The following is a 72089-nucleotide window of genomic DNA, read 5'->3' as shown; positions in this document are numbered from 1 at the left end:
CATTGTTTTCTAGATACTGCCCCAACCCCCCCACTCCCACTATGATTTTCAAGTCACAGAATATAATCACACTTTCAATAAAGACATATTTTTATATAGAGCTTAATTTCTCTAGCATGTTTTTTTTTTTAAAGGGCTTCACTCTACTTATCGATGTAGTGTGACCCGGGAAGGATGAAGGGGCCAAGGGACCTTACCAGGTTCAACAACTGTATCTAGGCTGCACAGGCTGAATACGGGTGCCTGGCGCAGCGAGCTCTTAAACCCCCCGGAGCTAGCTTGCCCGCAAATGAACTGCCATTGATTTCCAAGTTCCCTCAGAAGTGAGGCCTGGCTGCAGCGCTCGCACTCTGTGGCCGAGTGAGGCCTTGAAAGCCATGATATGCATCTGGGAGGAGTGCACTGAGCCCACGAAGAACGTTTCTAAAAATATATCGCGAGGAAGCATCCTATGTGGCCCCCAGAGCACACACAATAATGATGTTTATTATGAGTCATAGGACGGGTTCTCTGAGTTGCAGAATCCTTCTATATTAAAATAGATATTAGTGATGTTTGCCGCCCCTGCTGTCTCATATAAGGTAAACTATTCTTGGACAAACATCTAATTCGTAACCTCATACCCTGCCCTACACCGACCCAACCCTACACTGCTTTCTCATCTTCAGGTGGCATGCACCACACAAATCAAGTACACACACACATTACACTTCCCAATGTATGCCACTGAGTTCTACCACATAACCATGCCCCCTCTACTAACCCGCCTGCAGGCAATTATGGGGGCCGTTTTGCTGGATAGCTACACCCAATGTGGTGACACATCAAACACACACACATATCCTGCCTCCTCTAAATTGTATTCACAGATCCTGTCTGGCCGATTTTCTCGCCCTCCCAACCTCAACTTCCTGAATCCTACTGTTCACTTTCTGACCCTATGATGCCTTTTGGGACACAATGGGCCCCATTACGCGGTAGGAGGTAGCCATGGTGCTATTAGCACCATGGCTACCCCCTTACCGCATTCCGGGTCCGGATTCCCGAAATAGGGACTTACCGGGTCATTCCAACCTTGGAGGACCCGGTAAGTCCCCATTCCGGGAACCATTCCCCATTCCCATTCAAGACCCTATAGGGCTCAATGGGAATGGGGATGGAGCTAATAACGGTACCGCAATTTGCGGTACCGTTATTAGCTCTGTAGTCCCTTAACGGTTCCCATCCATAACGCCTGGTAAAACCAGGCGTTAAGGAAGGGACCCGCTAAGGGACCTCGAAATAGGGTGGTAAGGGATTACCGCCACCGGCCACCTTACCGGTGCCGGTAATCCCTTACCACCTACCTCGTAATGAGGCCCAATGATTGTACATGTTGTTTCGTTATTTTCCCACCCATTGGGGGTCATTCCGAGTTTGGAGGTAGCCATGGTGCTATTAGCGCCATGGCTGCCTCCAAACCCGGGTCCGGTCTCACTGAATGGGGACTTACCGGGTCATTCCGACCTTGGAGCACCCGGTAAGTCCCCATTCAGTAAACCATTCCCCATTCCCGTTTGAGCCCCCATAGTCTGGTCTGACCAGACGTCCTTTGCGGTCCCGCTAAGGGACCTCGGAATAGGGCGGTAAGGGTTTACCGCCACCGGCATCCTTATCGGTGCCCGTAAACCCTTACCCAGGGCCATGCTAATCCGATGGCCATTTCCACCCACGTTTGGCCCCTCTGTACCCAAAAACACATCCTCCTGGTATGTTTTTGGCCAGCCTTTTCAAGCCTTACCATCGAACTGTGTGCTTAAAGTGCCAGTGTTTTCTCAAAGCAGTCTTCTGAGAGTTAATGACTTAATTGGAACTGTAAATGCACTACTGGTGCAATATCATGTCTTAACCAGCTCTGCCTTCAGCCACTCGATTTATAAGCACTATGCCTGTCCTTCACTGAAGTCCTGGTAAAAACAAGCATTGGCAAAGCCAATAGTGTAAGCTTGTGTATCAATATTAGTCATTCAGCAGGTAGTGCTATTACATGCCCAAGTACTCTCACCACTGCTGCTCCCATCAAGACAATGGGCTTCATTACGAGTTCGGAGGTAACCACGCCGCTATTTGCGTCATGGCTGCCTCCGAACTCGTCCAAACTCCGGCCTGGTGAATGGAGTAATTACTGGTCCATTCCGAGGTTGGAGGGACTGGTAATTCCCCATTCACCAGGGCCATTCCCCATTCCCATTTGAGCCCCCATAGGGCTCAATGGGAAGGGGGAAGGTGGCAATAACGGTACCGTAAATTACAGTACCGTTATTAACCCCAGAGTCCCTTTGCGGGTCCCGTCCTTAACGCCTGCTAAAAGCAGGCGTTAAGGAAGGACCTGCAAAGGGAACTCGTAGTAGGGCGGTAAGGGTTTAATGGCACCGGTCTCGTTACCCTTACCGCCCTACTCGGAATGAGGCCCAATACCACTATGGCAGTGCCTGGCAAATGCCTTTCCCATGCCTACACAAAAGCCAAAACTGTTGGCATTGCCATTGTTCATTGAATAATGCCTTTTATCTGTGTGCCTTTCCCAGCATAGGAATAGGATGAAATGGATTAGGGATGCATGTTGTCTGGGCACCTTTAATACCGGATGAATTCGTTTTTCTCATCTGCAAAATGTGTAATGTCCCAGGTCCCTCTATCACTGAAGATCTACTTTGAGAGATCATTAACTTATTTAAAACATTACTTTTTAACCCATATATGTTTAAACCTGCTTTAAATGCACTAATTTTGACTAATTTTATTAAACATTTTCTTGGGGGGATGCTCCTACCACCGTCATAGAAGGGCTGGGCTCACGCGCTGTGCTCACTCGTTCAGCGGAATATGGGGCCACTTTGGAAACATTTCCCAGGGCCACTTTTGGCTCCCAGTCTGGCCCTGCCAGGGTGTCATTATCTAACTTCCTCATGTCAGACATCGTGAGAGGGATAGGATAGGTGATAGAAAAGCGGTTAGAGAAGATGGGTCAGACCGAGAGCTCCATAGAGGGGTGTAGGTGTAAAGGAGAGGGAGAAGAGAGAGGAGAGGAAACACAGCATAGAACTACACTACACAGGGCGCACCGGGTGGGGACATAGCAGTGGGAGGCAGGCGACACAGAGGTAGGCACAGTAAGGAAATGTGTAGTTTTGTACTGGGGATCTGCTTAGAGAGTAGAATGTAATGTATGCAATGTTAGAATGTTAGAATGTGGAAAGTGGAAGCAGCAGGTGTTCTAGGTGAAGCTGTTAGAAGGGAGTGGAGAATGGGAAGATGTAACATTGCAGTTGTGGGACATATTATTGTATCCCTCTTACCTATGAATTAAAGGCTGTTGCATCCTCTATGAAGACCGTATCTCTGTTCCATCAAGTGGCGATGAGGATGGGATGTGGTTTGCGTCCTCAGAGAGTCACAAAGCTGCCGGTACGTAGCTGAGCTTGCGCTTGCAGTGAGCCAGCAGTGCGGTGCATGCAATTATATGCTGGCAATTGTGTGAAGCGGAGAGCCAGTGAGGCCAATAGTTCGCAAACTTCCCTAATTTGGGCTTTGTTAAGGAACTGAAGGCGAGGCCGCGTGCACCGTTGCTACTATGCCTGTCAATCCATGCGTGAGGCCTCGGCGGCCATCTTTGAAACAAGCGGAAAGCAGTTATAGGCACAGGATATTATACTACGGTGCATTGGACAGCCATATTTAAAGCAAGCAAGCAAATATGACTGTATACAAAATGTTACACGGCAGCACGAGCATTGCTGTACCTATTACAGCTTTAACTATCTGAAGGGTACACAGTTACCTTTACAACAAGTAAGACTTGCATTGCAATTATGTGGCAATACGTTCTGTTGCTGTCACTATGGTTATAAATATAAAGGCAAGCTTCATTGTTTATCGTGACACACAAGAGTGTGTTGAACATTGATTAAGTTACATTAAGCGCGTTAATGATCTATTATTGTTGTTGTTCTGCATTTGATCACCATAAAATGCAAGAAGTAACTGTTCACCCTACTCAACCTGTTTTGGCTACAATGGATGAACCCCCCATTCCATGGAGGGAATGGAAAGAATACTGGAATAATTATATCGATACCATTGCTAATGGGACCTTCAGAGCAAGTCAAAGGAAACAAATATTGCTGCATTTGTTAGGCCCAGAAGGGCATAGAGTCTACAGAGAGTTGCCTCCTCAAAGAACTGAACGTGATGATGGAGAAGTGATGGAGATGGTGATAGTGCAGATGAGTACAGATTGCTATGCAATCCCTGGACATTTACTACCAACCCAAGACCAATGTTGCCATCAACAGATATTATTTCTATACTAAGAAACAAGAGGCGAGCGAAAGTGTGGATGAATATGTCAATGCACTAAAGAAGTTAGCTACAAGCTGCAATTTTGGAAGAGGTGTAACGCAAGATGAATTGATCCGAGATCAAATTATCATTCATACTAGCAGTACTGCAGTACAGGAGAGGCTATGGATGTGTGGCGATCCATCTCTAGAAGATACAACAGCCATTGCTAAGAAGGTAGAACACAGAGTAACATGCAGTAAAGCTATCAGAGATCATGAGAGTGACCTGGGGATCAAGATGACTAAAGTGAATGTTGTAAAAGAAAATGAAGTATCTAAGTAGATCAATACTACTTACAATAGAAGTAAGGAATGGAAGAACAAAGTATTGACCAAATACCCTGCATAAAGGAAAGAAGAGGAGAACATAAAAAGAACATACACAGGGAGATGTTTTAGATGTGGAAAAAGGGGACACTATGCAAATTCACAACAAACGTGCTCCAATTGTGGAACGAAGGGTCACTTCAGTGCCATGTGCAGGAACAAGAAAGGCAACCCAAGAATAAAGTGTATACAAGAGGAGGAAGAGGAAGAGGAAGAGAAACACAGAGTAGACATAGTTATGATGGTGAGGAGTAGCAACAAGAAAACCCCTCTCAAGACTGCGTTCAAGATTGATGGCATAGTGTCAGAACTCACTGTGGATTCAGGTTCTCTGTATACATTCATAACGAAGGAGAGATGGCAAGAGTTATGTTCAAGGGGTTTAAATCCTGTTCAGAAAAAGTCTGATATTAGAAACCCTGGTGCTTTTGAGGGTTCAATGATTCAAATATTGGGATATAGGCTCATGCTTATTGAGTTCAGAGGGAGAATGGCTGAAGTTAAAGTATATGTTGCCTATAAAGATGTAAATGTGGTGGTTGGGAAGATCGGGCAAAACTACAAATTAAGTTGAATGCTGGAGGTGTAGAACCAATTTCTATCGTGGTGGCCAACAATGAAAGGGTTGAGTCCAAAAGTGCAGAATCTAAATATGTTAGAGGTAAAGAGAGAGAGTTGTTTCCCAATGTGTTAAGTGAAAACATTGGAAAGTTACAAGGATATAAACATACAATTCTAGTGGGACCTTATGTTCAACCCATGATACATGCTGTAAAACAGTTCCCATAGTCTTGAGCGACAATGTTAAGGCGGAACTGAACAGGTTGAGGGAAGAAGGAGTAATTGAAGAACTTGATGCATCTGAGTGCGTATTTCCCATTGTAGTGGCTAAGAAATCCAATGGCAAAGTGAGAATATGCATGGACCTTAGGGAACTGAACAAGGTTATAATTGTAGAGAAGTATTCATTGTCAGTCATTTCAGAAATGCTAAATTTATTGCTGGAGCTGACATGTTTTCTACTATTGATTTGTCAGCAGCATATCACCAGATTCAGTTACATCACAAGTCAAAGAAGTTTACTACATTTATTACACCATTTGGAATGTATAGATATGCTAGGATACCGTTTAGTCTGGCCTCAGTCGCAGCAGTATTCCAAAGAGTAATGTTGCATTTATTTGAAGGGATACCTTGTGTATATGTTTTTCTGGACGACATATTGGTGTGTGGTTCGGGCCCAGATGAACATGACCAGAGGTTGTGTAGGGTACTAAAAAGATTAGCGGAGAAGGTTATTAATGTTTGCTTCTAGAGCCATAAGTGATATTGAAACAAGGTATTCCATGATTGAAAGAGAATTGCTAGCATGTTGTTGGGGCGTTGAACATTTTAGGCAATATGTGTGGGGAGAGAAGTTCACAGTCAGAACTGATCACAAACCATTAGTGGAAGTGTTAATTGTTAAAGGCATGTCTAAAGCTACACCAAGGATTGCTAGATTAAGCCTCAAATTTATGGAGTATAACTGTGAAATTGAGTATGTTCCTGGGAAAAGGAACTGTATTGCAGATTTTCTTTCTAGAATGCGTTGTGAAGGGAACACAGCTAGTGTAAACACAGAGAGAATGGTGGAAAGTTTTGATGATGAGCACGTGTGTAGAATTATCAATTTTGAATCCAATGAGAAGATATGTGGGTTCTCAAGGCTGTGAGTGTGGAAAAGTAGAGAGAAGAGTATGCAGAAGAAAGGATTTTGAATCAAGTAACTGAATGATAGTGAATGGATGGCCTAATGAAATAGGTGATGAGTTCAAAGATTATTTTGTGGTTAGAGATGAATTGACTATGGAAGATGATTTGGTTATGAGGGTGTAACACTTACCTGGTCTCCACAGGAGCGTAATGATCCAAGAACCCTGTTGATCTGCTAAAACTGGTCCTTTAAGGGGTTTAACCTGTCATGGAAGAGAGATAACAAGAAGGGAGGTACTGTAATTGATAACAATGGTACATTCGACTAGGACCCTCTTCTGCTTTCCACCCTGAAAAAACTCCCCTTTATATTTCTAAGACCCACACTCTCCTCACATGTGTTTTGAGTTTTAGAGCACTCCATCTTGTAATCACACAGGGGCACGCAGATGTTGAGGTTCAGAAGACTAAAATGCTGTTGATCTTTGGTAAGCCTCTGAAGGTAAATGTCTTTAAGTATAATAAAAGTCTCTTGACTGAACCAAGGGGAAAGGCTGATGTATCTGAGAAAATAACATTCTAAAGTTGGAGAGATCTCTCTTGCTTACTATTAATTCTTCTTTTCTTTTTGCAGGTTCTCTGAAGAATGAGGTTTAACTAAAGAACTCTGAGTTATAAAAGAAGAAACATGAAAACCTTTTCTTGAGGTGAGTTGGGCACTTGCTATAGTTGAAACACACAAAAACAAGGTGTCTTCGGTAACCTGACAAGGTTTTTTGATTTTGGTAAGTATGCGCGCGTATCAGGGAAAAGATTGTTGCTTAGCATAAGTTTGTTTGTCTAAACTGTGGACTTCTTCTGAGAAGCGCAGCTTTTAACTGTGGGGAAAACTCATGGGAGTTTCAGGTACGTAAGCGCGTATGAATTGTCTTTTACTTTAATTCTGTAATGTTCGTTTATTAATTATGGTACCTTTGTATTGTATTCTTCGGTAGCCACAAAATCTTGGAATGTTGCTTGGCTGCAAGCGAAGGCTGATGACTGAAACTGGAACTATGACAGAAGAAAATCTTCGGTTAAAAGACTGCAGTGGCGGAAACTTTATTCAGGTAAATTCTAGTCTGTGGTCTGTAGATATTCTGTGAGCTTTTCAGGTTATTAACATTTACTTTTCTTTCATTCTGCAGGTTCTGTGAGCTGTGCGCCGATAGCGTTACACCGCTGTCAGCGGACCTAACGCGAAGCACGCATTACTACAGAGGCAGAACTTAAGTAGCCATCAATGCCCAATGCCTAGTTCTCTGCTATAACTCATCAGTGACCCATTGGGCGGCCATTTTAGGGGTATTGGAATACTATTGAGAACCTATGGAAGTCTATGGTTAACTGAATACTGTGAACTGTGAGAATGCAGTGTTTGCCAAGCCTACACCCACCTCGAACCTACAGATCTATACAAAGAATCCTGCCTGACCTGGACTCCTGAATCCAAACCAGAAACCCTGGATGTGATCATGACCGTTTCCCCTCTCCCCCAAAGGCCCCTCCTAACGGTGTACCCTCCGGCCCTGGCTTAGTTGGATGATTCTGATGAAATCTTTTAAGTAGCTGGGGAGCATGAATGTTAGTACTGGGTTCCCAAGTTCTGTCCTGGGGACCAAAACCCTTTCAAGTAAAACTATTTCCTTCTGACAACTTTGGAATCTAAAATTTGGTTTCAATAAGGAAACTTGAAATACGGGGTGAATTTGCATGTGTCATGATAAGCTGCTAGGCGCTTGCAGTAACCTGCATTTGCACTAACCCACTGAGCTATCTTGTGTGTACTAGAGCCTATTCGAAGCGTGGAGGAAAATGCTGACATCAACCAGGACTCTCGAACTGGGTGAGCCTGCATGCTTGCAAGGGGTTAATTGCAAAGGCCTTTTCTGAAGACATAAAACATCTAGCACAAGAGGCTCTGTGCAGCCCTTGGGAGTCAGGCATAGCTTTGCTCGTCTTCGCTCTGCGAGTCAGGTGCACAGATAAGGCAAGAATGCAAAACACAGTGCCGAAGCCTGGGAGCCAAGGCTGGCTGTTTCCAGTCTTGTAACATTCCAAGCAAAAAACATGTTTACTGCCAGGAGGGGAGAGCCTAGAAGCTTCTCGAAGAGCTGACACGTCATGATGATTGACGTGCAGCTCCTAATAAGAGAACTATACTTGGACCAGGGAGGGGGGACTCATCCTGGACTGTTGGAAAGACGCGCGTATCAAGGACAGTGCCTGGACGACCAGCTGTGCGCTATCAGGGCCGAGGCTCCTAACATCACATCCCCGCTCTGGTGTAGGACTGTGGGGGCTTGGCCAGTCCTCCCCTCCTCTGCTGAGGAGTGCCGGGCACCTGTAGCGGCGAGGGTCCTGGGTGTGATCAGATCGTACCTTCATCTACATTTCATTAGGAGCGTAAAACCAAATAATTGCATATTCATCTGTGATTGATAATTGGCATTATATAGCTTGCACTCTCTATTTCCACATTATTATAAATTGCTGCTTAGTTTTCATTAGTCATTGTAGATAATAAATGCAAGCATCATATTCTGTGTGATTGGCTTTTTTCCAGACTGAGTTCATCGTGCTTCTTAAACCTTATTTGTGTGGGAAGGTAATTAGGAGTGATTTACTTTGCACAAAGGGCTGGATCCCAGGGAGGTGCGGGTACTGTTTATCACTACAGCATGTGAGGTGGAAGGGTCAATCTTAATGCTACAGGATTGATGACTGCTTCCACTGAAAACGGGCCCAGATATATAGGTTAAAATGTACCTAGCCCCTTAAGAGCAATGTGTTTGGAAGCTAGCAACACCTTGTCTGCCACGTGATAATCTAGAGCATCTCTTTGAAGTTTGTCAGCTAATTTCTTTTGACTCTCTTTTGCAACAGTTAAATGCTCCAAGATTTCCTTCTGAACTTGGGAAATGTTCTCATGAAGGTTCTGCACCGCAGGCATCTCTAAAGGCTCTGGTGGATCAAAGGCTGAGGTTCTTGGATGGCAACCATTTAGAATGTAGAGAGGAGTATTCCCTGTAGAAGTGTGCTCTGAATTGTTGTAAGCGTACTCTGCAACCCAGAGTACATCCACCCAAGAGTGATCTGTTTGGTGGAGGAGACACCGGAGGTATTGTTCTAAGGTTTGATTTGTTCTCTCTGTTTGACCATCAGTTTGTGGATGGTGACTTGTAGACAAACGCACTTCTATTTTAGCCATCTCACAACATTTTTTCCAGAATTGGGATACAAATTGGCTCCCTCTATCGGAGATCACTACTGACGGAAATCCATGGAGACGTACCATGTGTTCCAGAAAAACTTTAGCCAAGACTGATGCCGATGGGAGTCCTTTCAATGCAATAAAATGGGCCATTTTGGAAAATAAATCCACCACCACCAACATCGTATTCTAACCCGAACAAGGGAGTAACTCTGTGATAAAATCCATTGATATGGTATGTGATGGTGCAGGTGGAATAGGTAAGGGTTGAAGGAGTCCTGCTGGTCTCTGCTTTGAACTTTTATTTTGGGCGCATGTGTCATAAATTTGGATGAAATCAATGATATCTTTGTGCCAAGTAGGCCACCAGAAATGTCTTTTGACCGTAGCTATCATTTTAGCAATTCCTGGATGACCTTCTAGCATAGCTCCATGATAATCTGCCATGACCTGCGTTTGCAATTCCAGAGTGGGCAGATATAGACGACCCTGGACGTATGGTAGGTTCTCTTGAATCGAACACTTAGGTCCTTTAGACTACCAGGCCTCTAACTCAGAAGTGCATATACTAAGCCGAATCTTTGACTTCAAATTTTCTTCAGAAAATCCAGTGGCTCCCAGCCTCTTCTCTTCCAGAATAATACTCACTGGATCTTGAGTAACTTGGACATCTTCACTCTCCCCGATGCGTGACAAGGCATCCACCTTGCCATTACATACTCCAGGGTGGTAGGTTATGACAAAATCATATTCCACGAAAAACAATGCCAAACGGAGTTGTCATGAGGACTGAGTTTTTGCATTGCGTACATACTGCAAGTTTCTATGGTCCATTCTTTGAAAGTATTTTTTATTGCTAGCAATTCTTTGTCTGTGATAGCGTAATTTAACTCTGCTGCTGAACATTTTTAGACCAAAAAGCCACTCGGTGCAATTGTCTGGTTTCCAAATCCTTTTGGGACAATACTGCTCCCATGGCAGCACTGGAAGCGTCGGTCTCCACCACAAATGGTACCTCAGGCTGTGGATGTCTGAACACCGGAGCAATTGTGAATTCATTCTTTAAAGTCTGGAAAGCCTCTTCTGCTTCTGCGGTCCAAACAAATCTCTTATGCTTTTGTAGTAGCAAAGTTATTGGGTGGACTAACTGAGAAAAGCCTAAAACAAAGCGCTGATAAAAATTGGCGAATCCCGAGACACTTTGAACTCCTTTCACCGACGTGGAAGATGGCTAGGTTAATACTGCTTCTACTTTTCTATTGTCCATCTGAATTCCCAGTGGTAACAAGACGAACCCCCAAAACTCCACTGAGGTTACAGGAAATGAGCATTTTTCCAATTTGACATACAACTGATGTTGCCATAACTTCGTAAGTACTTCTCTAACATGGGCTTTGAGTTCCTGGGCAGAGGCTGAGTAAATTAAGAGGTCATCAATGTACACCACGGCACACACATCTAATAACTCGCGTAAAACATCATTCATGAAATTCTGAAAAGCAGCTGGGGCATTGCATAAGCCAAAAGGTATCACTTGATACTCGTATAATCCATACTTGGTACGAAAGGCAGTTTTCCATTCATTGTCTTCTTTAATTCTCATCAGATGATAAGCTCCCCGAAGATCTAGCTTCGTGAAAATCTTTGCATCTTTGACTTTGTCCATTAACACTGGAATGAGAGGAAGTGGGTATCTGTTCTTCACTGTGATTTGATTTATCGCAAAATAGTCTATACAAGTACGAAGGTCCCCTCCCTTCTTTGTCACGAAGAATAGCGGAGAGGCTACAGGTGACCTTGAAGGCCAAATGAATCCATTTGCAATGTACTTATCCAGATATGTCTTCAAATGCATATTCTCTTGCTCGGTTAAGGCATAGATCCTACTACATGGGGTTTGAGACCCTGGAATTAAATCAATTTGAAAATCGTAGGGCCGATGTTGTTAGTCTCAAATCTGAGTTACTGTAAATAATAAAAGAACACCAGTCACGCAAACAAATATATAACAAGAGTTTATTCACGCTTAAGCGGACCCCTCAAGTTCATCTAGAACTGCAAACAGCCATAGAGAAAGTGAGAGCGTTACATGGGGACAGTCAGCCTTAAATACATTTTGCAACAACTTCAGTTCTTTGTATTGCTGGCAGTTCATGACCCGCGAAATGTGGGCATTTGCCATTGTAACACATGGAGCATAGCTCTGCGTCATCATCCTGTAATGTACTGTTCTCAGAGCGGAGAGTTCATCTCTTTCTCAGCACAAGGTAACATTCCTGGCCTATCTTTGACACTGTTTGTCTTACACTAAAAGGGCACTTCGCAATTTAGGCTCGGTAGTTTAATTATCTTTCCCTTCCTAGAATATGCATGGTATATTATGGTACATCAGGTTTTCTAAACATGTGCCGCGTAATTAGCTCCGCAAAGCAGAAGACAGGAAGGACTATAAACTATCCTTTATCTTGGTCTGTCCGTGGCTGCCTGCTCAAGGTTTGTAGCTGGAACATTCCATTAGTTAAGCATTCTTCGCAGAGATGCGTTTCCAAGCCTTTCGGCTGTGAGAATCTTTCTGCATGGGGAAATGAAAACCTGGGAAGTGAGCAAAATGGAACCTGAATACTGTATTCAAATGTGTGTGCCTAGGTTAACTTATTGACACAGAATGGGTGCATTTTCACAAACCCTGCTAACACATTTAAATCTTACATCATCAGAATCATATAAATTGATAGCCATAAACTTTTTGATTTCTACATCCTGCATGATCAAGGCACTAGTCACACCAACAGGAGGATAAGGTACAGGTGTCAATTTACCCAGAGCACTAGAGCTGCAGTTACCTAGCATAGAACCTGAAAATGGTAAACATTGTATGCAACAGCAACCGAACAAGCTTATTGCAACGAAAATGGTCAGTGCAGAGAATATCTTCCAACCCCAGGTTCTAAACAAATTCTAAGCCCATGCTCCAATGTTCCTTTCACCTTCATCAACGTGAATTTCAGAACCCAGTGTATGTAATCTTTTGATAGCTTGAAACACAGTGGGGGCAGAGTAAGGTGTAAAAACGCGACATGCTGACCCGACCATTCTCCACGTTCAGCTAAAATGACGTCTAAAACCACTCTATTCTGAAGAGCAACTAATCTAATGGCTCTTTGTTCTAACGTCATATTAAACATTATGTTAGGAGTTTCATTGATAGATGTCTTTAATACTCTGGCCAACTTTCTGATATCTTGAGAATCTGTTATTTGTCCCTAAAAGGGAATCATGGATTTTGCTACATCCCCTAGTATCTGGAGAGGTGTATCATCATCAATCCCCCTCCTAATGTGATGTTTCAATAAATCTGTAGTTGAAGTTATGTAAACCCCTGGCAGCAGTATCCCCAAGTAACATGTTCCCTGCCAATCTTTGGGTAACCATGGATATGCTTGTTTCCCACAGACAAAGTATATGGACCCTCGAATGTATAAGGGCTTTGTAGGATGGGGGAGTTGCTTCCCTATTTCCTACTGGTGACATTCTAAATGATATCATTGATTGGCAGGGTCTAGATTTCCTATCTGTGTTGGTTGTGCTCTTATTAGCAAAGACAGAGCATCCCAGAGGCAGTAATACTTGTCAGTCAAATTCATTCATGTTTGTCCGATCAAAGTTACCAGTGGTACTATCATTCCATCTACCAAAGAATAGCGTTCTCAAAGAAGCATAACAAGCAGTTGACAAGGGTAGTGGATATATGTACCAACCTAAACCTTTCTCACCATGTTGTGGGAGGTGAGAACATACCCAGCATTTTTTTCTGTTTAGGATAGCATGTGTTTCATTCATAATACGTATGAGGGTGTTGTTCTTGATCAAGGGGACGAAGAGTATGTGAGTGCACATAGAGAGGGGACAAGGTACTGGTGCTGACCGTAGGTAACTGTATGCTGAGATGGTGTGAGCTTTCCAAAAAAACAGCATGGTATCAGTAAGAGCATAACGCATGCTAAGATAACTATTATTATGCATTTTTCCCTCGTGTCCATAGACCTTTATGTGAGTATTTTCCAGTGGCAATATTTTCCATGTCCTCATTTACATGTGCCCCAAACAGTGGCATAATTCTTTTCAGTGTCCGTTAAGAAGCCTCACTGAACAGGCTCTATAACTTCATCCGTGGGTGGCACCTGACCACGTGGCCAATCTTGCTTGTAGTGTTCTTGTAGTTAAATTAGTGTTTGTTCTTCTTTTCCCAGGCCCCTGATGCTCCAAAATTAAATGTTTCCAGCTCTTTGGGGGGAGTAGAGGTAACAATCGTTGGTTTCCTGTGGGTTTCTTGTGGGAGCAGTATTCTTACCACACTTTCCTAACTATAAAATGCCATCTTCCAGCTAATTCCGTGGTCGAAGGTTGTACCTGGTCACTCAAGGCACAGAGTGATCCATAAATAATGGATCAGTATCCGAAGAAGAAAGTGATGAAAGTGCTGGACGATGAGATTGCTTGGTCTCAGGATCAGGAGCAGGACAGGGGCCGTCACTGAAAGCCACACTTTTGGTTTCAAGATCTTTGCCCTCCTCCTTCTCCCATTTGTCATAGGGCAAAGGCAAAGGCACTCATTTCAGGTGTGCTGCATGAATCCAGTGCTTCTTCCCCATCACTCGAACAGCCGTCTGAGTAGCCAGTAGTACCAGATAGGGACCTTTCCAGCGAGCAGCAAGGCTGGACTTTCGCTCAAAGTCCTTCACGAGTATGAAGTCTCCAGGTCGGGTGCGGTGACCAGGACCCTCGTATTACTCAGGCAAACCTGCTTGAACCTGTTGGTGAATCAAACGCAGGTTTTGAGTCAATTGGTCACAATAATCAGTAAATAAGTCCCTTGGGACTTCTCTCACCTTGACATTCGGAATGTTGCGCTCTCCGTCCTGCCGTGCTGGGCAGGGGCGTGTTGTGGTTGGCCTGATCCACCGAGTTACTTCACTGGCGGGGGCCTGGAGTCCAGACCGGCTGCGACTGCACTTTTCAGGTAAGTCTTTCATATTTTAGAGTAATGTCTGTATTGATAGATGCTCCAATAACCTTCTTCTCCTGTCTTGCAGGAGCTGATGGAGCGAGCCGAGGCTGAAGGCAGAGCTTGAGAAGGTAAGGATGCGCAGGATGCGGCGCTGAAAGCGTCCTTGCAAGTTGGCTGACCTGTGCTGTTGTTCCTTGCAGGTCGCAGTGGAATCCTGGAAGAAGTGATCGATGGGGACCAAACGCCAAGGAAGATTATCGGGTTTGGCAGAGGTCTTCCAGGAAAGCTGAGTAAGTAAGCTTACTTGATGTCTTATTCTTGCCTCTATTTTTCTGAAGATGTAGCAGGAGGACGATGAAGATGTCCACGAAGTCTCCAATTGGATGGAGGAACTGGAGCTGGACAGGTAAAGGTGGCTGTGGTTCTTTGTCTTATCTCACCCATGCAGTCCAGGATGCTGAGCAGGACCCGGTGAACGTCACGCTGCAAGAGCAGAATAACGCGAAGCGCGTGTCTCGGGTCGTGCATGGTTTAAATACCCAGCAGGTATCTCAGGTGCCTTTGGGGCAGACCCCGCCCTGGATGCTAGACTGCTTGTTACAGTTCCCTGATGATCCTTGTGGGGGCAGCCATGTTCACCCATTGCCCATTGAAACCCACACTTGCCAAGTGAGCCTGATGCCAACGGCGCCAGGATTGAGTCCAAGGCACCTGAGACAAGTACTGTGGTGGGGCCACGGCGCCCGAGTCCCATGGCCTGGGGTCAAGGTCGTGACAGTTCCCTATTGACCACTAACTCCATCCTCAGGGAATTGTTTCTGACCATGCTGCATGGACTTCAGCCCAACACTCACTCAATAGTTGGGACAAATTATCTATATCTGTGGTTTCCATTACGCTCGGGCAGAGTGTTTTTTAAGTACTTGCTTCGCATTCTGTAACGCTTACCTGTTCTCCACAGGAACGTAATGATCCAGGAGCCCTGTTGATCTGCTAAAACTGTTTCTTTAAGGGTTTTAACCTGTCATGAAAGAGAGATAACAAGAAGGGAGGTACAGAATGGTAAATTCTACTAGGACCCTCTTCTGCTTTCCACCCTGAATAAACTCACCTTTATATTTCTAAGACCCACACACTCCTCACCTGTGTTTTGTGTTTTAGGAGCTCTCCATCCTGTAATCGCACAGGGGCTCCAGAGCAACCAGCCATGCCAACTGTGTACTTCCTCCCGAAGATTCATAAGTCATATGTGAATGTACCTGAAGGAAGACCAATTATTAGTGGGCAGGGCGTGATTATGGAACCGATATCGATATATGTGAATGAATGCATTTCTCCTTTAGTATGCACCACACCAACACATGTACGTGATACAATGCATATTTTACATATACTAGAGAACTTACCATCTCAATCTCATGTCTTATTGGTTACACTCGATGTTAACGCATTATATAAATCAATAGATCTCCAGAAAGCAATTGAAAGTATCAACTACATTTTTCACCAGCAATCAGCGTCATACCATCTGCATATTGAAATGGTTAAAGATTTACTTCTATGTGCTTTGCAAAATAATGTCTTTTTGTTCAACAATACATATTATAAACAACTAATTGGCATTCCATGGGGGAAAGTTTTGCACCCTGGGTGGCAAATATATTCATGCATCAGTTTGAGCAGCAATATGTGTTTAACAATACTGTCTTTTTTCCACCAATATACCTATGAAAAGGTATATTGATGATGTTATCATGATTTTGACTGGTACAGTGGAACTTTTATCTCAATTTGTAGATTTTCTCAATGACAATGATTGGGGTCCACAATTCACACATCAATTTAGTGACTGTTCAATTGACTTCCTTGATCTAAATATTTCAGTGCCTAAGGATGGTTTCAAGACTAATACATACCGGAAACCCACATCAGTTAATGCTGTGTTACACTCATCTAGTTGTCATAAAAACTCTGTGATGAACAATATCCTGAAAGGGGAGTATATTAGAGCGAAGAGGAATTGTTCACTTGATGCTGATTTTGAGGTGGAAAAAGTGTTGATCCTTTGTCAATTTAAAACACAGAGATACATGCCCTCTACACTTATTAAAGCAGAACGGGAAGTGTCAAGTATGATGAGAGCAAATTTATTGATACTCAAAACCAGACAAAGCTGTGCCAATGAGCGACCTAATAAAATCAGACTTCTTACTCGTTACAACAGTGACAGCAATAGTATCTATGCGATTCTTTAACGCCACAGGCATTTACTTCATCTAGACCATGACCTAGACAAATGGCTAGAACCTAACCCTGCAATCACTTTTAGCAGAGCACCTACACTTAAAAATATTCTATGTCCATCTTTTATGTCTCAACCATCTAGTGGGGAGACATGGCTTGCACAGGGTAGGGTCAATGGTTTCCACAAGTGTGGGAGCTACAATATGTGCATGCACACTTTGGAGACTGACACAGTAGACCTTGGAATAACTGGGAAACATCTAATTGATTCATTTATTAATTGCAACACGAAATTCTTAGTTTACTGCATCATGTGCATCTGTGGTCCAATGTATATTGGCAGCACAGTTAGGCCTCTGAAGATCCGTATTCGTGAGCATTTTTCAACACTTTCGAACCAGGAATCTAAATATCCCCTGGCAACACACTGCCAAACCTGTCACCAACTGGATAATGTCAAGGATATTCAATTCACTGGATTAGCCCAGGTTTGTCTATCTAAGAGAGGAGGCAACCTTGAACTTAAGCTTAGGCAGCTAGAAGCGCGACCTATCTGCAAATATAGACTGGTTCCCAGGGGCCTTAACTCAGACCATGAATTCCATGTATTCCTTTAAACTATGCTGCTAGAACCAGGGACTCTCTCTGTATCTAGCTTAATTATTACTCATATGGTATAATGTTCCACTTTAATATCACAGGATACGTGGAGAGGATCCACTGTAAAATGTGCTGTTTCTGATAGCATGAATGCTATACTCATTTTATGTTTGTATTCATTATTGTCATCCAACAAGTCATTGTTTAAATCTAACTTGTCAGTGACGCGCTATCGTCGCAATGTACTATTGTATTTAAGAGTTGTTTATTAATGAAACATATGTGGGAAGGGGGAAAGGTAAATAAACAGTCGTGGCCTCATCTGCGGCGTCTAATGCCGAACTGGCAACATTAATTCCCTAACCAATGACTATAAGATAAATGACGAGCCTGTCAGGCAGCGTCTTTCCAAATATCTGCTGTTTTTTATTTAATTATAATCACATAACTAACAAGTGGCTTTCTTTTATTGCGCAAGCATACGTACTTAAATGTTTCAGTTTAGATGTCCTTGGTTGACAACATATCATAGGTCCTGACCACTGATATAGAGCTTTACTCCCTCGCCCAAGATGGCGGTTTAAGCAATACTGCAAAGCCCGCTGCAGCTCACGCTACAGCAGTTGAATATAACATTGGGAGACGCGGCAGCGCGCCCTCCCGTAGACTCATTCTGTTGCCGAGAGGCAGGTAAGACACACAATTGCATAATTGTATACGGTCCCTGACCGTGACTAATTACTGTCAAAGAATGCAATTGGGACCCTGATTCTAACGCAGGATTCGTATCTCTTTCCTTCTAATTGGATTATCACGCATTGTCTAATTTGGATTCTTTATCTGAACATGACGACACATTTCTCATTCAATAACGGCGGTATTTTGGACACGCTGCAGCCTTTAAAATCATTGCACATCTGCAATTGCAGCATTATTGAAGGTAAAGCAGTGATTTCTTAACATATGGCAATTCACTGTACTTTCTTTTCAGTGTAACTCTATTATAATTGCAACTACTTCTGCAAAACCACCTACTTTGTTTTGTTTAGGCTATAGTACTCAGCAATCCAGCTTACTTATTGGTTACTCTACATAAATGGTAAGTGTATACCAGGTAACTCTATTAATCAGTAGGAATAGTAATTTACCATTAGCTTACCCAGGCCTATTGCTAATTAAGATTCAAATTATTTACTCTTTAGTGCACCAGATCTGACATGACTTCTTGGTAAATATGCCTTATTATTGCCCTCAAAATCACAATTTATACAAACTCGGAATTGCCACAGATTGTGTCCACGGTTGTCTATATACCTCCCATTAATAGTTGATTTTTGTTACTTTTCCTTTCTCTTTTCGATTTTGGATTGCCTCGATGCCACCACTTTAATTGGTAAAATGTTAAAAAAACAATTTACACAAAATTGCTTTGCTAATATGTACTGCTATGTATCTTACATAATGTGGTAATTACCAATATATGATTTTGTCTGAATCCAATTTGAACATGTGCAACCCCTAATGCCCCTTTGGCGTGGCCCATCCATATTTCTAATGGCAATGCAATTACCTATATGTTTGTTTGAATAATTGTTAAATTACTATGATTTTAACTGTGACAGCCTCAGAGGAAGAGCCATGCTCGAAACACATGTCAGGCTGTACTGAATATGAATTAAAATACAGTACACTGTACTTCTTGGACTACCTGGTGTGGCGCAGTTCAATTGTTTACAACTGTTCTAGCAAGGTTTTCACTGTTGGGTGCAGGGCAATGCACTCATACCCTAACAATTGAACGCTGCCGTGTACCAATAATTTACCTTACGAGGCAGGAGCTGTGACTCTCTGTGGCCTCTTTGCCCACCCTCTCCTGTACAAAGAATATATGATAAGAAATCCAAAGGGAACACTACTTGGAAAGAAGGGGATGTTTGTGTAGGAGACTTGGTGAGAGTGAAGAAGGGAAGGATGTGTAAGAAGGGTGCATCAAAGTTTTCTAAACTTGTGAAAGTTATTGAATGTTTCAAGAATGCAGTTAGAGTTGAAGCCGGAACTGTTTGGAATTCTAACAAGGTTTTTACGGAAAGGTTAAAGGAGAATGAAAATGTGGTGATAAGGAAGTGGGATCATCGGAATTACCCTTTTAGTGTGCAAGACAAATGTGATCATAAGGATGTGAATGTTAACGCCCATGGTAATTGTGCTATGAGCAATGAGTGTGGCAAGGAAAATGCAAAAGGTCAAACAATGAGTTGTGTGATTCTTCCAACCAGAATAGATTCAACAGAGGTTTGAGGGTGCGCAAAGTACCATCTAGGTTTGAAGAATGCATGATGTACAGATATGTATGATATAGGTTGATACGCTGTTTTGCTTTTATCTTGTTTTGTACTTAATGTTAGAAACCTTACTGTGAGTGAATAAACTAGGTTATGTTTGTATTCTATAGTTCAGATATCATGCAGATTATTTGCTTTTAGTTTATTTTAATGTGTATATAGTTGTCAGTAAGTGTGCTATTGTATTCTTATTTATTTTCGTGTTACATTTGTTGTGTTCTGGTTGGGGGAAGGGGATGTGTAGTATTGTACTGGGGATCTGCTTAGAGAGTAGAATGTAATGTATGCATTGTTAGAATGTTAGAATGTGGAAGGAGGAAGCGGCAAGTGTTCTAGGTCAAGCCGTTAGAAGGGAGTGGAGAGTGGGAAGCTGTAACGGTGCAGTTGTGGGGCCTATTATTGTGTCCCTCTTACCTATGAATTAAAGGCTGTTGCATCCTCCATGAAGGCCGTGGGCCTCATTCCGAGTCTGGCAGTAACCCTGCCGGTGCCATCTGCGGGTTGTCTGCCAGAATCAAAATGAATTACCAGCACCTGACTTCCCAGTAACACCAGGGGATTACAACTCTGGCGGTCCGGGAAGTCAGGCGCCGGCAATTTGTAAGTAGTATGGGATTCTATGGGAATGGGGACCACAGAAGCACAAGCACCTTTGATCACGGTGCTGGTGCTTCCATGACGGATTGCCTACCATGGCCAATGCGGCCGGCAGGGTCAGCCCTGCCGGGCACAGTGGCTCCGGCAGGCCAACCCATAGTGTGCTGGTCCGGAAACAGTGGTGCCGGTAGGCTTACCAGCACTGTTGTTTCTGGACCGGTACACTTGTAATGAGGCCCTGTGTCTCTGTTCGTTCTGAATGCAACTGAGAAGCACAAGCACACGCATGTAGACTCAACAGTGGGAACGAACACACAGGGGAAAGGGGAGAGGAAGCAGACAATTGGGAGCCGCAGGACTAGAGGGATGGCAAGTGAGCAACAACCAACAGTAGCACAAGTGGACGCCCAAAAGAGAAGGCACCTAGAAGGGGGAGAAAGGCCTAGTGGGCACCAACAATAACTAAACAGTAAACACAGAGGCGGACCATAAGGGGGAAAGGGGGTTTAGGGGGCACAATAGAAGCAGAATGAACGTACACCCAACAATAACAAGCAGTAAACACGCAGGTGAAGGAACCTAGAGAAGAAAAAAGGCCTTGCAGGCACAACAAAAGCAGAGTGGAAGTAACAGCACAGGAACAACAACCTAGAGGGAGAACATGCAAAGGAAACAGCAGGGATCACAGAGTGAGCCAATCGTACGAGTGGAAGCCTAATGGTTGCGCTGAGACAGTGTATGTAGTGATAAGTGCTTAAGTGGAGGAACGTGTGAGGGCAGAGCAGTTTAGTAGAGAGCAGTAATGGCTGCACCCCCTGCCCGCACCTTTCTTACCGTACGGTCGTTGATGGTTGAAGGCTGCACAGCATCCTCGCATTCTGGGCTGCAACCCCGTTGTCGCAAAAGCACCTGCGTCTCACAACACTGCGCCCTTAGCCTGCGCTTTGAGTACAAAACAGGAAGTTAGAAGTTTAGCTGGAGAGCAGGCTCTAAAATAACTTCCATGTCCATATCCCATCTAGAAAGTCCTTCCCAACCGTCAAACCCAGAACCTCAACCCCCTTCCATTCCGCATTACCTCACAGGCAAAAGCATCTCACAACACTTACAATACTATCATGCATGATACCACAAATCTGCACTCACAGCGAGTGGAACCGAATGAACTCATGCTCCATGCAGTCTTTGCCCACCTCATGATGTGAGAGAAGAGACAAAGAGTGATTATCCATCCAGTCTATCCCCACCACTCAGTGTAACAGGCAGATATGGTCCATCCATGCTCCATCATATGGTGTAGCGGGGAACACATATGGTCCATCAGAGAGTAGTGCTTTCCACCATCCTGACATATTATTTTCAACTGGTCTATTAAAGCCATAACAACTTATTTTTTTATTTTAAAAGTGGATCAAAACGCAATGAAGAAGTATCTATAGGATCGTTCTGCCCTCTTGTGGTGTAAACTTGTAGTGCGCAAATAGCTGTCATCAGATCCATGAAGCCCCAGCAGCAAAAGTTGTAATTGCACATATTTTGTGAGAGGACTCAGTGCCATAAAGGGTCTGCCAGCAGAGATATCTGTGTAACTTACATCCTAGCGGGCGCCTGCTGCCACGCCCAGGAAGTGATCCGGAAAGAGGAGCGTTTGCAGCTGGCAGAGTTATTGTGCTTGAGCACTTGGTGTGGAAGCCCAGTGGACAAGGAGCTCTTCGTCTCTTCTGAACACAATAACGTTCACTTTCTGCAGCTGGTGTCCTGTCTTCCAGGATATCGCACATAGCTCAGTTGGATAATGTCCCTGGTCTCCTTCATATATCTGTGTCACGCCTGCAGGGCGCGCGTAGCGAGATAGGCATTCTCCAGGTGACGTCACAATGCTATAGAGAATGTTTGGGCCTATCTTGTACCTTCTAACTCTGAGAGAGAGATCTTTCCCCGGTGCCCTGTGACTATGTACTGGATCAAAGCGCATCTGCACCCACTCGCCCACTGGAGCTGGGGGCTTCTTGCATTGCTCCACAGAAAGGTGAGTTGCTCAGACGTTCACTCGGGGTCACTTAGAAAATAGGTCATTTCTCAGATGTCTCCCCTGATGTGAGAGGAAATGGACCACGAGTTCTTCTGACTCTGTAATACCTTGTTATGGGAGACTTGATGGCCCATCAGTCCTTCTGCCTCTGTCACACCATATGATGTGAGATTCAATGGACCATGATTCCCTCTGCCTCTGCCATACCTATGAGGCGAGGCAGCATATCATGAGTCTTTCTGCCTCTGTCACACCATATGATGTGAGGCTCAATGGGCCATGAGTCCCTCGGCCTCTGTTACACCTTTGAGGTGAGGCAGTGCACCATGAGTCCTTCTGCCTCTGTCACACCATATGATGTGAGATTCAATGCACCATGAGTCCCTCTGCCTCTGTTACACATATGAGGCGAGGCAGCATATCATGAGTCTTTCTGCCTCTGTCACAACATATGATGTGAGACTCACTGCACCATGGGTCCCCTGCCTCTGCTTATCCATATGATGTGCGACTCGTTGGGCCACGCGTCCCTTTGCCTGCCTGTATGATGTTATAGTAAATGGATCTTGAGTCCTTCTGCCCTTGTTATAACGCATTATGCAAAACCCAACAGACCATGAGTCTTTCTGCTTCCATAATACCATACGATTGGAGTCTTCATGGCCCACGAGACCTTCCGCCCCTGTTACATCATATGATGCGAGACTCCATGGAATATGAGTCCTTGTACCTATGTTACACCTAATGACGCAGACCCAACACACCATGAGTCCTTCTGCCTCTATCATACCATATGATGTGAGACTCATGAGCCACAAGTTCGTCTACCAAAAGATGCAGGTCCTGACAGATCAGAAGTCCTTCTGCCTCTGCCGCACCCCATGATGCGAGGCTCAATGGGCCATGAGTTCCTCTGCCTCTGTTCCACCTTATGAGTTGAGACTCTTTGGACTATGAGTCATTTTGCCTCTGTTACAACACATGATGCAAGACTTATCCATTTTATTTGTGATAGACCATATGATGTGAGACATAAGGGACCATGACTCCTTCTGCCTCTGTCATGCCATATGATGTGAGACTCAGTGGACCATGAGTTTGTTGGTGAGGTATGGTATGCCAAAGATCTGGAGGTTACTACAAGCTTACTCGTTCAGCTCCCAGGGCCCAACAACCCTCTGTTGTATTATGTATTGTTATTTCATGCCTGTATTTATGTTTCCAAGGTATCTGGTTGCCCTGCCTGCACGAGCGTATGAGAGAATGTTATGGTTTGGTGTCAACGGGAGATTAGAGGGAGCGGTTGCGAGAGTGTGGAGGACGGCGGTGTGCGAGAGAGCTGCAGTGCAGGGCGCCGGGGTTTATAACAGATACAAATAAACCTGACGTTACTTGAACACAATACCTTGTGGCTCGCATACTTCAATTGGCGACGAGGATATGCCTGGCATCGTTTGGACCCACGAAGATTGAGAGCTGCTGCTCCGAGCGAACGGTCGCATTTCGTTTGCTTGTGCTGTGCCTCCGTCTGTTTCGGATGGGCAAAGAACTTGTGGAGCCTCCGTAAGAGTTTGGATGTTTTCTCTTATTGGAAACTGACAATTTGGGAAGCGTACGTATGCACACGTTGGTTGTGCTCGCATTAGAGTAAAGGACTTAGTGAAACGCTTCATGCTCACGTGATACACCCATCCACAGCCAGGAAGTCAGGCGAAGGTGAGAGAGGGATTGGAGCCTCTTCATCCTCGTCTCAGTAGAAAAAAAATATATATATATATTTTTTTCTGCTATATGAACGCAAGTCTGAAAGAAGAATAAGAGGAGATCTGAGGCAGCTGTTGGATACTTATTATATGGAGGAGATTACAGAAAGTTGCAAAGGAAAGAAGTTTTAATACTTATGAGACATTCTTTCCATGAACGTTAATTATATTATTGAGAATTTTCAGACGACAGGCTCTAAGTTGACCATGCAAGGCATCAGTATTCAGCCACCTGCACGTTTCCTCCCGACACCTGGACAGCCTGTGGTTATTTGGTCTGAATGGAAGGAGTTCTGGTTGAACTATGTTCAGACCGTAGACCAGGAAGGACTTACTTCTCATAAGAAGAAATTACTATTGCTTCATGCCTTAGGCTTGGAAGGCCAAAGGAAATTCAGAGAATTGCCAGATTTGCCGGGAAATGAAGCTGGGGATGCTGATGAGCACGAGAAAGCCATAAGACAATTAGACAAATACTATGCTCCAGAGACAAATGTAGCTATAAACAGATATAACTTCTACATGAGGATACAAAAGGAGCACAAGAATATAGAAGAATATGTGTCAGCATTGAAACTATTGGCACGTATGTGTCTTTTTGGGAATAGAATCACTCTTGATGAACTGATCAGAGACCAGATCATTATCCATTCTAAGGACAGTTTGGTTCAAGACAGATTGTGGATGGTGGGGAACCTGTCTCTAACAGAGACTATTGCCATCGCAAAATGGATGGAACACAGTCAATTGTGTTCCAAGGAAATGAAGAGCAAAAAAACAGGAAGCTACTCATAGCATGTTGCAACATAATACCAAAGTAGGGCAAGAAACAGAGGATCAAAGTTTGGTCAGCACGCTGCGGAACAAGGAACGAGTTGATGTTACTGCTAACAAAAATAATAGAGCAAAAGGATATGAGAACAAGGGTAATTCTTCTAAAGGAAGGAATTATGCCAATGCAAAGCAGTGTCCCGCGATAGGGCAGAAGTGTGGAAATTGTGGAGTGAAGGGCCATTTTGCTGTCACCTGTAGACGAAAGAAAAGAATTTCAGCCATTCAAGATGAAGAAGAAGAATCGTAGGACGAGAGGGTGTTCATGATTCATGAACCACCAGGAGGAGAATTCAAATGCCCGAATTATGTAGTAATATTGGACAATTGGAAACTCAAGGGGAAGGTTGATAGTTGTTCACCATGGACGATTATCACTAAGAAAACCTAGCAAAACTTATCGGCATGTGGTCTAAGGAGTGATTTGAAGGCATCGGATATAAGGAATCCAGGTGGATTTGAAGGGTTGAAGATTAAGATTATTGGTTGGTTCTCGAGCATCATCCAATTTAAGGACAGGCGTGCCCAAGTGAAGAAAAAGGTGTAAATGTAATAGGTTGGAGAGATCAGGCTGGGTTGAGAATCAGATTGGATCCATGTGATAAGGAGCAGATTCTGATTGTAAATAGCAGTCAAGGTCAAAGTGACGAAATGATAACGAAGAGTAGTGAAGTCCGAGCAAATTTAGGGTTATTGAAGGATTTTGCACACAGGATCCGTCTTAAGAGGGGAGCATTACCGGTTAAGCACTCAAAGACCAGACCCATTCCATTTGCCATTGCTGACAAGGTTGAACAGGAGTTGGTAAGGTTAGAATCAGAAGTAGTTATTGAGAAAATTGAATCTTCGGAGTGGGTGAGCCCCATTGTGGTTGCATTAAAGAAAAGTGGCAAACCAAGAATGTGTGTGGATTGAAGAGATGTCAACAAGAACATCATAACTGATACTTTTCCTCTTCCTATTATATCTGAAATGTTAAATCGCTTTGGGAACATAGATTTGTTTTCCACGTCGGATCTTTCGAGTGCATATCATCAGATATCGCTCATGGAGGACTGTAGGGATATCACAGCGTTCATTACGCCACATGGGTTGTATAGGTATAAACGCATGCCCTTCGGTTTAGCATCCAAGGGCGGCGGTGTTTCAAAGAGTTATGATTCATGTTCTGAAAGGATTGAGTGGAACGCTTGTGTACCAGGGTGATATTATGGCTTTTGGCCAGGGTTCTGAATAGCATGATAAAAGGTTGAAGGAAGTGTTGACAAGGTTGGAGGATGTTGGGTTGAAGATAGAGCAAAGTAAATGTAGGTTCGGAGTAGAAGAAGTTGAGTATTTGGGACACACTGTAAATGGTAAGGGATACAAACCTAAGTGGGATCCATTAGGGCAATTAAGAACTCACCTAATCCCACTAATAAGGATGAACTCAGATCGTTTCTTGACTTATGTGAGTATTATAACAGATTTGTAAAGAATTTTGCCAGTGTGACGGAACCTCTGAGAAGACTGATGAAAAAGGATGTCAAGTTTGAATGGAGTGACGTAGCGAAGTAGCAAATTGCATAAAGGAAAGATATGTAACTCTGCAGAATTGGGAGGGTTTGCATTTGGGAGGTTAACCAAGGTCACGGTGGATGCAAGTGGAAATGGATTGAGAGCTGTTTTGTCCCAGATAGATGAGGAAGGTAATGAAAAGGTGATCAGTCATTCCTCCAGAGTGATATCAGCCGCTGAAAGTAGGTATTGAGTAATCGAAAAAGAGTTACTAGCTTGTGCCTGGGCAATGAATTATTTTAGGAAGTATCTGTGGGGAAAATGTACCGGGGAAGAGAAATATTATTGCTGATTATTTGTCCCGTTTACCTTTGAGGAATAATGAGACAGGTGTTGAAGGAGATAAATAAATGGTAGCAGCTATATTTGAGGTGACATCTAAAGAAACGTGGCTAAATGAATTCAGTAAGGATGAAGTGTTGTCAAGAGTCAGGTAGTACACTGAATCAGGTTGGCCTGAAAAGAGAATAGTTTGTGAAGGTTGCACGAAGTTCTGGGAAATAACGGATGAGTTGTCCATGGAAGACAGATTTTTACTGAGGGGGGACAAGTTGATCCCACCGCAAGTATTGTGTAATGAACTCATAGAAAAAGCACACCAGGGACATCCAGGGATTACTGGAACAAAAATCAATGTGAGAGCCAAATACTGGTGGCCTGGTATGGATATAATGATCGAAAGATATGTCAGAAATTGTTGGCCATGCCAAAATAGCGACAAAAGTTGCAAAAGTGTTAATTCAGAGCCCATTAACATTGCGAAGGGAGAGGCACCATGGGACAAAGTATGTATTGATATTGTTGGACCTTATGGGAACTTGATGTGTGAAAGGAAGTTTTTGTTAGTCCTGGTTGACTATTACTCAGGTTGGCTGGAGGTCAAGGCTGTTAGCAAAGTTGATTCCATTGAAGTGATCAAATTTCTGATGCAAATTTTCAGGAGAGAAGGATTTCCAAAAGTGGTCATTAGTGATAATGGTGTTCAATTTAGAAGCAGGGAGATAAAGGAGTTTGCTAGATGTTCGGGAATTGATTGGAGGTTTTCTGCATTATATCACCCACAAACTAATGGGTTAGTTGAGAGGTGCAATAGAATCGTTGTAGAGACGGTAGAATTGGCTTTGAGGAACAACATACCAGTGGATGAGGCACTCAAGGAGAAACTATGGAGTGTGAAGATGTCTGTCAAGAGGGGGATGGAGGTCTCTCCGTTTGAATTGATGAGGGGGAGAGGCCCAAATACGTTGCTTAATCCTGATTGGGTTAATCACAGGAGAAGGATAGAGTCTGAAAAAGAAGGAGTTAGCATTGATCAGGATAGGTCAAGAATTTCACCATGTGATTCCGTGAGAATTAAGCTTGGGCGCAGTGTGAGGAAGGGTGAATCCAAATACAGCAGTCCTATTAAAGATGTACAAGTGTTCAAGAGGGCGGTTAGAGTTCGTGGTGGTTCTGTATGGAATTTGGATAGAGTGAGTAAATGGCAATGGAAGGGTGAGTGCAGTAGGGATGGGCAAATGAAGTACAATAGAAGAGCAGTTGATTTGTTTGGAGAAGATGTACATATTCAGAATGGTGGTGAGAATGAAGGTACCAGGATGCAAGTTGGAGAGGTAGACATGCAACATGGAGACAATGGTGATGCTGCTCCTGAGAATAGGATCTTGCGTAGTTCAAGAGAAAAGAGATTACCGATTTGGTCCAGAGACTATGCCATGGAGAAGTAAAGACAATTAAGCAAACATTTGAGTTTTTTATTAACCTGTTATTATCAACTTGTTTCAATAGTTATTTGAGATTGGCTGTTGAAGATGTATTTTACAATTTGTAACATCTTGTTGGGAAGTTTTGTTTTCCTTGTTCTTATAGCAAATATTATTGCATATTATTATCTTTCATTTATTATCGTTTATTGTTTGGTTTCCTCAAGGGGGGGGATGATGTTGTATTACGTATTGTTATTTCATGCCTATATTTATGTTTGCAAGGTATCTGGTTGCCCTGCCTGCACGAGCGTATGAGAGAATGTTATGGTTTGGTGTCAACGGGAGATTAGAGGGAGCGGTTGCGAGAGTGTGGAGGACGGCGGTGTGTGAGAGAGCTGCAGTGCAGGGCGCCGGGTTTATAACAGATACAAATAAACCTGAAGTTACTTGAACTCAATACTCTTTGGCTCGCATACTTCAACCTCCCCCAGTAACAAACAGGGGACTCAGCCAAGGGCAAGTTTGAATTGTTGTTTATTACAAAAACCGACAGGGATCATACAGGACATTTAAAAATCACCAGAGTCACCACTCCCAAACCTGTGTCAAGCCTTTTTGTTGCAAAGTAACATCATAACATGGGCTCTTCCCGGAAAAACCTATCCCACTTTCTGGCAGGGTAGTATACCGTATACATTGCCCCTATGCATCTTAGTTGATTGCCCCTCTCATGTCAAGTGGCTGGCCTCCCCCTTCCCCAAGAAACTATCTATTACATTGTTGCAGGGGGGGCAGGACTTCCATTGGCACTTACCCCCTGCCATCCACCCCTGGGTTTCTGTCCCCTGATTGACTGGAACTGGTCTCCCCATGCCTAGGACCCATCTCTATTCTCAGCGCTCTGTGCACCTCTTCATGGTGACGAGAATGACTATGTGTACCCAATGTATCTGTTAGCAGTACCACTTTTGCCTGTGAGAGTGCCCTCAATGTTGCAACGTTGTTAACAAGTTCATGTGTCACATAATGTCTGTTGCTGAGAACGGTTCATCTTCCCACTGCGGCTGAATAATCATTGTCTAGCTCGGCCGCATCATGTGGTGCAGGAACGTGAAATTGAGCTCTTCTGGTCTGCAATTTATGAGGATTTATTCTGTTTTTCTGCAGATGGCACTTTGACATTTTAGGTTTGGAATGTGCTGCTTATCTCTGACCTTGGCTGTGGGCTCTGGACTTCCTCTTATGTGCAGCCTGGTTATGCTTTGCCTCGTCTCTCGTCCTATGGCTTGTAGCCTTATGTGATCCTTGTTATACTATGATTTCTACATATCTATACCATGCTATGTGTTCCCTAGGTTAGTTGTATTTCGTCCTTCCAGGTTCCCTACGTGATCCTCTAGTTCCATAAGGTTAGTTGCCAAAAGCATCTGCAAGCTCGCTCTGCATCTCTTCTTTGCCTTGCATTCAGCATTTCTGCACTTAGCTAATGAGGAAAATAATAAAAGCTTTTGACAGTATGTATATGTATGTGTCCTCTTTCTACAGAACTGTGTAAGGATGTTCTTCGTTTATTCCCATGTATGTTTGTGTAACGTGCATGGCTGCAAGTATGCTTCATGATTAACGTGGCTAAGTCGTGGTGTCACTAATGACGTCAGCACAGTGGTTTCTCGGCATTAGTCAACATCATCCTTCGGGGCATTTGGGTCCATGACCAATGTTGAAGCACCTGTATCCATTGGATAAGGTTTGAATGGCTATCTAAGAGAAAATATTTCTGCATACGTGTCAGTCACGGGTCCTCCTGGGGGGCTGTCTGAATAGTGTGTGACTTCATGCATTTTGGACTCTTTGGGATGTCATGTTCATGGGGGTGAGGAGGGGCATTCCAGGGACCCTCTCTTCAGTCCCCCTTCTGGTTGACCTGTCGACCAAACCTCCACACATCGTCACTCTTGCTTTGGATAGCCATATCTTTGTTATTCCTCCAATATGTCTATTGTAATTTGCATGGTCATCAAAACTCCAGATTATGTAGTTACAGTCTCCCTCTGACTTGCACCATAACCAGTTCCCCCAGTATCTGTTGTTGCCAAAGGGATTGTCACATTTTTTCCTCTCAGTCGTGAACAGTGGGCATTCATTTATCCTTGCTCTGACGTTATTTCTTTCTTCTACTATATCTTGTCTTTTTCTTCTTCCATGTCCACATCCATCAACACCTTCATCCTATTGTCTTCTCGGTAGTTTCGCAACATTGTGTAATGCAGATCTTGACCACACACAGTCCCACTAATAATAGTATTAGTGCTCCTAGTAATACTTTCAGTCCGACTGCTAACCATGTTGGCATCCATGAGCATATGTATTGTATTGTATTGTAGTGTATTGTTTTGTATGATGAATTTATAGAGCACGACAAAGACCCGAAGGCATCAAGGCGCTAAAGCAGCAAGCTGCCAGAGAGGGAGGCGGGAGAGCAAACTAAAAGAAGCATGTTTTCAGCTGCCTACGAAAGGCAGATAGAATCTGAATACTCCTAACATGCAGCAGGAGTGCATTTTGTAGCATGGGAGCCAGCACTGAAAAGGATCTGCCACCCATCTGGGTATGCCGAAAGCAGGGAACAGTGAACAAAAGCAGGTCAGCTGAACAAAGGTTTCTCTTAGGCTGATAGAGAGCCAGCCTTGACTGAAGGAACAAGGCCCCTGTGGCATGGATGGCCTGATGGACAATACACAAGATTTTAAAATCTACCTGAGACTTACTGGGAGCGAATGAAGGTGTTGCAGAAGGTCTCGAGAATGTGCAAGTCTAGGGGTGTTCAAGGCCAACCTGCATGCTGCATTTTGTAAGATTTGGAGTCGCTGAAGAAGCGCCATTGGTTGGCCCAAATAGATGCCATTGCAATAGTCAATGGCACCCATAATGGCGGCGGTGACAATTTTACTCCTGGCATTATTTGGAAGGAATGGAAGTACCTCTGTGCCTCTCTAGAGCCAGATGGCATAATCTTAATGCCCAGGATTTTCACTCCACTGGCCGGTTGGGTACAGGGTCCAAGGCAGTAGGCCAGTAATCTGGAGTCCAGCCCATGGTTGTCTTTCTGATTACCAGTATTTCTGACTTGTCACCATTTAATTTTAGCCAATTGTCAGACATCCATCGGCAAACAGCAGAGAAGCAGTCTTTCAAAAGAGTCGGAGGATTGTCAGTTGGAGCATTGAGATGGAAAAAGATTTGTGTATCATCTGCATTCATGTAGAAATAAACACCAAAACTGGCAATCAGTCGAGCCAGGGCAGTCATGTATAGATTAAAAAGCAGGGGAGAGATTGCCAATCCCTGAGGGACACCACAGTCAACCACTGTAAGTGAGGAAGTAAAAGAAGGGAGAGACACCACCTGAGTGCGTCCTATTAAGAAAGAGGAGAATCATTTCAATGGTACTCCTGAGACACCGGCCTCCAGGAGACATTGCAACAGTCTTGGGCGGTCAACCCTATCGAAGGCCGCAGAGAGATCGAGTAAGATTAGAGCACTCGTCTCCCCGCAGTTAGATGCAAGTGCAATGTCATCATGGAGAGCCACCATAGCTTATTCCTTCCCCATGCCTGGGCGGAAGCCTGCCTGTAGCAGATGAAGGGTGTTATTGACCTTAAAGTGGGTAGAAAGCTGGGGGTGACAATGGCCTCCATCTTTTTAGATAGGGCATGAAGGAGAGATGTAGGACGATAGTTTTCGGCCCTCTCTGGATCTAAATGGGGCTTCTTGAGCAGCGGGGAGACAACTGCGTGCTTCAGGGAGGGGGAGATGAATCCGGTACAACATGAGAGTTGAAGTGCCTCCATAATAGAATAGATCACATTCAATGCCAGGTCTTGTAAAATGTGCAGAGGGAGTGGATCCATAGGTGAGGCCAATTTGAGTTTGAGAAGCACCTCAGCCACCATACAGTCTGACATGGGGGCCAACTGAAACAAATTAGGACATTTAAGAGCCGGGGGAAAAGAACATTAAGTTGTCTTCGGCTCGTTGCATCTCTCAACCTGAATGTTGTCTCTAATTGTGTGAATTTAGTTTTGAAAAAAAGTAGCGATTGAATCACAACGGGCATGAGAGCGAGAAGCCACAGTGGGAGGTTGGACACAGGTGGTATACTTCTTAGCCACCACAAACAGCTCTCTAGAAGAACATGAAGCATTATGAAAGTACTGTATGACATCCAGCTCTGGTCCTTTCCTGTTCCTTTGGCTTCCTCCTCCATCTTGGCATGCATTTTCCAAAATCTTGTCACTGCTTCTGTTAATGTGCCACTCTTTCTGTCCTTTACAGGCACGAACATACAACTGGAACTCCCGATCTTGATGTAAACTACTCCCTCCATTGCTGTGAGAAGGTCTAGAACATATCTGTTCTGGAGTGTCATTAACCTTACTGCTCAGAGCTCTTGTTTTATCGCATTGAAGCCATTTACTATAGAGTTTATTGTCTGCATCAGCTCCCATCTTGTTATCTGCAACCATTTTGTGTTTGTATATGTCTGGACAGCTGAAACTACTGACGCGAAAAACATCTCTGTCCTGCTGAAGAACCGATGCTCAGGTGGTACATCGTCTACTGATGCTTCTGATTCTGATGAGAAATAGTTGTTTGTTTCTTTTCACTCTACTCACTTGTACTAACAGTTTCTTTCTCCCCTTTTCTTCTAACTCCATTGATCTCTTCTTTCTCTTGTTAGTATCCATTTTAGAGAAGTTGTCTATCTTCACATCCTTCTGTGGCACTAACAGTGCTGGCATATTGATGTGTACCAACAAGCAAACTTCTCTCCAGTTAGGTGGCAGCGTCTTGTATGCCTTGCATCCACATGCCCAATAGTGATCCATTAAGACTGCCAACCTTCATTGCTGGATGCTTTTCTGTGTACCTACACTCTGCGTTGTCTCCAACCCTTACTGCACCGTCATTCTGGTAACATAATGCTGGTTTCTTCTTTGGTATTATGGGCATTGGTCCAGCTTCATTGTCTACCCAGGTCAGTAGCTTGGTGCTTGTATTCCATTCCTTAGGGCAACTGTCCTTTTCTCATTGTCCTGTTTTTACTGGTGTTTGTACTAGGGTATGTGCTTTGCTTCCTACTACTCCCTCTTTCCATTCCTCTGCTGTGGATACTTGGCCATAAACAAGCATTTGTGGTCTTTTCCAACATCCTGGTTCTCCTCCTATTTCCTTGAGCCCCCTCTTTGGGCATGGTAATTCCTTCAGTGTTATTGTTTTTGTCCCTCCTTTCTGGGGGCCATAAGTTATGTATTGTATAGCCTGGTCTAATAGCCAGTACTTGTTCATCATGTCAAGAGTCTTTATATAACTGTCTTCATAGGGGAATGTTGTTTGAGACATCATCTCAATGTGGCTGTTTTCGCCTGGAATCTTCCTCGGGTTGTAACCATGGATAGGTACATGAGGCATTGTGCTCTTGCTGCTGGTATTTCAGTTGCTATTAGCATTCTGGAGGCACTCATGGCACAGGGGATTAGTGAGCAGACATAATCACTCTCCCCGGTGGTTTCTTTATCCACTTTGGTCATGTGCCTGTACCACATATTGTTAGACACTCAAGCAGTTTCAGTGATATATAGGTCCACCCCTGCCATGTCTGTGTCAACACTGCGCTTACCTCTCCTTACTGTGCTTACAGTGTTCCCCTGTCCAACTGACATAGTCATTCCACCTGCTGGAGTTGGGGTAATGTTAGTAGAAGATGCAGCGGTAGCACTAGGTACAAGGGATATTCTCCAAAAAAGGAAAGCAAAAACACCACCTGGAAATAAGAGACAAGACAAGATAACCATCTCCATTACCTGTGCTGCTTGAAAATATCAGTTGCCCGCCATAAATGCGCAAAACTGAGTGCTAATGTATTAGTATTATATTAGTTCAAGCCCCACAGACCATGTGGTTGGTCATGGCAAAAATGAATTGTTGTTCCTAGACAGCTTTACTTCTAGGGTCTCTGAGGACTGCAAGGACGGATGGGTTTCCTCTTTCTAGTTGTGAGTAAACTTGGGCCAGGTATGCTGTCAAGACATGGAAAGATACATTAGGATGGCGTGCCCGAGACTTGTTGGACCTTCTAATAAATTGGACAAATTGGACTTGCAAGGTGTCAGGATGGGCATCAGTGGGAAGCATGGAAGAAATGCAATAAAAAACGGTTGCACTTTCATGATGAATGTGTGCGGAAAGGAAAATAACAAACAGTGTACCCTCATTCTGGATGTGTAGGAAGTCCTTGTCCTAACTCTGCTGCCCGTGAGCGAGTAACCATTGGGTGTCCCGTGCTCGGTTGTGCTGATTCCAAACTATTTCTTTGCTCTTCTTGCTGAGGATCGCTGGCCTTGTCGATGTCGGTGCCAGGTGAGGTCTGACCTGTCAGGTGCAATGGCCCAGGAAAGCGGAGTTGTCACGGAAGCACCGGCGCCATTAGTAATGGCGCCGGTGCTTCCAAGTCCCCATTCCCATTGAGTCTATGGGACTCCACGGGGATGGGGACTAACATTTTCCGGTGCCTGGCTACCCGATTTGCTGGGACTTGTAATGTCCCGATGCACCGGGAAGTCAGGCGCCGGATTCGGTGTTACGGGTACAGCGGGTTACCGCAGTCCATGTAATGAGGTCCCATGAGTCCCTTCTGTATCTATGTTACAGCATGCAGTGGGGGGAAGACCCACAATACCATCAGTCCCTTCTCTTCTGACTCTGTGTGCTCATGTAATGAGAGGTAGACTTGCAAGATCATGAGTCCCATGTGTCTCTGTTGCATCATGCTGTGCCATCAGATTTTGTAGACCATGAGTACCTTTTGCCTCTTTAACATCATAAAGTGCCATCAAACTCTAGAGGGCATGAGATCCTTTTTATTTGCTTTACCCTGCGCTATATAGAGCAGGCTCAAGTCACTATGAGTCACTTATGTTTCTTCAACCGCAGCCTGGACACAGAATCTATGAACCGTGTGTTCCTTGTCGCTCCCTTACAAGGTATTAGCATAATTGACCTAAAAACATTTGACCTAAAACATTTGATAGAATTTTTGTGACCTTTTTTTGGTCAAATTTAATTAAATATATATATTGAGGTGGGTAAGGGTATATATTGGGTTGAGGGGAAGTGAGGGGGTGACGGGGGTCTCCCCTGCATTTTAGACCGAAAAAGGTCAAATAAATTCGATCAAAAGTGATTAAGCCAAATGTTTTAGGTCAAATAGACCCAAACCTCTTACAACATGTAGTGAGTGGCAGATTTCTACCAATCCGTTCTATCCCTGCTACACAATAATTGAGGGACTGAGTTGGTGGGCTCTAAGTCCCTTCTTTCTCTCACACCATTCAATGAGGATAGACTGGATGAATCATGAGTCCTTTCGATGTCTGACACCATGCTGTGTGACAGACCAAATGGACTATGAGTCCCTTCTGTCTCTGTTAACTATGCATTGCAGGGCATACTTTACTGATTATTTATACCCGTGATTTGCAATCGGATTGTGACAAATGATCTGATTGGCCGTCGCCGGGTCCTTACCAGCCCGACAAGGCTCTGGTTGCCACTGCGTCCCTCCCGCGATTGGCCGCCATGGAAAGGGAGAAGGGACTACCCGTAGTCCCTTCTGCAGCCATTTTCTTTGTTTTCTTTTTTTTCCTATTTTTTTAATGGCCACCATAGAAAGGGAGAAGGGACCACATGTAGTCCCTTCTCCCATTCCATGTAGACCATCTAATCTGTTTACTTTTTAAATTGTGCTCTTTTCAGTGGCTGCCATGTGAAAGGAAGCGCCCCCAATTTCAGCACGATCCTCCCCGCAATGAGAGACAATAAGGGACTCTCCCGTAATGGGAATAAGGCCAAGACAGAGTGCGGGTGAGCGTAAGTAGGAGTTTATCCAAAGAATAGGGCATGCAAAGAACTCTGCAACCTCCGAGAGCGCTCTGTCTGACAATAGCAAAGACAGGCGTATTTCTAATACAAAAAACGTCATCAGAACCTACACACTATAGGGGGCACAAGTTAATTGGGATTGGGTGGCGTCGACTAACTATAGGTGTTGCTGCAGCGTGGTTGGTCTTGGCGTGAGGACGTCACTGGTCAGCCTCGTGGGTTGGGTTGGGCCTGGCAGGCCAGCTTGAGGTCATCCGAGCGGTGTTGGTATGCTGGGGCAGCCTGTGACAAAGATGAATACCTTTCCTGACTCGTTTGCCCTAGGCCATGCACACTGCAGTTATTCAAGAAACGACATTTAAGTTCATCAATAAATCGCTCAGCAGTTTATCTTATAAAATAAATGCAACACATGAGGAATGCACCTCGTGAGAGGTCTGGTGGTTGTCGGTTGGGGTGAGATTTACCTGTGTCCTATTGACCGGTATTTTAGGTCGAGGGGCTGGGCTCTGGGGCCTGAGCCGAATGATACATGTCTGTCTGCTGCGTTAGAAGTTATTATATAAATGGGTCTCTGTGTCTTGTCCCAGCGTTGGGGGTCGTCTTTGCACGGGGTCATGATTCTTGGGGTGGTCTAGGGGGGTTGTGGGATTTACGAGAGGGTGCTGGTAGATCTGTGGATTCAAACGTGGGTTTATTACCGTGCTGTAAATAACACAGGTGGCGGGCTGTGGCCTTGGGTGCGGTACCGGGGCCTCTGACTCTCTGAAGCGGCTCCAGCTTGGCTGGGGGAGGTGAGGGAGCGCGGCACATGCCTTAGCTTCTTCATCTGGCAGGCTTCGTAGGGTGGGAGGGAGAATGGCCTTGCATATATTCACAAAGGTTTTTTCCTCGTGCGTTGCTGACTTTTGAATGCAGAACTTTTATAATGTTTTGCCTTATTTTGATCTTATTTAAACACACATCTATATTTCAATTTCGTTACACATTTCTTTAATACATTCGGTCCGAGTACCTTTTCATTACATGGTATTATATCTACTACAGTGTTTAAGTATTTATATACATTCGACGGTACACGAGGTAGAACTATATTATGGACCACAGAGATTGACGGTTGCCACTATGGGTGACTTAAGAAGACATATAGGGGTTCATGTGTCTACATATGACTTAAAGACACTTTCTCTGTGATCTAGCAGCATTAGTACAGTCACAATGTGAAGTCATATAAACATTTCACTTTTATGGCTAATTCATAGTTTGCAGATTCTGTTTAAGAAGAGTAGTTCACTAATACCACTACTTGAATTCATTTCTGCGTCGCCCTGGCCTCGCGGACCAGGTCACACGGGGTGCAGTATTACATTGTGGATAACAGACTGTTACAGTGTTAATATCTGGTGTTAGCTCGTACCCAACTTTCTCATGGGAACGCGCTCGCAGCGGAGCTGCCATGGTGCTGCGGCGGCAGAGATGCATGAAAGGCCCTCCAAAGGTGGGGGCCGCGCTACAGTGCGCTGAACTCACGCCATCTTTGCTAGACAAGATGGCTTCTAGGCCTAACTGAATTTTGGTATATGCAGGGAACGGATACGTGTGGGCAATGTCGTCGGCGGGTGAGCCCTCCTCCACCTGGGCCCGGGTGGCATGAGGGGACGCCCACCGAGTCATGGTCCTCACCTGGGGAGAAGGCTGCAGGTGAGGAGGGCCTCGCGGCCAGTCCTCCCCTACATTTCCCCCCTTTCGTTACTAAAGTAACGAATTCTTTAGCTCTTCCAATCTTCTACATTCTTGTTCCTCTATCACTGCGTCATCCCATGCAGGTGTTCCTTTTCTAGGCATCCATGCCCTACATACCCCCCTCAAGCTCTCACCTCTTCTAGCATACTCGTCTGGTGTACATGTTAAATATATACAGTCACCAGTTTCTTCCAAGTCTACCCAGACCTCCTCATACCATTCCAGTTCCACATCTCGGGGTTCTTTGATAGTGGTGTGCCATAGTTTGTCTACTATGTACTTATCACGGTACATAGGCACTAACTGGTACCTGGGAGTGTTATCTGTTCCTGTCTGTACATGTACTTCTTGTGTCGCCCTAATTGTACCACCAGAGTTGCCCATTGTCACCATCATCATTGCACCGTTAGGGACTGCGTTAGCACAACATCGGAGGCCCACCTGGCACAGGCAGAACACCACGAGGAGGAACACCACAACTGGTATCACGAACTTCATTGCCATTCCAAGCCATGAGGGAACCCAGGAGAAGATATTGTCGAACCATGAGCTATCTTTAGCCCCACCTTCCATCTTCATTTTCTCTCCCAGGTTATGTACTGCTTCAATGACGTGGGACAGGGATCCATTTTCTGCGTCTTCAGAAGGTACGAACGTGCAGCAGGCACTTCCTATTTTTCGGCAAACACCTCCGTCCATCGCTGTTAACAGGTCCAGAACATACCTGTTCTGCATGGTCATCAGTCGCAGAGCTCGTAGTTCCACCTTTATTATGTTGAACCCTTCTTCAGTGTCATTGGCCAGCTGAATCAGTTCCCACCGTGTGATCTGGAGCCATTTTGCATTTGCTCTTGCTTGGACACTTGAAACTAGAGAGGCAAAAAATGTTTCCACGGAGCTGAACAGGCGATACCTGTCTGGGATCTGTGCCAATAAATCGGATGATGCTTGTGATATGTAGTTCGATGCTCGCTTGTTCCGTGATAGCTCCTCTTCCTTCCCTCCGGAGGACAGGACATAGAGGTGCGCTTTTGCAGTGGGAGAAGTTGCACCTTGGTTCACGTTTCCTTGCGTCCTTTTATTTTCGTCGACGTGACTTTCTGGAATCACCATTAGGGCCGAGTGCAAAGTGGCCATTGAGCAGCTGCCACTCCATGCCTGGGGAAGGTGCAAGTAAGCCTGATTCCCGCATACCCAGTATGTGTCCATTAGCGCTGCTGTTCCTTTTTTCATGTCTGGGATGGTGAGAGTTTTGTTACAGTTTTTATTCGTTCCCATTGCTACTTTTCCTTCTCCCTTGAAACATAGTTCGTTTTTTATTTCACTTTGTAGCTTGAAGGGTTTCTCCATCGCTGTTACCCATGTTAGTTTAGAGATGTGTTCTTTCCATATTGGTGTGCACGTTTTTTCCATCCACCGCAGCTTGTCTGGTTGGACACCTCTCAGCACTTCCGCTTTGCACAGTACTTCTTCATCTTTCCATCTGTTTTCGGAAAACAGTGTCCCTTGTATTGCAAAAAAGGGTTCTTTAAGACAGATCACTCCAGACGCTTTTGGATAGCACATTTTGTCGTTCTGTATCATTTTGAAAGAGACATTGTGTGCTTGGAAGGTGTTCTTTATTCTACACAGTGTGAGATGAAGGAGACATTGGGCATCCACAATGGGCAATTCTCTTGGCAACAACACTTTGGGTGTGCCTGATGCATGGGGGATGAGCGAACAGACATAACAGCTTTCATTGGTTGTCTGTTTAGCTGTTGCACTCATATCTGCATACCATTTATTTGCTTGGTGGGGGTGTCGTGGGTCTTCCATCTTGTCTAAGCCTAACCCATAATACTCATCATACCCCCTCCTACTTGTCTCTCTTCTTCGCCTACTTTTCTCCCTCCTCCTATACCTTTTAGTTTCGACAGGTGAAAAAATAGGCCCCCCTTCCTCCTTCCCACCCCCCTTTTCCAATTCCTCATATAGGAACTTGTGTTCTGTCATCGTAATTACTTTTCCATTTTCCTCAATAAACAACAAATCACTGTTTTGTATCGGGGCGGGAAGGGTAGTGGGGCTGTTATATATTTCAGGTAGGGACATTGTGTCATTTTCCATTTCTTTTTGGAAATTTCTTGATTGTGACAGGGCAGCAGTGGGTGGTGCAGTATAGTAACCCCATACAAAGTGTGATCCATCCCAGACCAAAAAATCACCTTCTATAATATTCATACTTGTAGTTGAATTCATCCCAGGGGCCAGAGTGATGTTACTCCCCCCTCCCCCCTCGTTCATCTCGATAGAGATGAACGCTATGAACCAATATGTCACCAGGCAAAATATTGATATGAAGAACACAATAACACACATTGATAAACCACATTCGTATGAATATGTAAATCTATCTACTAACATTTCTCTAAATCTAACAAATCTATTAGTTGCAGGCTGCCCATTGGATGCCATGGTAAATCCTGTTTGAAACACAAAAGTGCATTAAGTACAAGCATGTAAACATTTCTAACGTTGTGACGTTGTTTCGACAAAGTATGGGAGTGGGTGGGGGAGGGGGTGTGTCCACAGACAAGGTAATTTTACAATCATTACTATCCGTACATTATTTCATATATAAAAAAGGAAAGTGAAAAAAAAACTTCTCCAAAACCAAAAAACCCACAAAAACCTTCAAAAGTTGTAAAAAGTATATATATATATATACATATTTATTTTAGTACACTTGCCATGCGCCAGTCGCGTTCAATGTTCATCACTTAATGCACACAAAATTCCCATCATTCATTCTGCACAACTCCATTGTCCGCTGTTGCCTGTGCCTCGTCCTGTACCTCACCTTCCACGGCGCTATACGCCCTGCGTACATCTGTCAAATGCACCCAATATCTCAGGCCCTTCACCTTTACCGCCGTGGGCGTGCAAAACACTACCTCATAAGGGCCATGGAAACGTGGTGCATTCCACCTTCTCACAAAACTTCTGACATATATGTAGTCGCCTGGCATCAGCTGTGACTGTTTGTCCGGCTGTGTTACTGCTTCTGTTGCATCTCCTTCCTCTCTTGTGAAGGGCGGGGCAAGTTGTTTTGCAATTACGCGCGCTGCTTGTGCTAATTTTTTCAAGTAGTCGGTAAACTCCTCACCTAATACCGCAGCGCTTCTGTGTGCGTCAGAACGTTCACGGAGAGGCGAATGTGTTGTGTGCATTCTCCTTCCCGTGACGATCTCGTGTGGGGATAAATGATGGTCTTTGCTTGGCTGATTGCGCAATTCGAACAGGGCCAGAGGTAGGCAGTACATCCAGGTCTTTTTTAGGGAAAAACATAGTTTTGACAACCTGCCTTTCAGCAGGCCGTTCATCTTTTCCACTACGCCATTACTTTGAGGATGATAAATTGAACATAATTTGTGTTTTATTCCCAATAATGTAGTCACTTCCTTGAACAGTTCATTAACGAAATGAGTGCCGTTGTCTGAGCGAATCACGTCGCAAATTCCCCAGCGCGGGAATACTTCCCTCACTAAGAACTTTGCGGCGCTTTTCGCGTCAGGACGTGCACAGGGGCCCGCTTCCACCCACCTTGAGAAGGGACATACGACCACAATCATGTAACGAGCCCCATTGCACCTTTCTCCCATATCTACATAATCGATGTGGAGCTCTCTAAATGGGCCATTGGGTTTTGGTATTGTACCTCTCAGTGTGCGTAATGTCATTCCTGAGTTGTAAATTTGACATGTCGTGCATTCCAATGCCAGCCTAGTGATGTGTTCCTGTAGGCAAGATGCAAACCAATCCTCTTGTATCTCTGCCACTATGTGTTGCTTAGCATTATGTGCAGGGAAGTGTAGTTGTTGAAAGGCTATTTCTAACAACGTAACTGGCATCACTGCTTTTCCTGAACTCTCTTGTCGCCACAATAAGTCTGTTGGTGATTTGCTGCATCCTCTCTTAGTCCATAGCAATTTTTCTTCTGCACTAGCTCCCTCTTGCAGCTCTAGTATTTCTTGTGTGAGCATCATGTTATATCCTGTGGGGACCTCTTGGCTTACTGTGTGGTGCAACATGTACTCCCCTACCTCACCTTTCTGAAAGTATGAAGCTTCTTTGGCGGCGGCGTCTGCTGCCGCGTTTCCCAAAGATACAAGATCTGTGTTTGTAGTATGGGCTTGGCATTTCACAATTGCCACTGCCGTGGGGTCTTGCAGTGCCTCAATCAATTCTTTTAACAATTCTGCGTGTTGGACAGGTGTTCCATCTGCTCGTCGAAACCCTCTCCGCCCCCACCGTGCCAGCCCTCCGTGTACTGTGGTCGTCATGTATGCTGAGTCTGTGTATATTGTTACTGCGCACCCCTTAGCTGCATGCAATGCTTCTATTAGTGCTATTAGTTCTGCTGCTTGGGCTGAATAGTGTGATGGGAGGCGGTATTGCACTAGTGTCTCATATTCATCTTCCTCTAATCGTACCACTGCCATACCCACATGTTTCTCTCCTGTCTCCATGTCAATTGAGGCCGACCCGTCCACGAAGTACACCTCTCCCTCGTTCAGGGCATTCTCAAAAACCACCTGATCCTGACCCTCGTCACCGGTGTATGTTGCACAGTTGTGGTTCTGCATGTCTTCTATTGTGCACGCCTCCGTGATGAATGTGGCTGGGTTTACAGTTTTACATCTTACTATATGGATGTTTGCACTGGACAATATTATCTCATATGCTGTGGCGCGTTGTGTTGTTAATGTGCTTTTTGATCGCTCTAATATTGCAAATAGTGAGTGTTCCACAAACAGTGTTACTGGACAGCCCATTACTATTGTGGCACTTTTTTCAATGGCGAACGCGGCAGCAGCGAGAGATTGCTCGCACGCGAAATGTCCTTGCATTACTGCGTCCAGAGTGCCGCTATAGTAAGCCAGTGGCTTGTGACCCAACGATGTCTTTTGTGTCAGCACTGCGGTCATCAGTGTTCCCTTGCAGTGTGAAAATAAGAAGAATTCGCGTCCATAATCTGGGTTTGCCAGAACTGGAGCGCTTGATATTAGCTCCTTCAGTGAGTTAAATGATGTGTTCATTTCTCCTGTCCATTCTATGTGTCTGTTTTCCTGTTGTGCTTCTTTAAGTGCCTGTAACAAGGGCCTTGTATATGCTCCGTAGTCTAATATCCAAGCTCGGCAGTAGTTGCACATGCCCAGGAATTTTTGCATCTCCTTTACTGTTTTGGGCTCTCCAACGGCTCTAATTGCCTCTGCTCGGTCTGGTATGATCCGTTTTCCATCCTTTGATATTAGCTGTCCCAAGTATAGGACCTCTGTTAGGCAGTATTGTAACTTACCCTTATCCACCTTGTACCCCTTGTTGGCCAGTAATGTCAGGAGTGTAATTGAATCCTTTCTACACTCTTCCTCGCTCTGTGCACAAACCAATAAATCGTCAACGTACTGAATCACCGTACTTTCTACAGATAGGTTCCCTAGATCCTCATGTAATATCCTGTTGAATATGCTTGGGCTTTCACAATATCCTTGTGGTAGTCTGCAGTGTTCAAATCTCCTCCCCCCTAGTGTAAATGCTGTTAAGTACCTGCTCTCTTCTGCTAAGGGGATCGAAAAGAACGCATTTTTTAAGTCAATAACTGTGAAATGAGATGCTGTTTTTGGGATGTTGCATAGTATTGTGGCCGGGTTCGGCACTAGAGGGAACTCTTTCTGAATCACATCATTGAGTGGGCGTAAATCTTGTATCATCCTCCAGGAACCTCCCTTCACCTTTTTGATCGGGTAAATGCATGTGTTGCATGGGGAATTTGAGGGCACTATTATTCCTTGTGCCAACAGTGCCTCTATTGTCTCCTTTATTCCCTCTTCTGCCTCGCGAGACAATGGATATTGTCTCACCCGGGGTAAAATTGCCCCTTCTTTCAGTTTTATCACCACAGGTTGAACTCCATGTAATAACCCTACATCATGGGGGCCGTTCGTCCATATGTTAGTTGGTATTAACCTCATGTCATCATCAAAAAATGTATGTGGTGCTCCAACTACTGCCATTAATTCAATTGGAGTTTCTCTGGCCGTAATCACGATGTCACATGGTATTGCTAGTTCCATTACTATTTCGCCGTCTGTCTCGGCGTCTGAAAAGAGCTCTTCATCTGACAGCTCTCGCAGTGGGATATTTGCATTTGTACACAGTACTGTACGCCATTCGCATCCTTCCATGTCAATCCCTATTACACATATCCTTTTTGCTGACACGTGTACTGCGTGCAAATCCAATGATACCACTGCCCCAGTGGCTGTGTCGGGGCACACTATGGGGCGAAAGAGGAACTCAGCTGGGATCCTCCAATCAATTCTTTTTAGTTCTGGTACTATGAGGGCCAATGTTCGCATGCCCTCAATAAACACCTCCTCGTTTTTTGGTAATCCTCTAATTTCTGTGATGATTGCGTGGCCCTGCATTACTGCCATTATGCGTAGAGGACATATGCCCGGTGTTGAACATACTATACCACTTTCTGTAAATGATATGGTCATGTTTAGTTTGCTCAAGAGATCCCTCCCCAGCAAATTAATTGGAGAGCGTTCATAGTACAGTAAGGGTGCCTTCACTGTTTCCCCCCCCCACCGTTACATCCAATTCTTCTGTGTAAGGAACTTCAATTACAGCCCCAGAGAACCCCTGCGTCTCTAACGTCCTATTAGATAGCGGGAACCGGCCCTCTTTAATGCATGATTTCTCCGCTCCGGAATCCACCATGAATATGAATTGCTTGTCTCCTATCTGCGCCCCTATCAATGGTTCCTCTGATGCATTGTGGGTCGTAGATAGAACTGGACACGCAAGTGTTCTCTGTGGGCTGTCCTATGCGGGGTGTCTCATTGCCCCTCCCTGATCAAAAATGTTCCCCGAAACTACTGATACTCCGCTGTAGGGCGCGGGTGCGGGGGCTCCATTCGCTACTGTAGCGAAAGTGTTACCTGGCATGTATTGTATAGTGTCATTATTCTGTGGGTGATTTTGTGTTCTGTACTGATGTCCGTGTAGTTGTGCGTTACCTCTTTGCCCTGCATTTCCTAGTTGTTGGTGCTGTCCCATGGGGAGGCCGTATGGGCTCCCTGGGTGTGGGTGACCGTACTGTTCTGCCTCCTGGAACCTGTTGTTTTGTCTGCTTCTGCACTCCCTCGAGTAATGTCCCCACCTCCCACAGTTCCAGCAGCTCCCCTGTGGACCTCTGGGACCCTGCCATCCATTTCCTCCCACTCCACCATACCCTTGTCCCCCTCTTCGGCCCCTGTACCCACCTCTACCCCCTCGTGGGGCCCACTCTTGCCACATTGGACCTCCGTTCTGCTCCTGCTCAGTCCACTGTCGTTGTCCTTGTCCTGCCCAATTTGCTGCTATTCTTCCTTGTATTGCTATTTGCCCCTCCTCTCCTTCGTCTCCCTCCCTCATGAGTGGGAGCCCTGCTACCGCTGCTGCAACCTTCACCAGTTTTGATTGTACCAACTTTGCCTCGTCTGCCAACCTTTTCTGTGCTACTTCCCTCTCTCTCTCTTTTATCCTTTTGCAATGGTGCACTATTATACTTTGGATCTCTGGCCACCCCTTTGCCTCGACGCCCGCTATTTTATCGAGTGCCTTCTGCACCTATTTTGGGAGCCCTCTCTTAATGATAAAATAAAATAGAGATGTGGATTGGTGCCAGGGTGTGCCCGTTTCCGCTCTCCACATCTCCTGCACCCGGAGAATGTAATCCATAGCATCCTCCCCGTCATTCATTGTACACTGCATTACTGACTGTAAATCTGGGGTATCTGGGAACGTCTCCCGCAGCGCATCCCAAACCCGTGCCCGCACTGTATTAAAAGACGCTCCATCATGACGGTCACAATCTAATGTCACGGCCGGGAAACCAGCCTTAACCCATACTCTGTCTGCTTGATCTCCTACTGCTGATACTAGTAGGCTTTTCACATCGCCTACTGCCAGCGGTATGCCGGCAGTATGTTTCTCGAATGCATATATCCACTTGCTCGCCCCTCCGGACAACGGGGGCAATAACTTCATCAAATTAGCTTTATCCATCTGGGCCCAGGGTATATAGTTTGGTCTTCCTCCCCCTCTGTGTATTAGTGGGAGTTGTAATTTTCCTTTTAACGTTGCGCCCTCACCCACTTTGGTCGTCGCTGACCCCAATGACGCCATCCTCCCCACTCTATTCCTTAGTCGTCCCATCCACTCGTCATCTATTGTTCCTAGCGAGCATGCACCGTCCAGCTCCTCGCTTTCCCCTCCTACTGCCATACTCAACCTATCACTCTCATCTATTTCGCCTCGGACATCACATAGCAGGTCCTCTCTGATCCCTGTCTGCCGTGATACATCACCGATGCTCCCCTCTGGTGTTTCCACCTGTATTATTCTTGTCGGTTCTTCCTCAATTCTGAACAATATTTCACCCTTTTTCCATCCTTCCTCAATTTGTCTACTTTCACTTGATGTTCTGGATACACGTCCTGATCGAGTGGGAGTGCATGCTGTACGCTCACATATGTCTTTTATTCTTGAGAGTTCATCCTTTGCTATCGAGAGCCTCTATTCTAAATCGCTCGTTAGCTTTTCTATGTCCCCTCTCTGCGTGCTTGTCTGGGCACGCTCTCTAGTGCTTTCGTATGGTGGGGGGGCTGTTGGTCTTAGGGGTGTAGTAGTTGTAGGGGGAGGCACATAAGTAGGATCACTATACCCTGCTGCGGGGGCTGGTTTATGTAATATCGGGTACAAACTAATCACCTCCGCAGGTTGTTCTGTATTTAGCTGTTCCTTTTCCTCTCTTGGAATCATCAGTGGGTTATCTGTGGTGGAAGGTAGATCAATATTTGGTGCCGGAGCTTTGGGTGGGGGTATTTCCTCAAATAGTCTCCAGAGATCTAATATCTCCTTCCTGTTTTGCCACTGTTTGCCCTTATACTTGAGGTGAATGCACGTTCGTACCATATCTAGAACGCTTTTTTCAAAAGACCCCCCCTCAGGCCAAATCTGGGGCAATCCTTCCCCTTTTAATTCTGTTACCCATTGATCGTGGTATTTCTTGATTCGTTCAGCGTATCCCGGTAAGCTCGTACAAATATGTGACAAGGGAGTTTCTGTCCCCATATTCTAAATCAATAGCACTGACCGTGTTCACCTCCTTTACTTTTGATTACGTATAGATATGTCTAAGTATATTTTTATGGCCCAGACAAGAGCGGACTTCTCAATGATATCACGCAAGTTAAATTCACTACTAACATTCTTTCTTACTCGCCATTCCTCATTGTCTTCGCATCCCTGTTCAATCCCGCGCAATTTTCATTCACAATCAACCATCTGCTAGTTATGGTCCACACTCTCTGGTACCCCCTCGCGGTCAGTCGTTCTTCTTCACTATTCACACGGTGCGCGCACCCCTCACAATGCTTTCCCACTCACACCTCGCTTTTTTCCTCCCTTTCCTTCCTGTCCAGCTGTCCCTGTTGTTCTACTCGGGTAACTAGATACCCGTCTGTATGTGCCAGTATTTTTGATCCCTATTTCTGCTGTTTTCCCCCCTGTCTTGGTATTTTATGTTAATCAGTTCACCCCAGGCTCACTTTTAGTCCAGACCCTTACCCTCTGAGCAAAAGAATAGAAAGAAATAGCAAATACTAAAATATACTCTGTGTCTTCCCTTGCCAGACACTAATAACTTATTTTTCACTTCTTTATATATTCCCAGTACTAGTTTAGATAGCACTATACGGCGCCGCCTTCCACCCCCTTTCGGAGCTAGGTTTCCGTCACTTCTACTTCTTCATTTACTTCTTACTCCTAATGGCCATATGCAAAGAAAAAGATAAAGAAATTTTCAAGACCCGTCTTTAGTAGACCCCCGTTATTCTTCTCCTCTACCTGTCCCCGTTCTTCTGTTCACAATTTCCCCTCCCTTCCCCTTTACGATCGCTCGCACTCGGTACTCACGTGCCCGTCTTGAACCGATAGTCTCCGAAACTGGGTCCGTCCAGGCGGTGTGGCCTTTCTGCTCAACAGTCAGCCCCGGCTCCGGCGAGCGGTACTCAAAGGGGATTTTTCAACCGGGATCCCGTACCCCCTCTAGTTTGAGTGCGCACTTCTAAGCGTACCGGTCGCCGTTGGCGGGTAGCTTCCCGGAGCCGGCTCACCGTGCGTTTCCCTTTTTGACCGGAGATTCTCGTGCCAAAAGGGGGTCGTTAAAAGGAGTTAGGAAAAATAACTTGGAGATATCACGCTATCGGGGTCACCACTGAAAGGAAGCGCCCCCAATTTCAGCACGATCCTCCCCGCAATGAGAGACAATAAGGGACTCTCCCGTAATGGGAATAAGGCCAAGACAGAGTGCGGGTGAGCGTAAGTAGGAGTTTATCCAAAGAATAGGGCATGCAAAGAACTCTGCAACCTCCGAGAGCGCTCTGTCTGACAATAGCAAAGACAGGCGTATTTCTAATACAAAAAACGTCATCAGAACCTACACACTATAGGGGGCACAAGTTAATTGGGATTGGGTGGCGTCGACTAACTATAGGTGTTGCTGCAGCGTGGTTGGTCTTGGCGTGAGGACGTCACTGGTCAGCCTCGTGGGTTGGGTTGGGCCTGGCAGGCCAGCTTGAGGTCATCCGAGCGGTGTTGGTATGCTGGGGCAGCCTGTGACAAAGATGAATACCTTTCCTGACTCGTTTGCCCTAGGCCATGCACACTGCAGTTATTCAAGAAACGACATTTAAGTTCATCAATAAATCGCTCAGCAGTTTATCTTATAAAATAAATGCAACACATGAGGAATGCACCTCGTGAGAGGTCTGGTGGTTGTCGGTTGGGGTGAGATTTACCTGTGTCCTATTGACCGGTATTTTAGGTCGAGGGGCTGGGCTCTGGGGCCTGAGCCGAATGATACATGTCTGTCTGCTGCGTTAGAAGTTATTATATAAATGGGTCTCTGTGTCTTGTCCCAGCGTTGGGGGTCGTCTTTGCACGGGGTCACGATTCTTGGGGTGGTCTAGGGGGGTTGTGGGATTTACGAGAGGGTGCTGGTAGATCTGTGGATTCAAACGTGGGTTTATTACCGTGCTGTAAATAACACAGGTGGCGGGCTGTGGCCTTGGGTGCGGTACCGGGGCCTCTGACTCTCTGAAGCGGCTCCAGCTTGGCTGGGGGAGGTGAGGGAGCGCGGCACATGCCTTAGCTTCTTCATCTGGCAGGCTTCGTAGGGTGGGAGGGAGAATGGCCTTGCATATATTCACAAAGGTTTTTTCCTCGTGCGTTGCTGACTTTTGAATGCAGAACTTTTATAATGTTTTGCCTTATTTTGATCTTATTTAAACACACATCTATATTTCAATTTCGTTACACATTTCTTTAATACATTCGGTCCGAGTACCTTTTCATTACATGGTATTATATCTACTACAGTGTTTAAGTATTTATATACATTCGACGGTACACGAGGTAGAACTATATTATGGACCACAGAGATTGACGGTTGCCACTATGGGTGACTTAAGAAGACATATAGGGGTTCATGTGTCTACATATGACTTAAAGACACTTTCTCTGTGATCTAGCAGCATTAGTACAGTCACAATGTGAAGTCATATAAACATTTCACTTTTATGGCTAATTCATAGTTTGCAGATTCTGTTTAAGAAGAGTAGTTCACTAATACCACTACTTGAATTCATTTCTGCGTCGCCCTGGCCTCGCGGACCAGGTCACACGGGGTGCAGTATTACATTGTGGATAACAGACTGTTACAGTGTTAATATCTGGTGTTAGCTCGTACCCAACTTTCTCATGGGAACGCGCTCGCAGCGGAGCTGCCATGGTGCTGCGGCGGCAGAGATGCATGAAAGGCCCTCCAAAGGTGGGGGCCGCGCTACAGTGCGCTGAACTCACGCCATCTTTGCTAGACAAGATGGCTTCTAGGCCTAACTGAATTTTGGTATATGCAGGGAACGGATACGTGTGGGCAATGTCGTCGGCGGGTGAGCCCTCCTCCACCTGGGCCCGGGTGGCATGAGGGGACGCCCACCGAGTCATGGTCCTCACCTGGGGAGAAGGCTGCAGGTGAGGAGGGCCTCGCGGCCAGTCCTCCCCTACACATGGAAAGGGAGAACGGAATTTGTAACTGTTTCATGGCAGCCATTTTTGTTCTTTTTTCAGTTGCAAAACACCAGAGTGTCTTGCAACTGAATAAATATGCTTTTAGCACCCCGGTCCCTTGCGCCGGAGTACTAATAGCAATGGGCCCACCACTGGGGGGCATTACCGCTTCAGGTAATGCCTCGGGTCTGTAACTATGGGCCCCAGGGCATTACCTGAAGTGGTAATGCCCCTAGCTTGGGGTTTATTGCTTAATGATGCCCTTCTATCATTGTTATGCCTTGAGGTGAGTGACAGCTTGGATGGCCTATGAGTCCCTCAAGTCTCATCAACTTCATGCAGTCCCATGAGACTCAATGTTCCATGTGTCCTTTCTGTCTCTTTCATGATATGCAGCAATGATGGCCTTTGAGCTCCACCCGCCTATAGTTTGCCATTTGGACAATGCTTTTGCCCTCCTCTGCACACAACTGATGCCATCTCTTTCACTTCTAGGTTGACAATGTGATATGTTGGGCCATCAAGCACAGATGCCGCCTTCTACTCGTCTACCTGGCAGCCTTGTTTGTTACCATCATCGTCCTCGCACCGGGACGGCTCAGCCAGACCCCCAACCACTATCTTGCCATCCTCAACTCCAGTGGGTACATCTTGCTCCCCAGAAAGGGATGTGGAGATGCTGGTCCCTTTGTGGTCATATTAGTATCTGTCTCCCCCGAGCAGAGACAGGCACGGGGTGTTATCCGCAGTACCTGGGCAGGGGTGACCCGGGCATCACACCGGCTGATTAAAACAGTCTTCCTCCTCGGCGATGGGCACGACCAGAAAATACAAGCGGCCCTGGCTATCGAGCACGCTGCCTTTGATGATCTGGTGCAGAAGGACTTCTTTGACAGCTATCTCAACTTGACATTGAAGACCCTGATGGGCTTCCAGTGGGTGTCGGAGCACTGTCCCAGGGCTGAGTACATCATGAAAACTGACAGTGACGTGTTCGTCAATGTTTGGCGTCTGGTTCACCTGCTGCTCGCTGCTGCCGACCTTCCAGTCCCGCTGTACACTGGCAAAATTCGCACGGCTGACAAACCCATCCGCAACCCCTCCAACAAGTATTCCATCTCATGGGCAGAGTACCCCGAGAAAGTCTTTCCACCCTATTGCCCTGGGTGGAGTTACATTCTTTCAACCGACCTGGTGCCAGCCCTCCTGGCTGTGGTGCCCACACTGCCTCCCTTGAAGCTGGAGGACGTATTTGTTGGGCTGTGCTTGGAGCACCTAGGCATCAAGCCCATGTCACTCGGCCAGTTGGGCACTTTCTTGGAGCATATGGTCCAGAACATCTGCCTCTACCGAAGTGTGGTCGCGTCCCATGGCCTGCGGCCAGACATCATGCACGCTGTTTGGACAGCTATACACCGCTCTGGAAGACGACGCTGCTCGTTTAAAACTCACTTGGGCCAATGGAGAAGAGAAAGAGAGGATACCAAAGAGTTTGGATGAAAACCCCAGTGAGAGCCTTCGAGACATTCCACGCGTCCTTCCAGGACCTGACACCCCTCCAGGACCTGGCATGGACAGGCCAATGAACACCGAGGAGCACTGCACCTGTTCACAACATGCGGGGGTGAACATGAGGACCAAACCGTGAACCAAACAGGGAACTCAAATGTATTCATAACACATGCTGTGTGCTTTGAAGGTTGTGTACATATGCTGTGGTGTATGAAGCAATATATTACAGTAATTATTGCGAGTTAGCTTGGATTTTTGGTGGTGTATTCTAGTTTTTAATGTTTTATTTATATAATCGTGGGAATGAGCCACCTTCTCTGCTCATCCCCTTTTCTCTCGTCCTTCGCCCCCTGATCCAATATCCACTCATTGCCCCTAACCATTGCTGTTGATCTCTGGGGGGCCTTGCTAGTAAGCGCCGCAACAGCGGAAGGAGACTTGGGAAGTGAAGGCGCACGAACATTTTCAATGTTGCTCCTGTGATAATGCAAAATTCCTAATATTTAACTTCACATAATTGAGAAATTATCACTTTTTTCCAATTATGCCTCCATCGAAATTGCAAAAAATAACACAATGAAAGAATGTGAATGTATCCGCAAAGTAGAAAACTCTATTGAACAGTTTACTGAAAAATATCCCGACAATGAAAGTCCTTTTTTATTTTCACCAAACACAGAGGAAACCTGCAGCAGTCCTCCCCAAAGGGCCTGAACAATCTCCAGCAAATGTGGATCTCCAGTTTTCATTCAGTAAAGTAAAGGACGGGTCAAGCAAACAGTTTCACAAACACTCCAGTGCTTCCAGGGGCCCCTCTGGCTTCGGCAGACACCTCTCATGTCAAACAACTCACGTTTATTAAAGGAGAGTTCCGGGACTTTTTTTTTATTGTCCCTACGGGTCGGCCATGTGTTTGTAAGCATAAATCGGTAGATCGTAGGAAACTTTCCTATGGACCTTACCCGACTTTTCGCCCCTTATCGCACTCGAAATCAGCCTCCATTTTGTGATAATCCTATCATTCCGCCGCATCGACCTGGCTCACCTGCCTTTGCGGCACTAAATCAAATCCCCCGCCCCTGAGCCTGACATCAGCAGACGCGTACTGCCCATTTCAAGCACGTCTCGTGTCAACAATCGCTGCGCCTCAGCTATTGACGTGTTGCCATGGAAATGGCAGGACGCCTCTTTCCCCAATAAGTATAAACAGACCGTTTCACAACATACAGCAGCAGATTTTCGATTCCATTCCTCTCTCTGTGTTACTTTGAGTATTCTGTGACTCGTTTCAGTGCTCTGGTCAGCTACCTTCGCCGCTTGTAGCCCGTGTGAACAGATACCAGTACCACCGCTATAAATTATTTTACTATCTTTACCGCACAATGGCCACAATAATGCCGTATATGTACGAGCCCGAGTACACCGAGGAAGAACTACTGGAAAGGCAAGCACGCGAAAACGATGGGGATTCGGACGGCAGTTGGGAGGACCAGTCAACGGATGAAGAGCCTGGACCATGTCGCATGGACGGCGTCTCCACCTGGTGCACGTGCAATCGGTGCGAGCTAATGCCAACTGAGGAGGAGAACTGCTGCTGCCGTGAAAATTCCGGGTGCTTGGCCTACATTTCGGAAAGCGAGCAAAGTCAGCAGGAAGGCGAGCAAAGTCCGCAATGCATCACCGAGCTGCCAGAGTTCAGGGAAGCCTGCCTCTCACGGACAGTGTTGAGGATGATGATGGTGCTTATGCACGAACTTCGTGGCACTGTTCGTCCGCGTAATCCGAGTAACGAGTAAGTATACTCTGTTTGTGATGTCAGTGATGCCACCACTATTTCATGGTCGTCTCCCACATATAAAATTACATTTACATATCATTGGAACGCATGTAAATTGGTTCCATATAGTGCATTTTCTAGATATAATTTTTTTCTAAGAAAAATGACATGTGTTACCTGAATCGACATTGATAAGAAAGTTTGGTCAGTTTAATACAGTTTGCATCTTTTTTTTTCACAGGTGGTACAGGCTGGTGGCCTATCGTTGCTTCACTTGGTGGCTTCACGGGAGGCTCGGACACCGCGTTCGGAGAGTAATACCTGCCTGTGCGGTACTTGCCATTAGACAACATTTCCCCAGTGACAGTGGACAATACCGCGGATTTTCCCTCGATGTGCTGCAACCTCAACTTTACAATGTGTAATGTTTATTATTTATGTTTAATTAAAATCTAAAATAAAGCCCAACATATATTTTAACAATGGTTGTTTTGATTTTTTAAATGAATCTAGTGTATATTCTCCTGGGAGGGTGAGGTATTTATAAACTCACCCCCCTGCCTTCCATGTAGTAGATCCTGCAGCCATCCTCTTACATTCAGTTAGATGGCCTCTCCTTGGTGAGGCCCTGCGGCAAACGGGTCTTGTCTGCACGACCACCGCCCCGATCCACCCCCCGCCCTATCAAAGGCAGTTCGCACCGGGGTACTTGAGCTGCTGGCAAGTGGAGCTGTCAGGGAGCGATAAAGGCCAAGAGGTGCCAAAGACCATGTACACTTCAAAGTGGTCTATAGAGCATGGGTTTGTTGTTCCCATGTCTACCTCCAGACCCCGTGTCTCCTGCCAAGCATCCCCCTCACGCTGGACGGCCCCCTGCAATCCACATAAGTGTGTCTCCATTCACGAGTCTTCCTGTGTCTTGTCTGCACGACCACCGCCCCGATCCACCCCCCGCCCTATCAAAGGCAGTTCGCACCGGGGTACTTGAGCTGCTGGCAAGTGGAGCTGTCAGGGAGCGATAAAGGCCAAGAGGTGCCAAAGACCATGTACACTTCAAAGTGGTCTATAGAGCATGGGTTTGTTGTTCCCATGTCTACCTCCAGACCCCGTGTCTCCTGCCAAGCATCCCCCTCACGCTGGACGGCCCCCTGCAATCCACATAAGTGTGTCTCCATTCACGAGTCTTCCTGTGTCTTGTCTGCACGACCACCGCCCCGATCCACCCCCCGCCCTATCAAAGGCAGTTCGCACCGGGGTACTTGAGCTGCTGGCAAGTGGAGCTGTCAGGGAGCGATAAAGGCCAAGAGGTGCCAAAGACCATGTACACTTCAAAGTGGTCTATAGAGCATGGGTTTGTTGTTCCCATGTCTACCTCCAGACCCCGTGTCTCCTGCCAAGCATCCCCCTCACGCTGGACGGCCCCCTGCAATCCACATAATGCCACGACATATACACGTCATTCATTCACAAACACACCCCTGGTTCGAATTCTTTATAACCCACCTCATATTTCTAATGAGAACTTCTTTGCGCTTTGCTAGTCAACCCGTGAAGGTGCTGGTTATCTGCTCTTCGTCTCTGTGAACTTCCGTGACCACTTTGAGCAAACTCGTCAGTTTGCAACCTGTGAACTGCTCCCTGTTCTACGACAAGAAACTACTCTGATCCCTGCATCTAACTGTTTGTTCGTCAAGGTAAGTCCATGTACCATAATCATTTTGCGTCCAATTTTTTAATTTATATCTATTTGCTAGTAGTCATCAAATTGCATCCATGTTTTCTTTTCGTTCACGACAGTACATGCAAGGAACTAGTCACATGTTCTGAGTTTAGTCAAATTACTTTTTCTATTTTTTGAAAGTTATTGAAATACTTATCCGCATGTGAATAACGTGTATAGTTCCAAGAACCAAAACGGACCTTGCATTGAACCTTTTATGTGTCATTTACTGTTTTAACACATTGGTATTCATAGAGAATTGTTGATCTTTACTTTTCAGAACTTTCCATAATGCCTGCCTGTTCCATTGGCGGTTGCCCTTCGAAGACCCATAACAAATCTGAAGGTACTATAATGCATGTTTTCCCTAAGACAATAGATCAGATAAGAGGATGGGTCCGATATTGCGGATATCCAGCCTCTGAGCTAGAAAGTAGAGTCCTAGAAGTCTTTGCGGACAAGAGGGGTGATCGATACCGCATCTGCAGCAGGCACTTTAGCCCAGACATGTACTCCACATCATTGCTAATAAAGAAGAAAACACCGCGAGCGAGGCGAAAATTGCTCTCAACCGCTATTCCCACTCTATTCGTCCACATGCCTCCACTGGTGAGTCAAGTTTACGGATCTAGTTCTCGGCCTTGCGGTAGTGTGTAGCAGTAGCTAACAATAATTTCCCCATTTATGTATCCACTCAATATGAAGGCGGAAGATTCTCCATCCGTGTCGTTATTGCAGTCATCAGCCACTTCAAGCGCCTATCGGGTAATCTTACTTAGCTATTCTGACACTGACTTGTTTTAGGCATGTAAATCAATAGTTTTAATTGATCGTGTAATTATTTTACCTAATGGTACACCCTTGTACTCGTCCTCTAGTCTTTGTTTTCAGTTATAATTATTGTTATCCAAAATAATGCAAGTACTGTCTTTCAGGGAGATGCTGAGGAGTCCAACGCATTGACGACAACCGTAGATGTCACTCAGATGCTCGAGGTACGTTTCTTTCGTTTTTAGCCATTGATATGTCCTTCTGTCGTCGCCCTCCTATTTGTCTTCTTTTTTCAATATTGTGTTCATTACTAATGAAAGTCCTATGTTTCAGGGAGTCGATGGAGCATTAGTCCAAGTAGAAGGGGGAGCATGCAGTTACGGGTCGGCGCAACAGCTTGCAGAAGTGTGCACCGCAGTTACATCGTCCCTTGATGTTCTTATGCATTTCGAGGTATGGATACTGACAGTTCGATCAAGCGAAATCATATGACGTGATTACATCCGCTATACTTCCTTCTTTATTAACGCAAGTACTATGTTTCAGGGAGATGACGGAGCTTCTTCTACAAGAACATCACCCCTAGTAGTTGATGCAGATCTCTGGGTGGTGACACTTCCAACGATCGAGCAAATCGAATCATATTTACATATCCATTATTTATTTTAGACAACTGATCATTTGTGCAGGTCTATTTAGATGAGCCGTTGACGCCTGCTCAAAGTTTATGTTCTTTTTAACAAAATAGAAAAGCATACTAATGCAATTACTGTGTTTCAGGGAGTTGCTGAAGCGTCATCTTCAATAATATCATCAATGGAAGTCTATGCGGAGCCCGAGGTATGGATCTTGACAGTTCAATCTAACTAGATCAACAATGCGTGAACTATTGTCGTTTGAATGTTCTACACAATGCGTTCATTCGTGTTTTGCTATTGAGATGTACGTATGGGTATTGGTCCCCAAGTACATTTTGTGTTTTCAATATTATTATACATACTAATGAAAGTTCTATGTTTCAGGGAGTCGATGGAGCCTCAGTGAGTGATGGATGTGCTTATCATGAAAATATAGTCGTTGCAGCGCGAGAGGAAGTGGAGACATGCACACACGAGTCGGAGCAACAGCGTCCAGATGTTGAAGTTCGAGGCAAGAAAGTTTCAAAGAAAAGAAAGCAAAAGAAGGTTAGTGTCCTGTTCACTATATTATGTTGTCTTTCACTGTCAATAGTTCAATACTGTAAGTTGTGTTTAAACTGAACATCCCTTTTCTAATCTGTCCTCTAGTTGCGAGTGGGTGTAAGAACTAAATCTACACAGACAGTGAAGCGAACGAGAGATGTTGCTTGTCAAACCTTTTGGCAGGGACTTGAGACTGGAGATGCATCGTGCCAATGGGAAGAATATGAAGTGATTGACAACGGAGCTATACCACCACCAGCCATTGATAGTGAATGTCCTCCTGGTAGTTTGGATGCAGTCGGAGATCAATTCACAGAATCCACACCCGCAAAAAATAAGAGCGCGCGAAAGTTGAAGACATTGTTTTTTTCTCCCATCTCCGGACAAGGAACAGATGTTGCAATGGAAGAGAATGACGTGGACGACAATGAAACACCATCAATATCACTCAGCATAGCGGAAGACGATATCAGAGATTGTACCTTTCATGCGAGTGACATGTCCTCAACGTTACAGGCCGAACCAGCTGGGATGCAGAGTGAAAGTATAAGGAAAGAGGCCAAATTCATTGTATTCGATAGCTGTTTGATGGATATTATTATGATGATGAAATGTGGGCATTCGGTTGGTGGGGAAGTATGTGGGGAGCCATTGATTAATGTGACTCGTGCAATTCGAGGCACTAACCTTAAAATACATGCCACCTGTACACAATATCATCCGTTCGCATGGTCTGCACAACCCATGCTGGGGCAACTGCCAGCAGGCAATCTACTTTGTGCAGCGGCCGCACTTTTTAGTGGTTCAAGTTTTAAAAAGTTACAGTATTTCTTTCAGTTTGTGGGAATCCATTTCATTGCGAAAAGTCAGTTCTACAAATACCAAACCGATTATCTATTTCCAGCCATCAGCGAAGCTTGGAGAATGGAAAAAATGTCAATGGAAAGTACATTCGCGGGCAAACGCTTCAGGCTAGCCGGTGATGGACAGTGCGACAGCCCAGGATTTTCAGCCAAGTACTGCACCTACCACTTTCAGGACATGGAAAGTAAGAAAATTGTGAGTTCGGTGGTCGTGCAGGTGTCACAAAGTACATCCTCAGTGGCCATGGAGAAAGTTGGCTTTGTAGCATCATTGCAAGAACTACAATCGCGGGGAATGGTGATCGACCTGATAGCCACGGACAGACACGTTTCAATTGCCAAGACAATGAGAGAACAGTACAAAAATATAAATCACCAATTTGACGTTTGGCATCTTGCAAAATCAATCAATAAAAAATTGTCTGCTGCAGGTAAAAAAAAAGAATTGCAAGGTATTTCACAGTGGTCCAAGTCAATCAGCAACCATCTTTGGTGGAGCTCAAAAATATGTGAAGGGTCGTTGGAAATTCTACTGGAAAAATGGCGGTCAGTAATGTTGCACTGTAGCAACGTACATCGATGGTCGACAAATGAGCATTTCCACAAATGTGAACATGGCCATTTGTCCACAGAGGAGGCACGGAAGAAGAAGTGGTTGATTCCTTCATCACCCACTCACAAAGCCATTGAAAAGATTGTATTTGATAAAACTATAACAAAAGCTTTGAGGGGACTCACGGAATTCTGCCACACAGGAGATTTGGAGGTGTTCCACAATATGTGCCTCAAGTACAGGCCCAAAAGATTGCATTTTGGCATGGAAGGCATGATAAATCGGACTCTTTTAGCGGTCTTGGCACATAACCATAATGTTGGCCGTCAACAAAGTAGGACGACCGGAACTTTAGGGACGCTTCGCTACAATAAGGCCTTCACTAAAAGAAGTAAACAATGGGTGATCAAACCAGTGTTTGAGGATATGCAATATGAGTTTATTGAGAGACTTATCGTAGATGTCCTCGATAGGCACATACATGGAGTGGTGAACGAACCTATGCAGGGGACAACTGCATTGCCACCCAACATTGCCTCTGTTCCATGTCCACCTAAAGCAGAGCTCATTGAGAAATACACATCACGGTTTAAATGATTGTAATTTGATTGTCTGTTCTCTCGAGTCTCCTCATGTTGCAGGCCCATTGCAATTAAACCAAACAGTAATATAAATCATTTTTACAAAAATTATAGAATGTTTCCGTATTGCAAAAACATGGCCGACCCATAGGGACAATAAAAAAAAAGGCACGCAGACAAGATGTCCCTAAAACTAACTGCAGCTAACTAGAAATGTGTGCTCGCTCAAAGTGAAGGTCAGCTGCTTTGATGTTTTGCTCGGGTGGCGGAACGGCCCACGACCCAATATAAGGTTCTATTGTGATTTGACCTTGACAGGCCGGGACCATCCTGAAAGACTAAGAAAAGATAATGAATAAAATTTCAGAAACGAAACGATGAGCCACGTTCATTAGAAGAAGTAACGTCGGCAAAGAAGGAGTGGTGTTTCGGGTCTGCCCTACACAGAGACACAATGGAAAATGCAAATATAATGTAAGTAAATTTTGATGAGTTTATACCGCAATTTCATTACTATACAGTGGCTTTAAAGACGGGTTCAGTTGTACTTGTTCGTTCTATGTGGCATATTGTTTTCTACCGCGCACTATCTTGAGGAGAAACATCTGCTTTTACTGAAGCACCTCAAAACCTTCCTCTTTGCTTCTGCTTTCTCTCTCCCTCTCCCCTGCTACAACTGGTCCACTGTCTGCGACCTCAGTCCTGGGCCCTTCCACTCTCCACCTGCACTCCCCCCCCCTCCATGCCTCGCCACGCCTTTAAACACTTGTGTACACCCAGTAGCGCTGTCCTCGCTATGAAATGAATAATTTTAATAAGGATCTGATGGTGAGACTAATTTCATTTTTTATGTTTTTAGGTACATCATTCACTACTGTCTGTGTCACGAGTACCAGACACCGGCGGACGGCTTCTACAGCCGCCAGTTGCTTCTCCGCGTGAACAACGTTACCACCCTGACCATTTTATGGGACGATCGCCAAGTACAAGTATGCCCTTACGCGGTACTAACGGTTAGATGCAACATACCTACCATTGTGGTGGCCTAGCGCCTCGTTGTTGGAACAGCCATGCGATTATCAGTGCGACAGAAGAGCTTATTTTTATCGTAAACCAACACCCTGTGTACTGCACACGAACATCGCTTCCCTCAAGACGAACTAATTTGGATCGAGAGCAAAGAAAAATGCAAATCGCTGAATATTCTCTAAACATTTGATGTCCAATAAACGTACTTTGCCAAATGTACAATCTTGCCGTTTGCTTTTAAACCACGGTTTCACATTCCGAATTGTGGTGCTGTATTGTGAGATGCTCTAAGACCCTGTGTACAGCAAAGGACCATCGCGTTCCTCAATACGAACTTTTTGGAACATGAGCAAATAAAAATGCAAATCGCTGAATATTCTCTAAACATTTGATGTCAAATAAATGTACTTTACCACATTTACAATCTTGCGGTTTGATTTCAAAGTACAGTTTCATATTCCGAATTGTGGTGCGCTGTATTGTGAGCTGATCTGTGTTGATTTCCGGGGTCTGTGTGGAGTCGCGTAGAAGACGCCTGGGCGCGTTTGCCTACGCAGCACAGTCACGTCACGGATAGAGGCGGGGAATATGAATGTTTTGATAAAGTCTGTTTCAGGGGCGGGGGATTTGATTTAGTGCCGCAAAGGCAGGTGAGCCAGGTCGATGCGGCGGAATGATAGGATTATCACAAAATGGAGGCTGATTTCGAGTGCGATAAGGGGCGAAAAGTCGGGTAAGGTCCATAGGAAAGTTTCCTACGATCTACCGATTTATGCTTACAAACACATGGCCGACCCGTAGGGACAATAAAAAAAAAGTCCCGGAACTCTCCTTTAAGATGAATGTGTCACCACATCCTGCCCGACTATGGCAAGACATGATTAGTATTATTCGGGTAGGTATTGAGCGCGGACCGAGCTTTCGGAATCAAGGGGCGCTTTACAATCAGAGGGGGGAGAACAGAGTGAGGGAAGCAGAGAAACAAGGAAGCAGGGAGCTAACGGGGAGAACCGAGTGAGGGAAGCGGAGAAACAAGGCAGCCGGGAGCTAACAGGGAGAACAGAGTGAGGGTAGCGGAGAAACAAGGACGCAGGGAGCTAACGGGGAGAACAGAGTGAGGGAAGCAGAGAAACAAGGACGCAAGTGTTGTAAGTGGGAAAAGGGACAGAGCCCCTTTAAGAGGGGAGCCCAGGACTATGGGAGGGAGCGGGAAGCGGGAGAAAAGGGAGGGGCAAGGGAAGAGGGAAGCCAGTAAGGCTATGGAGGAATAAAGCGAAGGTTGGAGTGCACAATGGCTCCTGTGTGGTTATTGGGCATACTTGAAGCAGCCCCACGAGGGGGCCCAACAACTGGCGACGAAGGGAAACGTCCCACGCCGTGAAGAAAATGGACAAGAGAAGTCCCTGGGTACAAGGAGCGAGGGGCCCGTGTGCCCAGCAGCAGTGATGGGCCCGTGTGCCCAGCAGCAGTGGGCCCGTGTGCCCAGCAGCAGTGATGGGCCCGTGTGCCCAGCAGCAGTGGGCCCGTGTGCCCAGCAGCAGTGGGCCCGTGTGCCCAGCAGCAGTGAGGGGCCCGTGAGCCCTGCAGTGAGCACGTGAGCTCGGAACAACGGTGGGCCAGAGCGCCCGGCAAGAGGAGGAGGGCCTGTGAGCCCTGCAGCGGGCCTGTGCGCCCAGAGTAAATGGGCCCGTCTGCAGCACCCGCGTCAGCGCAGCAGGCCCAGCTGATCCACCTCTTCATCCCGCCATCGGCAGCAGGAAGAAAGGAAGACAACGGACCGCGGCGGCCACACCCCACCAAGTAAGGTGTTCTGTCGGGGGTCGGGAAGGGAACGGCCACAAACCAGGGAATCCCCATGTCTCCCACACAGTGACATCCGAAAAAAAGGGAAAGGGAAACGCCGTGTCTCCCACAAAGGACGTGACATTCAAAAAAAAAAAAGGAAAAGGGAATCCCCGAGATCCCCGTGTCTCCCACAAAGTGACAGTCAAACAGAAAGGGTAACGCTCGCGTGAGCGCCAAAAAATAAAATAAAAATACATATACGTATAATAAGATAGAGAAGGAACAGACTTGGGATACGAGGAAAAGAAAGAGGTCCCAAACGAAGCAAGGAAACGGGCCCAACAGTGTCACAGGACACCCTGCTGGCCCCGGGACGCCAGCCCACGGACCCACTAATGGGCCTCATGAAGGAAAGAAGGGACAGCAGCACACGTGCGCAGACCACGCCACGCAGGCCACACGTGTTGCCAACCACATCACAGCAGCCCCACTACGCGGATCAACTGGATAGGGTGCCACCTCACATCGAACACGGCCAACAACCCCACCAGAGTTGAGGTTGCGTATAAACTTGAGCCACCTGCCACCACACTGCAAGCCAGGAGGCCACCCAGCCCAAGTCACAAGACCCTGCCACCGGTGCAGAAACGTGACAGGGCCACAGAAGGACAATACCAACACAATTTGTGCATCACCACCACGAGGTCAACCACAAGGTGGAGAGCCATCACGCCTCTCACACCCCTGCAGACTACAAAGGACCAAGGGAACCCAGTTGGATACTACCAACAGCCCACAAGAGTAAAGCTGCACCTGAACTGCCGCTGCTCAACACGAGAATACGAGTAACCACGCCACAGGCCAACCAACTGCCCATGACCATCCAGGAAGCCAGGAGCGAAAGCCAGGAGTGACAACCAAGGACCTACCGCCCCGTGGAGCACCACAACGCGCCCACACCATGACCGACCACACACAAGCAGACGCCGACGCAGAGGCGCAAACACTGGCAAGCCTGGGCCTCACATCACATGCTGCCGCCATGAGAAGACCCGACCCATTCGCCTTGCACCCGCGCCACGACCAAGGAACAAGGTGGGAAGAATGGATCGAAGAGTTTGAAGACTTCCTAGGAGCAATAGGGAACAAAGACCCACCAAACAAACTCAGCATATTTAGGAACTTGGTAGGAAAAGAGGTAAAGGACATCATCAAGACAATCCCAGCTACAGACAAAACAACATACCAACGTCTCCTCGAGGAAGTCAACGACAAGCTGATAGTAGGATCCAACAAAGACTACGAACGCCTTGAATTCAACCAACACAGGCAGCGTCCGCACGAATCCATTGGAGAATTCGTCTTACGTCTCCAGCAGAAAATAATAAACTGCGACTTCGCCAACTTCAACGATGAAGATGCTATAAGACTGCGGATCATAGAAGGGTGCACCTCGTCAACGCTCAGAAAACACCTTCTCAAAAAGCCCCTGTCCCTGGCGAAAACACTCAATCTGGCGAAGACATACGAGAGAATTGAAGCACAGGCAGCCGCCATTGAAAGAAACGTTGAAAGCGACATCATCGCAGCCCTCACAGAAGGGCAACCACAACAGTCTAAGCCCACTCGACCCTGGAGAAAGAGGAAACCTGGAAGACACCGGCAACAAAGCTCGAACAAAGAGCAGTTCCGCGAGCGAGGGTGGAAACTCACACACAGAGAACCATACCCAGCCGTTGGACGAACATGCTGGCGCTGTGGCCAGGAAGGTCACCTTCAGGGAATGTGCAGAACAGGACCACCCACAAGCTCTGCAAACCAACCCACACCATCAGCCCAGACAAGATACCCTAGTCCACCGATGGCACGGTTAGAGATCAGAAAAGACATCAAGGCCACGAACACCAGCCCACCGAGACGTCACAGACATGCACACCCCCTCTACACGGAGATAGCCCACCAAAAGGGAGACGGACCGGCACTTGGCACACGAACGCCACCCGTTCTGCGAGAGAACTATGAATCTCGCAACCACCCAGTACCCTTCGAGATATCGTACGGGGGGGGAATGCGGAAGCCACAGGAAACTTTGGTACAAGGCAACTGTACCAGACAGGGGCGGAAGAACAACCCCTAGACAAACCCCAGGACCATGCCGGCCAATGGAGGACCGCACAGACAATACAGCCAAAAGGTCAGTCACGACGCGACCCAACCCAAGGAGGCCGCAGAGTGTCTGACGCCATCCGCATGATACCGAGTCCTGCCATAGGGCACAGCCGTCTTAGCCACCGGACAGCACTACAGCATGCACTCATCAGCATTCACTATAGGTCATTCGGAGTAACCCACAAGAAGGACCACGTGCCCGAGCAAAATGCGGGAGAAGAAAACAAAGCCAGAGGACAGACGAACCGCACAGACCCCATCCTAGCGACAAGGGACAGAGAGCAGGTGACAACTATGACAGAGAACTATGGCAAAATGACGCCAAAGGACTCCCTCCTCCACGAGCTATACTTTGAAGAGCAGGAACCAATGAAAGGAGAAGCAATTGAGAGGAAGGAAAAGGAGAGAGCAAAGACTTATGAAGCACCGCAACGAGAGAGCGTGGAAGAGACCCACGAGCAACCAGGCAGGCCCCACCGAGCCACAAAGAGACCCCAACGTCTTATCGAGCAAATGTGACCCCGGAAGTCTCATGTTAAGCAAGGGGGAGGTGTTGTAAGTGGGAAAAGGGACAGAGCCCCTTTAAGAGGGGAGCCCAGGACTATGGGAGCGAGCGGGAAGCGGGAGAAAAGGGAGGGGCAAGGGAAGAGGGAAGCCAGTAAGGCTATGGAGGAATAAAGCGAAGGTTGGAGTGCACAATGGCTCCTGTGTGGTTATTGGGCATACTTGAAGCAGCCCCACGAGGGGGCCCAACAGCAAGGAGCTAACGGGGCAGACCAGAGTGAGGGAAGCCGAGAAACAAGGCAGCAAGGAGCTAACGGGGAACACAGAGTGAGGGAAGCAGAGAAACAAGGACGCAGGGAGCTGACGGCGAGAACAGAGTGAGGGAAGCAGAGAAACAAGGACGCAGGGAGCTAACGGGGCAGACCAGAGTGAGGGAAGCGGAGAAACAAGGCAGCAGGGAGCTAACAGGGAGAACAGATTGAGGGAAGCAGAGATGCAAGGCAGCAGGGAGCTAACAGGGAGAAAAAAGTGAGAGAAGCAGAGATGCAAGGCAGCAGGGAGCTAACAGGGAGAACAGAGTGAGGGAAGCAGAGAAAAACAAGGGAGCAGGGAGCTAACAGGAAGAAAAGAGTGAATGAAGCAGAGAAACAAAGGAGCAGGGAGCTAACAGGGAGAACACAGTGATGAAGCAGAGAAACAAGGCAGCCGGGAGCTAACAGAGAAAAGTGTGAGGGAAGCAGAGAAACGGTGGCAGGGAGCTAACGGGGGAGAACAGAGTGAGGGGAGCAGAGAAACAAGGCAGCAGGAAGCTAACGGGGGATAACTAAGTGAAGGAAGCAGACAAACAAGGCAGCAGGGAGCTAACGGGGGAGAACAGGGTGAGGGAGGCAAGGAAACAAGGCAGCAGGGAACTAACAGGGGAGAAGAGTGAGGGAAGCAGAGAAACAAGGCAGCAGGGAGCTAACAGGGAGAATAGAGTGGGGAAGCAGAGTAACAAGGGAGCAGGGAGCTAACGGGGAGAACAGAGTGAGGGAAGCAGAGAAATAAGGCAGCAGGGAGCAAACATGGGAGAGCAGAGTGAGGGAAGAATAGAAACAAGACAGCAGGGAGCTAACAGGGAGAACAGAGTGAGGGAAGCAGAGAAACAAGACAGCAGAGAGCTAACAGGGAGAGAAGAGTGAGGGAAGCAGAGAAACAAGGAAACAGGGAGCTAACGGGGCAGACCAGAGCGAGGGAAGCAGAGAAACAAGGCAGCAGGGAGCTAACGGGGGAGAACAGAGTGAGGAAAGCGGAGAAACAAGGCAGCAGGCAGCTAACGGGGAGAACATAGTGAGCAAAGCTGAGAAACAAGGCAGCAGGGAGCTAACAGGGAGAACAGAGTGAGGGAAGCATAGAAACAAGGAAACAGGGAGCTAACGGGGGGAGAACAGAGTGAGGGAAGCAGAGAAACAAGGCAGCAGGGAGCTAACGGGGGAGAACAGAGTGAGGGAAGCATAGAACCAAGGAAGCCGGGAGCTAACGGGGGAGAACAAAGTGAGGGAAGCAGAGAAACTAGGCAGTAGGGACCTAATGGGGGAGAAAAGAGTGAGGGAAGCAGAGAAACAAGGCAGCAGGGAGTTAACAGGGAGAACAGAGTGAGGGAAGCAGAGAAAAAAGACAGCACTGAGCTAACAGGGAGAAAAGAGTGAGGGAAGCAGAGAAGCAAGGCAGCATGGAACTAACAGGGGAGAACAGAGTGAGGGAGCAGAGAAACAAGGCAGCATGGAGCTAACAGGGAGAACAGATTGAGGGAAGCAGAGATGCAAGGCAGCAAGGAGCTAACAGGGAGAAAAAAGTGAGAGAAGCAGAGATGCAAGGCAGCAGGGAGCTAACAGGGAGAACAGAGTGAGGGAAGCAGAGAAAAACAAGGGAGCAGGGAGCTAACAGGAAGAAAAGAGTGAATGAAGCAGAGAAACAAAGGAGCAGGGAGCTAACAGGGAGAACACAGTGAGGGAAGCAGAGAAACAAGGCAGCAGGGAGCTAACGGAGAAAAGTGTGAGGGAAGCAGAGAAATGGTGGCAGGGAGCTAACGGGGGAGAACAGAGTGAGGGGAGCAGAGAAACAAGGCAGCAGGAAGCTAATGGGGGAGAACAAACTGAAGGAAGCAGACAAACAAGGCAGCAGGGAGCTAACGGGGGAGAACAGAGTGAGGGAGGCAAGGAATAAAGGCAGCAGGGAACTAACAGGGGAGAAGAGTGAGGGAAGCAGAGAAACAAGGCAGCAGGGAGCTAACAGGGAGAATAGAGTGGGGAAGCAGAGTAACAAGGGAGCAGGGAGCTAACTGGGAGAACAGAGTGAGGGAAGCAGAGAAACAAGGCAGCAGGGAGCAAACATGGGAGAGCAGAGTGAGGGAAGAATAGAAACAAGACAGCAGGGAGCTAACAGGGAGAACAGAGTGAGGGAAGCAGAGAAACAAGACAGCAGAGAGCTAACAGGGAGAGAAGAGTGAGGGAAGCAGAGAAACAAGGAAACAGGGAGCTAACGGGGCAGACCAGAGCGAGGGAAGCAGAGAAACAAGGCAGCAGGGAGCTAACGGGGGAGAACAGAGTGAGGAAAGCGGAGAAACAAGGCAGCAGGAAGCTAACGGGGAGAACAGAGTGAGGGAAGCATAGAACCAAGGAAGCCGGGAGCTAACGGGGGTGAACAAAGTGAGGGAAGCAGAGAAACTAGGCAGTAGGGACCTAATGGGGGAGAAAAGAGTGAGGGGAGCAGAGAAACAAGGCAACAGGGAGTTAACAGGGAGAACAGAGTGAGGGAAGCAGAGAAAAAAGGCAGCAGTGAGCTAACAGGGAGAAAAGAGTGAGGGAAGCAGAGAAGCAAGGCAGCAGGGAACTAACAGGGGAGAACAGAGTGAGGGGAGCAGAGAAACAAGGCAGCAGGGAGCTAACAGGGAGAACAGATTGAGGGAAGCAGAGATGCAAGGCAGCAGGGAGCTAACAGGGAGAAAAAAGTGAGAGAAGCAGAGATGCAAGGCCGCAGGGAGCTAACAGGGAGAACAGAGTAAGGGAAGCATAGAAAAACAAGGGAGCAGGGACCTAACAGGAAGAAAAGAGTGAATGAAGCAGAGAAACAAAGGAGCAGGGAGCTAACAGGGAGACACAGTGAGGGAAGCAGAGAAACAAGGCAGCAGGGAGCTAACGGAGAAAAGTGTGAGGGAAGCAGAGAAACGGTGGCAGGGAGCTAACGGGGGAGAACAGAGTGAGGGGAGCAGAGAAACAAGGCAGCAGGAAGCTAACGGGGGAGAACAGAGTGAGGGGAGCAGAGAAACAAGGCAGCAGGAAGCTAACAGGGAGAACAGAGTGAGGGAAGCAGAGAAACAAGGCAGCAGGGGGCTAACAGGGAGAATAGAGTGAGGGAAGCAGAGTAACAAGGGAGCAGGGAGCTAACGGGGCAAACAGAGTGAGGGAAGCAGAGAAACAAGGCAGCAGGGGGCTAACAGGGAGAATAGAGTGAGGGAAGCAGAGTAACAAGGGAGCAGGGAGCTAACGGGGCAAACAGAGTGAGGGAAGCAGAGAAATAAGGCAGCAGGGAATTAACATGGGAGAACAGAGCGAGGGAAGCAGGGAAACAAGGCAGCAGGGAGCTAACAGGGAGAACAGAGTGAGGGAAGCAGAGAAACATGGCAGCAGGGAGCTAACGGGGGAACAGAGTGAGGGAAGCAGAGAAACAAGGCAGCAGGGAGCTAACAGGGGAGAACAGAGTGAGGGAAGCAAGGAAACAAGGCAGCAGGGAGCTAACAGGGAGAACAGAGTGAGGGAAGCAAGGAAACAAGGCAGCAGGGATCCAATGTGGAGAACAGAGTGAGGGAAGCAGAGTAACAAGGGAGCAGGGAGGTAACGGGGAGAACAGAGTGAGGGAAGCAGAGAAACAAGGCAGCAGGGAGCTAACAGGGGAGAACAGAGTGAGGGAGGCAAGGAAACAAGGCAGCAGGGAGCTAACGGGGGAGAACAGAGTGAGGGAAGCAAGGAAACAAGGCAGCAGGGAGCTAACGGGATGGGAAAGGTGGGTGGTTTGGTAGCAAGGGATCTACAAGCACGCAACAAACCTCTGCTCCAGCCCAACAAGGCACTGGACTTGGCATCAGTCGAGAGGAAGACGAGTGGAGTGGCTGGTGGTGAGGGTTTCTTGTGTGTCTGCCTAATGGCAACTGTGGTAGGGGAGAGTGGCTTTTGGGATGGCAGGTTCCTATTCTGCACAGGGCTACACATTCACACTTGAAAGTTGCTCCATGAAACACCTTCAGGCTGCACCCAGGGGTGAGCCACTGGTCTGCCACACAGAGCCATTCCTTTAATTCTTCTGGAGTTCCCACTGAGATGAGCCGCTCCCTCAATGTTTCCAGCTGTCCTATAGAGACGGGCAGCTCCAGGCGTTTTACAGAGAAGCCACTTGTTGATATTTTCTGGCTCACTCACAATGCAGAGTTACTGACTTAAGGTACCAGGCTTTCCTACAGAGTTGAGCCACTCTGCATTTTTCTGGCTCGCCCACAGCACATTCACTCAGTGTTTCACTCTCCCACAGAGATGAGTCACTCGCTCTGTTTATCCATCTTTCCCACAGTAATAATAATAATAAATTTAATGTGACATAGTTTAAATAATAAACTTTACACATATTAATCTATACAATAAAACCATACATTGAATAAAGTTCCAATACAATACAATATATAAACATTAAAATAATTCAAATTCAAACAATGCAGAGTTATAATTCGTTCACTGTCTCTATAATTCATCATCAACCATAAAAACCAAAGGTACTAATCATTTTTTGCCTGATAGTCATGGGCATAATCACCTACATTATGATACACTTAGCAATATCACAATTTCCATATAGGAGCACAACCTGGCCGACTCCCAACAAGCATTATATAGATATACCCAACTTAACCTCTACCCTTAACCAGATAGAATAAAGTGCTTTTAACATGCTTATGCTGTTGGTGTTGATACAATGATTCCAGAAAAGCATGTCCCCTATGGTTTCCATATTATGTACATGCTTTCCCAGATGAGTAGTTATATCATCTATCATTGCCAAACATTCCGTGAGTACATGCTTAGCTGTCTCAAGATATTCCAAATTCTTACAGAGACGGCAATAGCGTTGATCTTTGGGTAGCTTATCTATCACCCCTGTAGTCATCTTTATGGGAAGATATTCAATTCTTAGTAGCAGTATAAATCTCCTGAGCCTAAGGGATGGGCATAGCGACAGATATGTCTGCGGCTTCTTAAATGTGTATAATCTATTTTGCACAAAGCTATATCTTTTTAGCTTGCGTAGATGGTCAAAATGTTCAAACCAGTCCCACAACTCTAACCGTCTCCCCATGAGAGATTGCATCGCTTCAGTATATAGCCCTTCACGATGTCTCCAACAGATGTCTTTGAGTAATTGTTCCATTTGATCTTTAAATTCTCTAATGGGACCCTCATTGTTACTTTTCAGAGAGAATGACATTAGTAGGGCATTACCCTTGCCGTTCACCATTGTTAGATAAAATCCCATCCTCTTTTTCAATACCTGCGCTTTTAACGATATAAGCCCCAGCTCCAATCTTAGTAGCGACATGGGTATATAAGTCGGACGTCCCAGGATCCTTCGCCAAAATTTTCCCTCCACAATTTGTAGCCAATCGAGATCCATTTTAATCAAGGATTCAAGGCCATAAACTATCATGGGGGAAAAAACCTGGATATAAAGATGACGGGTTCCACATAGAGTAAAGCCTCCCTGTTTAGTTGTAAAGCTTTTCAAAAGGGCAGTAATTTGTGCTGCTCTTGTTTTTCGGTGGCGTTTACATGTAGAATAGTCGCCTTTGGGTTCTAGCTCTATCCCAAGATATTTATATACCGGGGCATATGAGATTACAACACTATCAATGCGAAGTAGTACACGTGAAGATCTTTTACTTGTATATCTCATCACTTGTGTCTTCTCCGCATTAATAGTGAGCCCGTTATGTGCAGAATATTCCCAGAGGGCTATTGCCGAACGTCGTAATCCACTGATAGTATGATCAAATATAACTATATCATCCGCATATGCGAGAACCAAACAAGGGGTTTTACCTATGCTGGGAGGGCAATTTTTTGCAGTAGCTATTTTCAAAGGGATGTCGTGAACATATAGATTATATACAAGTGGAGCAGTCACGCATCCCTGTTTAACCCCTCTATTCTGTAGTACTTCCTCCGACATATGACCGTCCTGGTCTAATTTTAATTTCACCTTAGTGTTCTGATGCAGTAGCCTAAGGTAATACAAAAGATCAACTGGACATCCTAATTTTCGTAGCTTCGTCCAGAGATTTTCTCGTGGGATAGAGTCGAATGCGGCTTTGAAATCTACAAAGAGAGCGTAGAGGGGGGGTTGCCCACCTTGTAGGGCCCTACTGCGCATATAATCCACAACCAAAAGGTTGTGGGTAGTGGAATACCCCGTTCTAAAGCCGCATTGGAATTTACACAATATATTGGCCTGATCAACCCATTGCTGGAGTTTTCCCAATAAAAGTGAGGCGAATATTTTGCTTGTACTGTCTAACATAGAAAGTAATCTATAGTTGTTGGGATCCAATCTGTTTCCTTTTTTAAATATAGGAATTAGAATGGCCGATTGCCAAGAGCTTGGAATTTTTCCTGTGCTCAGAATTTTTGTGAACAGAATGTTCATTAATACAGACCAAAACTCCGGGTTGCTCTTTATTACAATATTGGCCAGTCCATTTGGGCCAGGTGCTCTGGAGGATTTCAATGATTTAATCGTAGACAAGATGGATTCATAGGAGATGTCTATAGAAGGGTCAGATGGAATTTTACCTATCTCAGTCATCTCATCATATTTAGATTCCACATTAGGCTTTTCCAGAAACCCGGTCCACTCTGCACTAGATATTGGGTTTGCTAACTGCCGAGCCTTGTTCCCCTAGCTTCATTAAGGAGTAGACCATAGCTACTGGATTTCCGAGAGCAAATAGTCTGCACCAGCCTTCGCCAGGACCTATTTCTATCAAGGCTTCTCTTTGCCTTAATGTCTGCCCTATATTTATTCCTTAATTTCTTAGATGTTAAAGTATATATCTCCCAAGTTAAACTAGTTTTCTTGGCTCGTCTTAGATTAGCTCTCAATGTTCTTTTAGTATCTCGAATGTATCTGTCGTAAATGGGATATTTCGTTTGGTCGCTGATCATACCACCGGTAGAAGATGCAGCATGTTTATCCGAGAACTGGTAAATCCAGTTCTCTACATCATCAATAGACATCTTTGTGAATTCTTCTGTATTGGGGTAGCAGTTTTTATTTAGAGATTCTGTAGCAAGTAATACGTTCCTATCCGACCAGCGAATGCAGGTCCCTGCGTGATTCATTTTTAGATCCCCTACCATACAAAATTGGGTACGAATTTCT

General features: G+C 45.9%; 1 protein-coding gene across 1 annotated transcript; it reads left to right on the top strand.

The window, feature by feature from the left end:
* Positions 1 to 31780: 31780 nt before the first annotated feature.
* Positions 31781 to 51683, top strand: LOC138579866 (beta-1,3-galactosyltransferase 5-like). The gene is made up of 2 exons (XM_069650094.1): positions 31781 to 31864; positions 50679 to 51683. Exons 1-2 carry the CDS (start codon positions 31781 to 31783, stop codon positions 51681 to 51683), a joined length of 1089 nt encoding a protein of 362 aa, XP_069506195.1.
* The last annotated feature ends 20406 nt before the right edge of the window (positions 51684 to 72089 follow it).

This window comes from Ambystoma mexicanum, chromosome 3p (assembly GCF_040938575.1).
Source record: "Ambystoma mexicanum isolate Mex_15411 chromosome 3p, UKY_AmexF1_1, whole genome shotgun sequence".
Lineage (NCBI taxonomy): Eukaryota > Metazoa > Chordata > Amphibia > Caudata > Ambystomatidae > Ambystoma > Ambystoma mexicanum.
The sequence above is the reverse complement of the archived record's forward strand: the minus strand, read 5'-3'. Positions and strand labels throughout refer to the sequence as shown.

What these genes read in the sequence shown, in the direction of transcription:
- LOC138579866 (XM_069650094.1), top strand. Translation starts at nt 31,781, where the DNA reads ATGGTACTCCTGAGACACCGGCCTCCAGGAGACATTGCAACAGTCTTG. An exon ending in GAAGGCCGCAGAGAGATCGA is followed by an intron (nt 31,865 to 50,678) that starts GTAAGATTAGAG and finishes TTTCACTTCTAG; the next exon opens with GTTGACAATGTGATATGTTG.